At 50.0% G+C, this 70,282-nt stretch overlaps 1 protein-coding gene, 1 long non-coding RNA gene and 2 pseudogenes across 2 annotated transcripts; 3 read left to right on the forward strand and 1 right to left on the reverse strand.

The window, feature by feature from the left end:
* Window positions 1-8,811: 8,811 nt before the first annotated feature.
* LOC147821032 (U2 spliceosomal RNA) lies at window positions 8,812-8,933 on the reverse strand (annotated as a pseudogene).
* A 20,681-nt stretch (window positions 8,934-29,614) lies between these two features.
* Window positions 29,615-30,236, forward strand: LOC101714334 (synaptosomal-associated protein 23 pseudogene; annotated as a pseudogene).
* Window positions 30,237-46,211: 15,975 nt separating this feature from the next.
* Window positions 46,212-57,459, forward strand: LOC101713761 (uncharacterized). Its single transcript, XR_002387746.2, has 3 exons — window positions 46,212-46,354; window positions 54,503-54,820; window positions 54,911-57,459. It is a non-coding gene; the product is annotated as an uncharacterized LOC101713761 (long non-coding RNA).
* A 6,724-nt stretch (window positions 57,460-64,183) lies between these two features.
* On the forward strand, window positions 64,184-68,993 carry Hoxb9 (homeobox B9). The gene is made up of 2 exons (XM_004859617.3): window positions 64,184-64,847; window positions 67,207-68,993. The coding sequence occupies exons 1-2, from the start codon at window positions 64,337-64,339 to the stop codon at window positions 67,440-67,442; spliced, it is 747 nt and encodes a 248-aa protein (XP_004859674.1). The 5' UTR covers window positions 64,184-64,336; the 3' UTR covers window positions 67,443-68,993.
* Window positions 68,994-70,282: the final 1,289 nt, after the last annotated feature.

Below are 70,282 nucleotides of genomic sequence, written 5' to 3' on the forward strand. Positions count from 1 at the left end.
GATCCTTCCTGCTGCATCCTATCCAGGACACAGACGGGGGACAGTCACATCTGCCAGTCACCCCCATGTGCACCTCAGACTCCCCCAACTGCAAGTGGAGTGAAGGGGGAGTCCTCGCTGGAGGTCACCCAGCAGGTCGGCAGGGTCAGGAGCCCGAGCTTGCTGCCGGAAGGTGGAAGCCACTCTCTTGGGCCCTGATTTGGAAGCTGAGTTATGTCTGGGGAAATTTATTACCTCCTGGTCTTTTAACAAGAAGCACTCTATCTTCCTGGGTAGAATTTCCATTACTGGTGACAGGTGCCTGGAACCAGCTTATTAAAAGCCATCATTTCAGCCCCTAAAGGGAGGTGCCACAGTATACTGGAGTGGAGCAGAATGCTAATTTCCAGCCCCACAGCCTAGCTGGGACATGGAGAAAGAAATACAGGGAGCTTTAGTTTTCAAGGGGAAGGAAATCCAGGGCTGCTTCTGCAGCCACACCCTGAGTCCAGGGAGCAGGGGACTCTCCTCATCTCCCGGGCCACACGCCCCTCCCAGCAGCATAACACACCCACTGCAGGTGCCTTGCCTCCCCTGGCCCTGTCCCCTGGCCCATGACAGAGCTTACCTTACTCTCAGAAGCTGTGGAACAGTAGAATGAACCCTGAACTGCTCTCGGGTTGGACCCAGCCCCCAGCCGTGGCTGGGAGAGACAGCTTCCTATGGGGCTTGTTAATTTTCGAAGCACTTCCAATACACCTGTTACATCCACATCTTCTCTTTTTTGTTTTTGGTACCGGGGATTGAACTCAGGACCTTGTGCTTGCCAGGCAGGTGATGGAACCACTGAGCTAAATCCCTGGCACTCAGCTTTGGTCTCATCTGGTACAGTGAGGTACATGGAGAGGAAGGAATGTACCCATTTTACAGGGAGGGTAAATGAATAGCTTGGAGAGAATTCCTTGTTGTTTTGGGATCAGTGAAGCTTCCACTCACTGGCTTGTTTGTATGTTTGTTTGTTTGTTTTCTTGTTTTTTGGGGGGTTTTTTGGTACCAGGGATCGAACTTGGGACCTTGAGCTTTTGAGGCAGGCGCCGGAACCACTGAGTTAAATCCCAGGCCCCTGAGCTAAATCCCCGGCCCTTGTCTGTTTTCTTAAAGACAGGGTCTCACTATATAGTCCAGGCCAGCCTTGAGCTCACTATGTAGTCTAGGCTGACCTCAAACTTGCAGTGATTCTCCTGTCTCAGCCTCCTGAGCAGTTTGCATTTTATGTAGTTGCCATGGAAGGTCACACGTTTCACAGTGTGTGTGGCTGAATTCATTTCAAAGTTCAACAGTTTGTATGTTATAGAAAACTGCCTTAGGGTTATTTTTCTTTCCCTTTATCTTTCTGTCTCTGTCTCCCTCCCCTCTCTCAGTGCTGAGGATGGAATCTAGGGCCTCACCCACCCCAGGTAAGTGCTTTCTTTACCTGAGCACTTACTCAACTCAGGTAACCGAGCCACACCTCCAGCCCCTACCATAGATAATTTTCATACTCTTGAGCCAGTCGTGGTGGCACAGGTTTGTAATCCCAGCCCTCAGGAGGCTGAGGCAGGAGAACTGACATGAGTTCCAGGCCAGCCTGAGCTATGTAGTGAGTTCAAGGCCAAAATGAACTTGATATCGAGAGCCTGTCTTTTAAAAAAAGACAGTTTGGGAATTTGGGGAGCACATACTATAGCCCTCTTCTTGTCCCTTTTTACTGTGCTACTTTACCTAAAGATTCGTGGTTATCCTTCTCTCTCCTCTCCCCCTTACACATTCTTTGGAAAACAACGCAGTTTACCCCAAATTTCCATTTGTTTAGTCGTCGCCTCCGTGGACCTTGGAACGTGGTGCCGGGGCCTCTCTGAGTTTTTCAGTTGGATGTTGGGGCCCGACCGGAGGTCGGAGCCAAAAGGCCGGGGGTGAGCGCTTGAGGAATGTGCGAAGGTGACAAAGCGAGGCCGGCCGCTTCCTCTCCCCGGGAAGGTGGGGCTTGCTTGTTTTCTTCAGCAGTTACTTCTGGGCCCTGGACCTGAGAGGCGCTGTGTCCAACCCGAGGCTCCTCCCGGGGCGGTCTCCGCACCTCACCCCCGCGCGGCCCTGCAGCCCCCGCTCCGCGCCCGCGCCCGGTGCAGGTGCGAGAAACCTGAGCCGCTGCTGTTGCATTTCTGAGATGCCTCGGATGCTGGATGCAAACCTTTCCCCATAAAAGCATTTTATTTGTCCCTGAAAGGTTTCCTTGGAAGCGTCTCAGTGTGGCCGAGTACTATTTTTACTCTGACCGATTGCAAGGCCTGGAGTGATTTTTGACTCAGCCGCGGGGTGAAAGAGTGGCTCTGGTTTGGGCGTCTGCCTGCACCTCGGGGCACGGGTGAGGCCGAGGAGGCTGCTGCCTAGCTCAAGCCTCCGTCCGTGCTCTCCACTCCTTTCCCGCCTTGTATTTATTTTGGGTTTTGAGGCAGGTTTTCACTATGTAGCCCGGGCTGGCCTTGAACTCGTGGTGATTCTCCTGTCTCGGCCTCCCAAGTGCTGTATTACAGGTGCGCACCATCATTTTCATACATGTATATAACATACTGTGATCATATCCACCCCCCCCTTAGCCTCCCTTACAGCTCTCTTTCTCTTCCATCCTCTCCTCCTGTCCTCCTTTCATGTTGCCTCTCCCCTCCCTTATTCCACGTATTAGGGAAAATGGTGGTACTTATCTTTCTTCCTGTGGCTTGTCTTGCTTAACACGATGATGTCCAGTTCCATCCATCTTCCGGCATGTAATATGGTTTTGTTCCTTTTCATTGCTGAGTAATACTCCATTGTGTATCTATACCAGATTTTCTTTATTCATTTATCCATTGAAGGGATCTTGGCTGACTCTGTATCTTAGCTATTGTGAGTTTTGCTGCAATAAATCTGGATATGCAGGTATCTCTATAGTATGTTGACTTTAATTCCTTCAGGTGTGTAACAAAGAGTGATATAGTGGGATCTTATGGTAGTTCTGGTTTTAGTTTTTAAAGGAATCTCTATACTGATTTCCACAGTACTAATTTACTTTTCCACAAACAGTGTAGAAATGTTTGTTTTTCCCAGCATCCTTCCCAGCTTTTATTGTTCTTTTTTTGGTTTTTTTGGTACCGGGGATCAAACTTGGGACCTTGTACTTGCGATGCAGGCAGCACCACTGAGCTAAATCCCCGGCCCCTGCTTTTTGTATTTTTGATGATAGCCATTCTGAGTGGGGTGGTCTGAGGATGTAGCTCAGTGGTGCCGCACCTGCCTGGCAAGCACAAGGTCCTGAGTTCGATTCCTGGGACCGAAAAAAAATTCCGAGTGGGGTAAAAGGGGATCTCATGTAGTTTTGATTTGCATTTCCCTGAGGCTAAAGATGTTGAGCTTTTTTCTTACCCGTAAAATATATTCTTGTATTATTCATCAATGTTTAGGATGTTGCATTTCAGTGGCTTTCATTTTTTTAATTTAAAAAATTTTAATGAGTACATGTTTGCAATACAAAATGATTCCATTTGTTATGGGGAGTTGGTACATGAACATAACGCATTGAATTTTTTTCATATAATTATTGGTGATTTTCATTTACTCTTTTGAGAATTGTCTGTTCAGTTCATTTGCCCGTTTTGATTGGATTATTTGTTCTGGAGGTGTCTTTTTTTTTTGGACAGTGCCTCCCTTTTGTAATTCAGGCTGGTATTGAACTCACTATGAAGCCCAGGTCGGTTTTGAATACACAGGGATCCTCCTGCCTCAGCCTCCAGAGTGCTGGGATTACAGGTGTGCATCACCACGTCGGGCTCACCATGCTGGTTTTGTTACTCGAGCTCTGAGTGTATTTTGAAACCAGATATGGTGATCGCTCTGGCCTTGCTCTTTTTGCTCAGGATTGCTTTGGCTATTCTGAGTCTTCTGTGTTTCTGTATGAATTTTAGGATTGTTTTACAGTTGTGTGAAGAATGACACTGGTATTTTAATGGGGATTAAAACTCTGGTCCTGAAGAGCAGGACCCACCATGCCGCAGATGTGGGGAGAAAGACAGGTGGAATGAGATCTCAGCCCCCAATCCTGAACCTTCCAAGGGAGAACAGAGCCGGATGATACACCTTCGATTTCTAATTTCCTCCAGGAGAATTTTCTGCCCTAGACTTCTCTTGGTCAACTTCCCCTCCCCTTCCACCTCTCCCCTCCCCTTCCCTCCCCCATTTCCTCCCTCCCTCTCCTCTTCTTGCTCTTCAGCTGTGGCCCCCAACCCAAGCTTTGTGCATGCTCGGCACTCGCCCCGCCCCCAGCCCTTGGCTACCCCTAAGCCCCGCAGTCCAGGTCACCGCATTGCCTCCTCGGTGGGCCTCTCTTGTCCTTGGCCCTGCTTTCTTTCCCTCCTTCACCTACAGAAGGAAGGGACAATTGCTGACAGCGCATCTCGGCTCTGGTTTCTTTGTCTGCCTGTCGCTGCGAGGTGGGAAAGCCTGGCCTCCTGGGTCCCTGACAGGCGTCAGGCTAGGTGACTGTGGGCTGGAGGAGTCAGCCAGGAGCCAGGAAATCAATAGAAAAAGCATAAATATGGTCTGGGGATTTAGCTCAGTGGTTCCGCCGCTTGCCTCGCAAGCACAAGGACCCGAGTTCGATCCCCGGAACCAAAAAAAAGAAAAAGCATAAATAAGTCAGATTCCAAAGACAATGATAGAGTTACTACCAACTGAAACTGAATTCCAAAGTAAAACTATAAATTATTTGTATAATAAAGTGAAGTTTGTTTGGTCATCGAGAGGTAAGATTTTAACTACTTTGGGTTTTTTTGTTTGTTTTTTTGGTACCGGGGATTGAACTTGGGTCCTTGTACTTGCGCAGCAGGCAGCGAAACCACTGAGCTAAATCCCTGGCCCAAGAGGTAAGATTTTAGAACTACCTTGGGCACCTCCTGAAATGCAAGGTTGTAAGTCGTTTTTTTTCCCCTGGTACTGGGGAATCAAACACAGGTGCTTTGCCTCTGAGCTACATCCCCAGCCTTTTGTTAATTTTTTCAATTTTGAGAGAGCATCTGCCTAAAGTGCCCTGGAGGGACTCTAACATGTGATCCTCCTGCCTCAGCCTCCCTCAGTGCTGGAGTTTCGAGTCCCCACCTTCCCAACAGGCTGGAAGTCACTGTTCCCAAGTGAGCCCAAACCAAGCAGTGTGCGCCCTGCACCACCCCAGGCCTGGAAGACCACACTGCTGTCTCCCCGGGGCCTTCAGAACTCATGCTACAGAGTCATCAGTGGTTTACTGGGCCCTTGCTCACCAAGTTGGTCCATTTAATTCTTCTATCCCGTGGGACATAGTAGTTTTTAATCTTCATTTTTCAAATGAAGAACCTACTACCCAGTAGGAGGCAAGACCAGGACTTGAATCCAGATTAGTTTTTTTGTTTTTACTTTTTTTGTTTTTTGAGACAGGGTCTCGCTATGTAGCCCAGGCTCGCCTCGAACCTGAGGCAGTGATCCTCGTGCCTCAGCCTCCTGAGTGCTGGGGAAGGCAGGGCTCTGAGGGTTAGGATTTTTTTCCTAGCGATATTTGTGCCCTGCCTTTGTCGCTCCAACTCTCAGGGCAGCAGGAAGGGAAAGGGGAGAAGCAGGAGGGGAATGGTCTCCTGGGGAGGTTGCTCTCTCTGCCCAGCTGGACCCCACATCTGGATGTATACTGAAGAAGAAATTGTGAAATGAGCTCACATCCCGACGCTCGGTTTGCCTGCTGCTGAACATCTGGACATTGGGAAATGTCTGGTTTGGGAGTTAGGGTTCTTTTTGTTTTCCTTCACATTTTGGAAGCCCAGGGCCACACCGGATTGTGAGAAGACCCTAGACACGTTCTCAAGTCCCGGTGCATCTGAGGAGACCTCAGCGTCCACCAAAATCACTGCCTAGATAATTCCTGCTTTTCAGGGCTTCACATCGGGCAAGAGAAAATACACAGAGTCCGAGCAATTCATGCAGCTGCGTGGACGGGGGAAGATGTGACCGCCTCGTCCACAACTGGCAGGCCACAAGGGGGCTCCTGGAGAGCCATTCCCGCCTCCTGCCCCCCAGGCCGGGCCAGCATCGAAGCCCAGACTCCCTGGTGCTGGGATGCCACGGGAGCCGTGAGGTCCAAGCCCATTGATTTTTATTAGCCCTGCTTTATTGGCCATTTGATAACCAGCAAAGGAGCCAGGCCAGGAAATGAGCCGGGCTCCCAGCCACCCTGGGATCCTCAAAGCCCACATTTTCCAGGAAATGGCCCACCCTGGCCTTGGAGGGCCTTTTCCTGTCCATCTCTGACCTGAGCTTACTGGCCAACACCTCCCGTCCTGCTGCATCGCACAGTGGTTCTCCTTCCCTGGCTAGGGCCTGGTATGAGGGAGAGAGATGACCCTGTCCCAAAGGTTTGGGGCAACACTCGGGAGACCCAGGCAGGAGGATCGCTGAGAGTTCCGGGCCAGCCTGAACTATGCAGCGAGCTTTTGGGGGTGGGCTCAGCAGGAAGATCCTGACAGGCCACACTGGTGACTGTCGCGTCGATGCCAGTGGTGTAGCTGCATGGTGGGCACAGCACACTCTCAACCGCTCAGTTCCCTCGACTACTGTCTTTCTCAGCGGAGCAACCAACCGTATTGGAATCAGTTTCCTTGTTTGCAGGAAAGGGGGAGACTGAGGCTCGAAGATGTCACATAATCTGGCTAAAGTCAGGTAGCTATTTAGCCCTGGATCCAGAGTCCCTCTTACACCGAGGTGTGCGATATCACCGCAGAGACAAGACCAGCTTGTGATGATGATGATGGTGATGCTGCTGCTGCTGATGATGATTAGGGATCAAACCCAGGACCTCATGCATGCTAAGCAAGTGCCCCAGCTCCTGAGCTACATCCCTAGCCTTTATGAAGCGAGAGTCCCCAGTGAAAGGTGAGTGAGAGGGAAAGCAACTTGAAGTAGTCACAGGAGGCTTTCGGAAGGCGGTGCTGTCGGTCCCAAAGAAAGGGCAGGATTTGGCTATCGGGGAGGAGAAGGCACACCAGCCCGGGAAGGGATGGCAAGACAGTGCGGACTGAGGGCCAGGCTGCAGCTCAGAGATGGAGCACGTGTGTAGCACATCGAGGTCCTGGGTTCAATCACTAGCAGCGAAAAACAAAATAAGACGAACGAACAGAAATACAGGTGGAAATGGACAAGGTCAGTTCACAGCCCAAGAAGGAGAAATGCCTACTCATTGATATCTGATTCCAAATTTCCAAAGATGAGTAGAGAACCCACAGAAATACCTGACAGAAAAGAGCTGGGTTTGTTTGTTTGTTTGTTTGGTTTGTTGAGACAGGTTCTCCCTGTGTAGTCCAGGCTGGCATTGAAGTCATGGCAATCCTTCTGCTTCAGCCCCCTGAGTGCTGGGATTATACCCAGTTGCTTTTTCAAAAGTCTCTTAAACTGGGCTGGGGATTTAGCTCAGTGGTTCCGCCGCCTGCCTCGAGAGTGCAGGATCCCAAGTTTGATCCCTGGTACCAAAAAAAAAAGTCTCTTAAACCATGCAGAATGGTATGGCTTTCTCAGAGAAAGTTGGGCGTGTGTTAAAATACCAGAATGCTGGAGATGTTTAGGGAGTTGGGTCACAGTTCAGGTCAAGCATCTTCTATGTGCAGTTTTGTGTGAGGTCCTGTGAGGTATACCGTGATGAGCTGTAATCCCAGCATTACACTCGGGAGGCTGAGGGAGGAGGATTCCCACAAGTTAGAGGCCAGCCTGAGCTACACAGTGAGTTTAAGGCTGGAATGAACTACAAAGACTTTGACTAAAATAAATAAATAAATAAATAAATAAACAAATAAATAAATAAAACAAGGCTGGGGATTTATCTCAGTGGTTCCATTGCCTGTCTTGCAAGCACAAGGTCCTGAGTTCGATCCCCAGTACCAAAAAACCAAAACAAAACCAAAAACCCCCCAAAAATCTAAGCTCCTACCTCAAGAATTTGGGAAGAATAAACCCAAAGCAAGCAGAAGAAAAGAACCATAAAGAACTGAACTTAAAAAATTTAAAATAGAAAAAGAAAAACTGGAAAGCAAGAGGAAAATCAATGAAACAAGGAGCCGATTCTGTTTCTCATAAGATTGACAAATTCAAAAGGAGAGAGAAAACAGGAATGAAACAAGGTACCACTACAGACCTTGCAGACATCAAAAAGATGATAGAAAAATAATATGGAAAATAATAATAATAGGGAAATAACTTTGGAAGCTATTATCTAGCCTCAGTAGTCCCCCCAAAATATAAGGTCCTAATCCCTACTACCCATAAATACTACTTTATTTGAAAAGAAGTTTTTGCGGATGTGATTGTATCCTATCTTGGGACAAAACTGATTGATCCCCATCAATGGGACAAAATATCTGACACACACAACTTAAAGGAGGAGTGATGTAATTTGGCTCGTGGTTTTGGGAGATTCAGTCCATGGTTGGCTGGTTCCAATGCAGAACTGGCATAGTGGCATAGTCGAAGGTTGTGGGAGAGGAAACCTGCTCACCTGCTGGTGGCCAGGAAGCAGAGAACAAAGGGAGGAGCTAAGAAGGGAGATGAATCTTTCAAAACCATGCCCCTGGTGACATGCCCCTTCCAAGCAGGCCCCACCTCCTAACAGCGCATCTAGCTATGAACTTATGAATAGATCCACCCACTGATGCATATATCATCCCCATGATTCGGCTACCTCTCAAAAGCCCTACCTCTAAAGGCATGAGACTTGGGGGATTCTAGATCTAAACCATAACATTCTGCCCCTGGCCTTCCAAAGGCTCATGTCTATCTCATCTTGTAAAATGTATTTAGGCCATCTCTAAGAGTCACCAGAGGCTTAAACTGATAAAGAGCAGGTGCTACACTTGATCTTCGCCAAAAGGCCGAGAAGTGATACCAAAATCTTAACGGTTTCAGCAGTGCTGGAAAGTCCAAGTCCAAAGTCTCCTCTGAGACTCAAGGCAAACTCTTAGCTGTGAGCCTCCATAAAAATGAAAAATAAAGTTAAGTACTTCTGACATACAATAGCGTAGAGTAATCATTTCCATTCCAAAAGGGAGGAATAAGGGTATAAAGAAATCAGACCAAAGCAAGAACAAAAAACCAGCAGGGCAATCATTAAATCCTGCAGTTCCATGTCCAGCAGTTTGTGGGGCCAGATGTGAACTCCAAAGGGTCTGGGAAGTCCCCCTCCACGGCCTTGCTTGTTGCAGTCCATGTGGCCTCTCTTGGGCTTTCCTGAGCAGTGATCCATGGTCCTGGCATCTCCAACTTCCTAGGGTCTCCAGTGAACCTTTGGCTTCCTTCACACAGCTTCATGTATCGCTTTTTTTGTGAGCACATGGCTTGGCTTCTTAGGCCTTCCTTTGAAATCTGGATGGAGCTTCCATGACCCCACAACATTTGCATTCTGCATGTCTGAAAAACAGGGACATGTGGATAATGCCAAGATCAGCCACCACAAGCAGTAACCTGGCTGCCATGGTTCATGGCTCCAGAGGCCTCTGAGTGTCTAGAGGCTGAACTTGGGGAGACACTTCCCTATGGGCCCCAAAATGAGCAAGGTACACTGGGACTCTTCTCAAAGCAAATCCTTTCAAAGGAGTTTACTCTTTTACACCCTTGAGCCTGTGATGGGTAGGGTCCGGCTACCTCCTGAGATGCCCTCAAGTCATTTTTCCTATTGTCCTGATGCAAAGTATATGGCTTCTTTTTGGTGGAATTACTCTCTGACACCACATCTATTTTTGTCCCAACTTTACACTTGGTTCCCTTTGGGCCAAAATTTAAGTTTTTCAAGATTTTCTGCTCTGTCTTCTTTTTTTTTTTGGTACCAGGGATCAAACTCAGGACCTTGTGCTTGCGAGGCAGGCGCTGGAACCACTGAGCTAAATCCCCGGCCCTCTGCTCTGTCTTTTGCCCCTGATCCTCACTATAAATGTGACTAAAAGCAGCCAATAGTAGCCATGTCACAGCCTGAATGTTGGACAGTCTTGAAATTGCATCCACCAGATCAGTTAGTTCATTGCTCTTAATCTCAGTCTCCTACAATGTCTCAGGATATGGGCAAAATGTGGACAGTTCCTTGCCAGAATGTAACATGCATTCCAGTGTAACCATTAATCCTGATATGTCAACATCATTGGATTAAGAAATGACCAGCTTATTAGTAAAGGATGCTTCTGGGTGTGTCCAGGTGTGACCTTGGGTGTTATATATAGTCCCTCACCTGTTCCTTTCTGGAGTTTTTCATCCCCGGCCCTCTTGCTGTTTTCTTGCCACCATGAACTAAGCAGTTTTGCTCCACCATGCCCTTCTGCCATGAGATTGCTGCCTTGGAGCCTGCCAACTATGTGTGAATCTCCTGAAACCTTGAGCTAATTAACCTTTATTCCTTTAAGTTGCAGGCGTCAGGTATTGTCTCAGGATGGGAAAGCTGACTAATACATCCAGGTTCCAATAGAGAATTTTTTTCAGCTAAAACTCATGAGCTTGACCTTTATTTTATTTATTTAGTTTTTTGATACAGGGGATCAAACTCGGGTCCTTGTGCTTGCAAGGCAGGTGGTAGAACCACTGAGCTAAATTCCCGGCCCAAGCATGGCCTTTATTGTCCACATTCCTGTCAACATTATGGCCTTTTGAGCTCTGACTAAAATCACTCATCAAGCTCTGTTTATAGCATTCTAGGGCTTGTCTAACCCAAATCTCCTATCTTTTTCCAACTCCTTCCACAAAGGCTTCTAAGTCACATGGTCAGGTACAGTCACAGCCATGGCCCACTTCTTCAGTACCAATTTTCTTTTTCTTTTTTTTTTAAGAGTGGGAAAATTTATTGAGAGAAAGAAAGCTTCTGTCGAAGAAAGACAGAGGGGGACTGGAAAGTGGGTTGTCCCATTACCAGTTTTCTTTATTAGGCACTTTCCATGGCTGAAACAAAATACCCAATACTCACAATTTAAAGAAGAGCTTGGGCTGGGGATTTAGCTCAGTGGTTTCGCCGCCTGCTGCGCAAGCACAAGGACCGGAGTTCAATCCTTGGTACCAAAAAAAAAAAAAGAAGAGCTTTAATTTGGCTCATTGTTTTGGGAGATTCAGTCCATGGTTGGCTGGCTCCAAGGCAGAAGTGGAATGGTGGAAGGGTGTGGGAGAGCTAAGTTGCTCACCTTATGGTGGTCAGGAAACAAAAAACAAAGAGGGAGATGAAGAGGGAGATACATCCTCCAAAGACAAGTCTCCCAGTGGCACACCTCTTCCAAACAGGTCCTACCTCTTAAAAGCACATTCAGGCATGGATTCAGCAGTGGATTAATCCACATAAGTATAATGCCCCCCCCCAAGATTCAATTACCTAAAAAAGCCCCACCTCTGACCACATGAGGCTTTTTGGGGAGACATTATGGATATAAACCATAATGGTAATTAAAAACTTTGAAATGAAGAGGTTATCTAAGTAGATTGTGAGTACTGAATGATGAGGCAGACAGGGACTGACATGCATGATGAGAAACAGGTAATGTGACCATGAAGGCAGAGGTTGAAATAATGTGGCCATAAGCCAAGGAATGTTGCTTGCCACCAGAATCTGGAAAAGGCAAGGAAGGATTCTTTCCGTGAGCCTCAGGAGGGTGTAACACTCTGCCAACACCTTGATTTTGGTTGACTGATATTAACTAAACTTCTGACCCTAGAGAGAAAATTTCTGTTGTTTTAAATCATTAAGTTGTGTTAATTTGTTACACAGCTGTGAACAGCTCTACACACATAAATTTGATGATTTAAATGAAGTGAATCAATTCCATACCATGACTTATCCCATATGAAATAGATAATTTGAATAGCCCTACAACTATTAAGGAAATTGAATTTGTAATGAAAGCCACCTCCTATCCCTGCAATATTTCCAGGTCCAGAGGGTTTCCCTAAAGAATTCTACCAGCCATTTAAAGAGTATTGCACTTTACACAATTTATTCCAGAAAACAGAAAAGAGGAATTATTTCTCAATTAATTTCTGAATCTAATATTAACCTAATACCAAAAACAGCTGAACCGAAAAGGAAAATAACCTTCATGAATATAGATGCAAAAATTTCTAACAATATGTTAACAAATAGAATTCAGGAATATATTAAAATAATTATACACTATAACAGTGGATTTATTTCATGAACGTGAGGCTAATTCAATTTTAAAAAAAAATCAATGTGAGCCATCATATGAAGAGTATAAAGAAGCCGGGGATTTAGCTTAGTAGTGCCAGTGCCTGCCTTGTAAGCACAAGGGTCTGAGTTTGATCCCCGGTACTGGGGAAAAAAAGAGAATAGAGAAGAACCTGAGGACACATCTGTAACCCCAGCTACTCACAGGTTGAGGCAGGAGGATGCAAACATAACGTGAAGAAAGCTAGGAATGTAGCTCAATTGTAGGGCACTAGCATGTGTGAGGCCCTGATTTCCATCCCAAGCTCTGAAAAAATAAAAAGAATATAAAGAAGAGAATCATATGGTCATATCAATTGATGCAGAAAAAAGCATTTGACAAAATTTATTTATTTTTGTTCTTTTGAGACAGGGTCTCACTATGTAGTTCAGCCTGGCCTTGAACTCACTATGTAACCCAGGGTTGCTTTGAACACACAGCAATCCTCCTGCCTCAGCTTCCCGAGTGCTGGGATTACAGGCATGCACCACCACACCTGGCCATTTGACAAAATTTAATGCTTGTTTAATATTTTTTTAAAAAAAACATTTCAGAAAAAGTAGGTATAGAGGGGAACATCCTTAAGTTCATGAACAGTACTTGTGAAAAAGCCATTAACATTTCACTTAATGGTGTAGGATTGAACACTTTGCCCAGAAGACTGGGAATAAATATGGCTTCTGAACATACTGCTGGTGACTCTAGCCAGTGCAATAAGGAGGAAAATGAAATAAAAGGCATATAATTGAAAATGAGTAGGCAACTTGTCCCTATTTGCAGATGACATTATTTACACAAAATCTCAAGGAGTCTACAAAAATATTACCTCATAGAATTAATAAGGCCAGGCATGGTGACGCCTGCCTGTCATTCTAGCACTCAGGAGGCTGAGGCAGGAGGCCAGCCTGGGCTACATTGTGAGTTCAAGGCCAGCCTGAACTACATAGTGAGACCCTGTCACACCCCCCCTCAAAAGTAACATAAAATGTATAAATCAAGCTCACAATCTGTTAAATAAGAAATCTGAAGCTGGGTGTGGTGGTGGGTGCCTGTAATCCCAGCTACATAGGAGGCTGAGGCAGGAGGAGCATAATTTTTAGGCCATCCTAGGCAACTTAGCAAGACCCTGTCTCAAAATAAAATAATTCTTTTTGTTTTTTGAGATAGGTTATCATTATACATTCCATGCTGGACTTGGAACTCACTATACAGCCCAGGTTGGCCTCAAACTAACAGTGATCCTCCTGTCTCAGCCTTCCTAGTGCTGGTATTACAGGTGTGGTACCACCATGACCAGCTTCAAAAAAAAATTTAAAAAGGCCTTGAGATGTAGCTCAGTGGACTGACATGCACAAGGCCCTAGGTTTGGTCCCCAGCACTGGAAACAAAAGACTAAAAACAAACAGACAGACAGACAAACCAACACCTATGGGCTATCATGGCTGTCCTCACGGTAGGTGCCCTGCTTCCTCCAGGGTGTGGTTTTATCTTGCCTTTTCCTCTTTCACTGCGCCCCAGCTTACTCTGCAGAGCCAATGTCTCCCTCACTCTTCACTTTTACTTTTGCAAATAAACTTTGCCACTACTTAAAAAAACAAAAACAAAACAAAGCAAAAACCTATATTCAGTCCTTCCTTGACAGATATGGTCAGAGTCAAATTTACAATTTTGGGTGACTGCATCTAACCCCTTTGCTTTTGCACACTCAATTCTAGCCTTACCTTGGGGGCCTTGTGCACACGTGTGGCATCTTAGTTTGCACATTTAGCCTCCATCCACCTGAGGCAAACAGCTGCCCTTTAGTTACATCTTGAGTGTATGACAGTAGCACACTTCTGCCTAGAAGGCAGGCCTATTACAAAGGCCTTCATCGGACTGGGGTAGCAAATCCCAGTGTCCCATTGACCTGGAACAGGGCCTAGATTTGGGAGTGGACTCCATCTACTGGGCAAGAATCACCTAAGAGAAGGCGAGTCAGTATCCGCCATAGTGTGATGTCCTCTTGGCTGGGTCTGAGGTCAAAATTGTAGATGAATTTTGAAATCTAAAATTGTTGATTTTGCCAGCCCTGGTGGTGCATTCCTATAATCCCAGGACTTAGGAGGTTGAGGCAGGAGGATCGCTGAGAGTTTGAGATCAGCCTGGGCTACATAGTGAGTTCAAGAACAGTCTGAACTACATATCCAGACCCTGTCTCAAAAACCAAAATAAAAGAAAACTAATAAATATGTACATTTTCACAAAGGTAATCTGCTTCATAACTGCATATGATTAATTCCTCCAGTAGGGTCTCGAGAGAGCTTTGTCAAATACATTGGCATTTCTGTAACAAAAGTACATTAATATTCATCATGAGTGGGTAAAATGAAGACGTGAAATAGATTTTTTTTTTTGTACTGGGGATCAAACTCGGGTCCTTGTGCTTGCGCAGCAGGCAGTGAAACTGCTGAGCTAAATCCCCAGCCCAACGTGAAATATTTTTTTATAGGCACCTGTATAAATTCCAGAAGTCATTTCAAGTCAGATTTTGCTACCAACTGAGGAAAATGCTTTTCAGCAGTTTTCAAGTTTGGACCTGGCCAATAAGGCTATGGCTCTGGGGCAGGGCAGCAACCTTGCTCTGGGCTGTTCTGCAGAAGTTGCTTCCCGCCTCCCTTGCAGCTAAGTGTGGCCCACTCCACTGAGGTCTCACCTTGGATCATGAGCAGAAAGGATGGAGGGCCCTTGGGTCGCAGCTGTCACAGTGGGCATGCATTTTCCCATTGTCTCTCCCTTTTTCTACAACTGGGGCACAGATGCATCTGCTCCCCAGCCAGTGTCTGGCAAATAAGAGGAAAATGCTCATGCGGGAGGCCTGGGCAACAAGATGGAAGGAACTGGAGAGTTTGAGGCCTCAGATGGCCATACAGGGCAGGATCACCTGCAACCTGGACCACTCAGCTGGGAGAGAAATCAACTTCATTCTCTTAATTTTTATTTATTTAATTTAATTAATTAATTTATTTATTGGTACCAGGGATTGAACTCAGGATCTTGTACTTTCCAGGCAGGTAGCAGCACCACTGAGCTAAATCCTGGGCCCTTAATTTTTATTTTTAATCTGGATGGGGTGGTACACACCTGTAATCCCAGCACTCGGGAGGCTGAGGCAGGAGAATCACTGTGAGTTTGAGGTAGCCTGGGATATATAGTAAGACCCTGTCTCAAAAAATGAAAAATAATAAATAAATAAATAAATAAATAAATTGAAAGCTTTCTTAGTCCATGTTAAAAGCACACAGTGATCATGAAGGAGCTGATGGATGTGCGTAACACAGCTTAATTCTTTTTACTTCCCCTCTCCCTCCACCTACTTTCCCTCTATCTTTTGGTCCCATTCCCATGAGAGATACATTTATTGTTTTGTTTTGGTATCAAAGATCGAACTCAGGACCTTTCGCTTGACAGGCAGACATGGAGCCACTGAGCTAAATCCCCAGCCCAAGTCACTGTGTTTTTGAGTCTCTTGCCCACCCAGCCGGAATGAATTAATATAAGAGACAAATGCTGGGTATATTAAGGATGGAAAAGATAATCTTGTACCCCAGGGACCAGCACCATAGTTTCACGGACACCAACTCCCATGCAGATAATCCAATAAGAGTGCTCTGTGCAGGTGTAGCTTCCGTAGGAGAGCGCAGGCCTGCCCGGGGACTTGAGGAAGATGTCCCTGAAGGGACAGCACCTCTGACTTCAGTACGAAGGTTGAGGAGGAGTGGTCAGGTAAGAAAACAGAAGACTAAGGCATGGGTTAAACTGTTCCCCCTTTTCTTGCAAGGTAAGTTCAGGTCCTGACCACAGGACCATAGAATGCGACCTTCCCAGAGTTAAAGACATCATATTACAGTGATGTGTGCACACCCAAGTTTATAGCAGCACAGCTCATAATAGCCAAATCTTGGAAGTGGCCTATATGTTGATTAATAGAGGAAGGGATAAATAAAACATGGTATTACACAGTGGAGTACTATTCTGCCATAAAGAAGGATAAACTTGAGTCATTTGTAGGAAAATGGATGTGCCTTGAGATAAAATGTTAAGGGAAAGCAATCAGACACACAAGCTTAAATATTGCATAGTTTCTCTTACATGAGAAACCCAAAATATAAACAAAAAACAAAATAAAAAGATAATAGAAAATGGGAGATAGGTCTTTCCAAGATGGGAAGCAGACCAAGAAATGGAGGGAGGGGTGGAAGGGGAGGAGAAGGTGATGAAAAGAGAATTAAAATGTGTTCTGGGGCCGGGATTTAGCTCAGTGGCTCCACTGCCTGCCTCGCAAGCGCAAGGTCCCGAGTTCGATCCCCAGTACCAAAAAAAAAAAAAAAAAAGAAGATGCGTTCTATCCATGCACCATTCCCACGAGGAATGTGGTCCTGTATACTACAAACATCCACTAATAAAAAGAAAAATTGGAAAAAATTTCACCCAAAGAAGGATCTTTGCAGATGTGCTTGATTAGCACAAGGTTGCACTGGAAATCCAGTCCAATATGGCTGGCATGCGTTTAAGAAGATGAAAATTTGAGCTGAGAATAGTGGCACAGGCCTCTAACCCCAGCATCCTGGGAGGCTGAGGCAGGAGGATCGCAAGTTTGAGCCCAGCCTGGGCTACTGAGCAAGACCCTGTCTCCAAAAAATCAAAACAAAACAAGAAGAAAAACCGGACCTTTAAGAGAACCCCTGTACGGGTTTGATTGGTTTGGTTTTTTTTTTTTTTTTGATAGTTGATTTTGAGTTGTTTATTTCAGTATTTGATCTTTGGTTGGTTTGTTTTTGCAGTCTGAGTGAGGATTGACCCGCAGCCACAGGCATGCGGGGAAATACTTTACATTGAGCTTCGGTCCCAGCCCTACATTTCTGTCATTTAAAATCCAGCCACTTTGTTAGTTCAGCTGCAGAAACGCAGGGTAGTTGGGAGGCCAGGAACACGAGGGCTCAGGAAAACATGAGCAGCTCCACATCCACAGGGCAGAGCGTAGCCTGCAATGAGGAGTCTGCTTACGGGGGTAATTTTAACAACCGGGAATGAGAAACGAGAAAAGGTGTGGTTGCCTAAATAACAGAAACTAGGATAGTTACTTATGGTGGTGAAAGTCCAGGGCAATATGCCCCTTCTTCCTTATTCCCTTTCTCATAATTGTATCTTCTTTGCGGGGGAGGGTATGTAGCCCAGGCTGGCCTGAAACTCACGGTGATCCTCCTGCCTCAGGCTTCTCAGTGCGCCCCTGCGCCTGGCTTACTGTGTTGTAGCGGTCTAGGGTTCCATCCAGACAAGCCGCCTGCCGTCTAGTTTCCCTCCGTGCCTGTCCTGACCACAGGCCACCCTAGTCCACGGGACTCAGCTCGCAGTCCGCCAAGGCGGGTCCATGCAGAGCGCATCACCCTGGACCCGAGCCCTGGGTCATGGGCAGAGCGGAGGTAGGGCAAGGCTGGAGGGGGCCGTGTCCCCATGGACATGAGGGCCACGCTCTGGGGACACTGAGCCCCATGTCCACTGTGCTTCCCCAGACCTCAGAGTCCCCTCTGTGCCTCCTGTCATAGAGACAGAGATGGCTCCTTTCGCTGTCTGCCTGTGTCTTGTGAACACACCAGTAAAGAGGCTGTTATCAAATCCCTGAGATTTAAATAATGAAAAGGTGGTAGGAGTCTGAGGAGATCCAATAAAACCCTTTAATTAAACTTGACAATGGCCATTAGATTGGTAGTTAGTGTCACTTGCTGAGTAATTGAATAATTGACATGAAAAATGGCTCAGGATCTGGCTCTACCTTACAGTGTAGCAGGAGGTATAGAAATGTGTCGATGTCTTTGTGTTTATTGTGCACCTACTATGCACAGGGAGCCGGCTGCAGAACACAGCCCTCGTGGGCCAGTTTCCTTTCACAGCCCGCAGACTGGGGATGTTTCTAATGATCGGAAAGTGACTTCCCCTACTCCCCTCTTAGTAGGAGTGGGAACACGATGGGTTCCTGGCCAAATTGCCAGAAGCCAAGAAAGATATAATTGGGGAGGGGGGAGTGGTGTGGGGTTGGAAACCAGGCCTCGCTTGCTTGGGCTAGGCAAGTGTTCAACCACTGAGCTGTGCCCCCGGCTCTGTTGATGGGTTTTTTTTTTTTTTTTGGTACCCGGGATCGAATTCTGGACCTTGTGCTTGCTAAGCAGGGGGCGAAACCACTGAGCTAAATCCTCGGCCCTTTGTTTAAATTTTATTTTGAAAAAGTCACACTAAATTGCCCAGGCCAGTTTGAACTTGTGATCCTCCTGCCTCAGCCTCCCAAGTAGCTGGGATTATAGGCGTGGGCCACCGCGCCATGGCAGGAATCTAGATCTTGTGGCTCTGTGTTTGTTTTCCAATTCGGAACCACTGCAAGGTCTGAGGCAAGAAGTTGCCCGGAGCCCACCTAGCATGTGTGCGTCCGGGGGTGCAGGCCTGGTGACTGGGGCGGGGCAGCCTGCAGGGCCCAGGGCCAGACCCAGCGCGGGAGCCCAGCCCAGCCCGGCCACGTCCCGTTCCCCGCGGCCAACACTGCCTCCTGCCGGCCGCCGCCGGCACAAGCGCCGAAGCTCAGGAGCCCGCGGCTGCCAGGTGAGGTCGCCTCGCCCCCATCAATTAGGAGGCCCTTGGCCCCTTGCCCTCTGGCTTGTTTAGCTGTCCCGGGGATTGAACCCAGGAGTTTTGCACTAAGCTACATCCCCAGCCCTTTTTATTTTTTAAGACAAGGTCTCCTTAAGTTGCTAAATTGTCCAGGCTGGGCTCAAACATGCAATCCTCCTGCCTCAGCCTCCCAGAGGGCTACGGTTACAGATATGCGCCACCACACCTGGCTGCATTTCTTCATATAAAAGTAATTTTGGAGGAGCAACCTGCAAGCAACTGTTTGCAATTCCGTCCAAACGAGGGGCTCGGTCTCTCCGTGGCAGGGACCAGCCTGGTGGGAGAGGGAGAGGGAGAGGGAGAGGGAGAGGGGGAGGGGGAGGGGAGGGGGAAGGGAGGGGGAGGGGCGAGGGGGGGGGCTGGGGGCGCTGGGGCCGGAGCCTCTGGAGGAAACCGGTGGGAACTTATACATCCGGGTCCTGAGAGGCGGTGCCAGGCTGCCGCTCCTCAGGCTGCGGTCTAGGCCATCCTATTGAAGACCTGCTCCAGCTCTCGCGAGAAGTCCACGTGCACAGCTGTAGGGACTGTTCTGTTGCACATCCCAGCCAGCTTTGCCATGCCCTAATCTCCTATCTCAGCCCTGTGATATTTTTTCACTTTTTTGGCGTCACCATTTGTACATCTCCTGTTTTATCTGTGTGTGTGCATGTTTATTCCCTGTCTCCCAGTCAGAATGCCAGTTCTCTGCCAGCTGTGTTATCCTAGCACGTGGGAGGCTGAGGCGGGAGGATTGCCCCAAGTTTGGGGCCATCCTGGGATACAGGAGTACAAGGCCAGCCTGAACTACCCTGTCTCAAAAACCAAAGCAAGACAAAACAACAGCAACAACAAAATCCCCAAATATCTGGAATCAGGTTTTTAAAATTTTTCTATTTATTTCTACCTTTAACGTGGTGAATATTGATGAATATTGAATGTTAGCTCATGAAAACCAAAACAAGACATTTAAAGGAAAGCTCTTTGGGGTCCTTAATAATGGTGAAAAGTATAAAGTAGCCAGGGACCAAAACATTTGAGAACCACTGAGCTAGATAGAGATGGAGCAAACAGCAACTTTGGTCTTTTTTAAAAATTGAGATGTAAGTCACATTCCACAGAGTTTCCCATTCTAAGCTTTATGATTCGGTGGCTTTTTTTTTTTTTTTTTTTCAGACAGGGTCTTTCTATGTAGCCCAGGCTGGCCTTGAATTCACAGAAGCCCTCCTGTCTCAGCCTCCCAAGTGCTGGGATCACAGGTATGCACCACCACACCTTGTTTGAGTCAGTGGTTTTTAGTGTAGTCAAAAGACTGTTCACCTATCATCACTATCTAATTCTAGGATATTTTCCTTTTCTTTTTTCTTTTTCATTGAGTAAACACAATGTGGACATAACACAGCTTGATTTTTTTTTTCATCCCTTCCCTCCCCTCTCTTCTCCATCTCATTTTTTGTGGGTTTTTTTTGGTACTGGGGATCGAACTCAGGACCTTGTGAAACATTTTTCCCATGTGTTTTTTTCTTTTTTTTTCCGTGTATTTTGAAAAGTTAAAAATTTTCTTCCCCATCTCCCTACTTCCTATTATCTCTTTTATTTTGCTCTTTATTTACACTTTGGATTTCTCATATAAGAGAAACTGTGTGATATTTAAGCAGTGTGTCTGATTTATTTCACCTAACTTTATAATCTCAAGGTGCATCCATTTTCCTTGAATGCCTCAAGTTTATCCTTTTTATGGCAGAGTAGTACTCCATTGGGCATAATACATTTTCTTTTTCCATTGATCTGTTGATGAACAGATAGGCTGCTTCCAAGATTTAGCTGTTATGTTATTCATAGACAAGTGGGGTATATAGCTAAGAATACAACTTTGGGTCTTACAGTAATAGATGTTGATTTCCCCATATCCTTGCTTACACTTGTTATATGGTCTTTTACTATTATTATTATTATTAGCTTTTTTTTGGTACTGGGGATCAAACTCAGAACCTTGTGTTTGTGAGGCAGGCAGCAGAACCACTGAGCTAAAATCCTGGCCGAAAACTGAGATTTGCCTCCACTCAGCTGGTAGAGCTCTCAGGGACAAGCAGGCACAGTTTTGTTTTGTTTTTGGTTCTGGGGATCGAACTCAGGTCCTTGTGCTTTCAAGGCAGGTGGCAGAACCACTGAGCTAAATCCCCAGCTGCTGGTGATCTTTTCATGTGCTTTCTAACCACATGTGGATCTTCTTTGGAGAAATGCTTGTCCGATATTAAATTGAGTCATTTATCTTTTAATTATTCAATTGTAACAATTCTTTTTCTTTTCTTTTTTTTTTTTGGTACTAGGGATCAAGCTCAGGACCTTGTGCTTTCGAGGTAGGGAGTGGCACCACTGAGCTAAATCTCCGGCCCCAACTTTGATCTATTTTGAATTAATTTTGTGAATGATGGGAGAGAGGATTCTAAATTGATTTTTCTTTTCTTTTTTTTTTTTTTTTTTTTTTTGCTGTGGGCATCTGTTACAGCACTGCTTGTTGAAAAAATACTCTTTCTTCATTGACTAATCTTTTTTCCCCCAGTACTGGGAATTGAACTCAGGACCTTGCACTTGCCAGGCAGGTGTGGTGCCACTGAGCTACATCCCAGGCTCTCACTGACTCAGGGGCTTATTTCTGGAGCCTCTGTTCCAGCGATGGTGAACCTTTTAGAGCTTTCAGTGGTACAAACAGCCCACTGTGGCACGTGTGCCACAGGTTCGCCACCCCTGCTTTATTCCACTGCCTTCTACTTGGTCTTTATGCCAGGACTTTACTATCTGCGTTACTGTTACGTTGGAGACAAAGTTCTGCAGCTTAGTTTTTCTCCAAGGTTGTTGTGGTTACAGAATATCAGCTTTAATGTTAAACTCTTCTTTCTTTCCTAGTACTGGGGATTGGAATTGGGGTCACATTGAGCCACCCCCTTCCTTTGCATGTGCCCCATGTTCGTTCGTTCTTTCTTTCTTTCTTTCTTTCTTTCTTTCTTTCTTTCTTTCTTTCTTTCTTTCTTTCTTTCTTTCTTTCTTTCTTTCTCCCCCCCCCCTTTCTTTCTTTCCTTCTTTCTTAAAATCTGGCTAAGTTATCCTGACGCTGGCCTACAACTTTTGATCCTCCTGCCTCAGCCTCGGAGCAGCTGGGCTAACCTTTTTTATTTTCCCCAGCTATGAGCGGGCTGCTGTTGGTTATAGTGCATTCTGTTTAGTTTTCTGTATTAAAATTGTGCTAACGGAAAGGGCGATAGCTGGGCGTGTGTAGCAATTAAAAGACGTAAATAAATTAAGAAATGTAAACCCAGAAGAGAAGCCGGTACCCTCCATACTGTCAGTTATTCTTATTGTTGCTGTTGCTTTTTGTTTGTTTTTGAGACAGTGTCCCGCCAGGCTGGGCTCGAACTCACAGCGATCCTCCTGCCTCCGCCTCCTGAGTGCTGGGATGGCAGGCGTCCGCCACCACACTGGCCCTGAATTGAAGGAAGCCGATCCAGTTCCCCGGGGCCCAGCGGCGTCCCTGCCGGCTGGCACATTGCATACCTGGGCCTCGGGTCTCAGTCCCCCCTGCCGCCCCCATTCCACGATCCTGTCCCTGTCCCCCGCCTCAGCCTAGCAGGAGGACAATGGGTGAAGGCTCGAGGGAGTCACGTTCCCGTTCCATTCGGCCACTTGCTGTTCCCTCCTGTTTTCCCCAAAGTCCTTAGTTCCAGAAAAACAGACCCAAAGGGTTCGGTTCTGGGCAGCCCGACGCGCGCGTCCTGGCTGCGGACCCAGGACCTGGAAGCGCGCGGCTTCTGAGCGCCGAGCGCCCTCTAGTGTCCATTCGCGGTAAGGCGGGCCGAGGCGAAACCTGAGATCCTTATTTATGGCCACGAATTTCCTCCCTCCGCTCAGCTTAGCGCGGCTATCGGTGGGGCGCTTTCCGGTCTCTGGTGCAAAACAACACCGACGGTTTAGAAAACAAGTGACATAGCCGCCAACGTGTTCTGAGCATTTTCTAGGTGCTGTGCCCTGAGCTGATTTGCCTGGTCCACCCGCGAGAGAGGGAGGTGGAGAAGCCGAGCTGTTGGGAGGGACGGCTGGAGGTCGAGCACAGTTCACCCAGCTGGACACAGCCCGTCACCGCCATCCCAAGGTTGTTTTTTTTGTTTGTTTTTTGCACCTCTGGGATTCGAACCCAGGGCCTTGCACATACTAGGCAAGCACTCTATGCTGAGCCGCAGCCCCAGTGCAGTTGAGTTTTGGATGTGTTGTTACAAAGCAGGAGCATCCACAGGCAATCCCAGGACAGCTCTAGGCACAGGGCTCTGGCTCACTTGGGAAAATCGTAATATAAGTAAATCCAGCAGATTTATGTCAAGATTTCAGGTGTGGAATCCAAATGAGCCTTTCTCAAGTTTGTGGGAAAAAAGTTATAGAAATTATATAGGTTGAGGTTTTCTTTTCTTTTCTTCTTGATTTTTTGAGACACAGTCTTCCTATATAGTCCAGGCTGGCCTTGAGCTCACTGTGTAGTCAGGCTGGCTTCTAAATTATGGTGATCCTCCTGCCTCAGCCTCCTGAGTGCTGGGGTTCCAAGTGTGCACCACCATGCCTGGCGCTTCTGTCTACTTCTGTTATGCTACCTTTGTTCAAGCTACTCTTTATCCACCTTGACTACCACAGCAGCTTCCTAGATGGGCTTTCTACTTCTGTTTTCATCCACTGGAGTCTATTATTTGTAGAGCAAAGTGCTCCTCAAAATCAGATCGTGCCGCTCCCCTACCTAAGCCCTTCCATTTGACTCAGAACAAAAGCCAAGCTCCAAGCTCGCTGTGGCTTCGCACACCTATGATCCCTGCTACTTGGGAGGCTGAGGCAGGAGGATTGCAAGTTTGAGGCCAGCCTGGGCAACTTAGGGAAACCGTGTCTCAGAACAAAATTTAAGAAAGACTGGGAATGTAGCACAGTGTGGAGCGCTTGTATAGCATGCATGAGGCTCAGGACTCAACCGTCAGCACAAAACAAACAAGCAACAAAACCCAAAAAAACAAACCAAAGCCAATGCCCCACTCTGGCCTCCAAAGCCCTGCGTGATTCTGCCTGGCTTTCCAGTCTCAGCCCATACCCGTCCTCCTCCTCTTTTCCAGCTACATCCTGTTCCTTCAATGCCCCAAGCTCTTTCCAAAGGGTTCCTTGGGAAAGCCTGGTGTGGTGGTGCACACCTGTATTCCCAGCACTCGGGAGGCCGAGGCAGGAGGATTGCTGTGAGTTTGAAGCCAGCCTGGGCTCCATAGTGAGTTCAAGGCCAACCTGAATCTATTTGGCAAGACTTTGTCTATAAAAACAAGGGGGGGGGGTCTTTGGGAAACCCCCTTTCATGCCAAGTCCAAATCTCTTTCAAACCAATTAAATTGTAAAATAAGATTTTTATTCACATAGTCATCAAACCATGCACTCAAATATCCCAAGCTAGATGCATGGCAGACATTTCAACGTTGGAATGTTGAGGATAAGGTGGGATTCTGTGCTTGCAGAGGGTCAGTGAGGGCTTCCACTTCTGCCCACGAGAGACAGGCTGCTCTGGGGATGGGGCACGCCACACGCACAAATAACTAGGAAATGGAACACGATATAGGAAGCAACTGTTTTCATGCCTTGGACAGCAGGTAATGAAAGAGTAAGGTCTCTGAGAGAAGAAAAACACATGAGTTGAACTTCAGAAGTACCCCAGCTCAGTGCCAAGTGAGTCAGGCAGACAGTAAGAGGGGGATATGTGGGCTCCTGATAGGAGCCAGGGGCTCACTGAGTTCAGAAGAGGTTGGAATTCAAAGAAGACAAGGCAGCCGGGGATTTAGCTCAGTGGTTCTGGTGCCTGCCTCGTAAGTGCAAGGTCCCGAGTTCGATCCCCGGTACAAAAAAAAAAATCTAAACAAAGAAGACAAGGCTGCCAGAATTTGTGAGACCGAGCTCCGTGTAAGAGGGAGATGGGGGAGGGGGAGGGGGAGGGGGAGGGGAGAGGAAGAATCCCCAGCAGTAGACTGAACAATTCTTGGAGCTTATATAGAATAGTTCCCATTAGCAGAGTAGAGAGAACACACAGGTATCGGGCAGAGTCTGCAGAGACCTAACGGGTCTGGATTAGCTCTAGAATCAGGCTGATCTGGACCGGCCCTAATGAAGCTTCAGAGGAAGGCTTCAAAGGAAAACCAGTCATAAGTACTTAATTATATGTCAGAAGAAAGTCCAACACTTCTTAAAGGATGAGAACATTATCTAGTGAGCAACAACCCAAAATACAGGTACTGATACCTGCAGTCCCAGCTACTCAGGAGGCTGAGGCAGGATATTTGCTTGAGCTCAGAAATTCAAGGCCAGTTTGGGCAGCAGAGTGAGACTCTCATCTCAAAGTATTTTTAATCAACTGGTCAAATAGGAAAAAGTTATCCATAGCCAGAAAAGAAATCAAGCAATAGAAAAAGACACCAAATTTAGAATTAGTACAAAAGGACATTAGAACAACCAGCCACTATAAATCTTATAAACATGCTTAAGAATGTACAGGAAAACAAAAATATCATGAGGAAAGAAAAGGAAGATTTTTAAATTTTTTTTTATTTTTTATTTTTTTTTTTGGTACCGGGGATCGAACTTGGGACCTTGCGCTTGCAAGGCAGGTGCCAGAACCACTGAGCTAAATCCCCAGCCCAGGAAGACTTTTTTAAGAGACCCAAAAATAGAACTTGAAGACATACAAAGTATATGATCTAACATGAAAAATACAATTAACTAGGTGGAATTAATAGCACATTAAACATTGCCAAAGAAAAGATTTGTGAACTTGAAAACATAGTATACCAGAGCATAGCAACTGGTGGCACATACCTGTCATCCCAGCACTTGGGAGGCTGAGGCAGGAAGATCACTGTGAGTTTGAGGCCAGGCTACATAACAAGTTCAAGGCCAGCTTGAACTGCATAGTGAGACCCTGCCTCAAAAAAGAAACAAGCAAACAAAAAAAAAATTTTAAGGGAGGTCCATTGGCTTTTGTACCTCTCCAACATGAATTTCCCAGGGGTCTAGTGCCCATTGCCTGAAAGCATCCCATAATGAGCATATACTTTGGTTTTGTAAAAGTAGCAAAACATTTATTGGTACATTTTAGGCATACATACTGGTGACACTCATCATAGGGGATTTGCACGTGTACGCGATGCCTCCCCCTTTCTTTCCATCCCCCCCCAAGCCCCCTCCCCTCCCCCTGTACAAAAGCTCTGTTTCCATTTTTCCTTCTATTTTCACTTTTTCTCTCGTCCCTTCCTTCCTTTCTCCCTCCCCCCTCCCTTGTTCCCCTTCCCATGTGAACATTTTCTTCCCGTTTCCCAATATGTATTATACATTTTGGTCCTTATTTACACTTTTAATTTCTCACACTAGAGAAACAATGTGGTATTTAAACACGTGTGTCCAATTTATGTCACTTAAGAGTACGGTCTCAAGGTCCATCCATTTAGGTAGAAATATCTCAAGCTCATCCTTATTTATGGCTGAGTAGTACTCCATTGTATAAAAAATCCACATCTTTATCCACTCATCAGTGGATGGGTGTTTGGATTGGGTCCAAGATTTAGCTATTACAAACTGTGCCACTATAAACATGGGTGTGCATAGATCACTGTGGTATGATGCTTTCAATTTTTTTTTTTTTTGAGGAGAGCTTTTCTGCTTTATTACAAAGAGAAGAAGCTGTTATGTGGTCAGAAAATACAAGATTGATCTTTTTCTCTTCCTATGAGACGCTGCTGTTTAAACAGCCAGAGTGAATTGTCTCAGTTCACTTCTTTAAGTCCCATCACATTCACTTGGGTATGGATGTCCTTGGCTGCTGAAAATCTGGCCCTTTAGGGCACAGGGCGACATAGTCCCCCGACTGGCAGTTCCAGACTGTCCTATTTTCATATATTGCATCCATGCACACCTCCTAAAAATGAGGTACAGCAGGGCAAACATTTTCCAAAACAGATGTCATATATATAGTATGTACACATTCGCACATACATACCTTTATTCATGTGATGTCCAAAACTTTTTAAAAATGTACACAATGGGGCCTGGGATTTAGCTCAGTGGTTCTGCCACCTGCTTCAATATCTTTTTTTTTTTTTTTTGGTACTGGGGATCAAACTCGGGACCTTGCACTTGTGAGGCAGGTGGCGGAACCACTGAGCTAAATCCCCAGCCCCACTGCCACCTGCTTCACAAGCATAAGGTCCCAAGTTTGATTCCTAGTACCAAAACAAACAAACAAAAATGCACAAATATTTGTTATTTTATTACCAATAGCGCTACAATGAACAATGAAAATTTTGTGGTCTAATTTCGTTGAGTTTTTTGTGGGTTTTCTTTTTGACATTTGAGAAACTAAATGGTAAACTTCTGTCAGTGTACATGCTTGTCTTTGCAGACTCAAGTCTGTCTGCTGGCAAAGAAGAAAATAAATGAAAAAAATTCAGACCCTGGTCAAACTAGAAAAAGAAATACAAATTTAGGTGTTGGGCAGCACATAATTAGTAAGGCAGGACCTTAAATGGCGACCCTTTGTGTAAGCCAATTGCTAGATCCTCAAGGAATTAAAATCAGGGCCCCTGAGCCACAGCAGTTCTGCAGTTGGGTTGTGCTGGGACAGCCATTCCCCAAGAAAGGGAAGTCTTTTTAGAAGGCTTGCTGAGCAGGGTTTAGTTGAAGGTGGACGGCAGGTGAGGCCTTGCTTCTAATTTGTCATATTGCAGATGGAACTCCTTAGCTTCTTTCCTCTAGTTAAGAAGTCAAAGAAGAGCTGGGGATTTAGCTCAGTGGTTCTGCTGCCTGCCTCGCAAGCGCAAGGTCCTGAGTTCAATTCCTGGTACCAAAAAAAAAAAAGTATGCTGTCTAGCCCGGGATTTAGCTCAGTGGTGCTACCACCTGCCTCCCAAGCACAAGGTCCTGAGTTCGATCCTCAGTACCAAAATATATATATATATGTCTTGAGGTTGACAAGGTGAGGATGCCCAGGGAGATGCAGATTTGGGGTAGAGATTTTCGGGAGAGTTCAGATTGAGGCCTAATGTTAAATCACTTCCTAAAGCAAGACGACCATTCTTGGGTCTGTCTCTGCTGCCCTGATATATGTTAACAGGCCAATCCTCCCAAATTGGTCCATCACCATTCCTTGAGGAATGTTAGCAACCTGATCATCGGGTGACATTGTTCGTACCCCTGTTGTTGGCGGGACGTGGCTCAGTAACTGAGTGATAAGCTTTGATTTAACCGAGGGGTATTGTTGCTCATCCCCCTCATTGGAAGGCCTATAGGGTGCACTTTGCTGCCCGTATAAACTTGCCCCAAGCTGAGACAGCTGACCTGATGTGGATGGTGATGCCGGCAGAGGTTTCTCTGACCGATGTGCAACCACAGAAGCCTGGCTGTAGTACGTTTCCATCCTGGTAGTCACTGTCCACCCCCTCTACAAACTTCTTTCTTGAAGTACCCAACATGCTGTTTGTCACCTGTGTAAGTTCTTTCAACATTTGCTACTCTGGGGATTGGAAAGTTCAGAGCTGGAGGCTGAAGGGAAGAAGGAGGGGTTGGAGGGTGAGCGATGGCACCAGCCCCACGTTAGGAGCTCCCCTGAGTTATTACAGCAGGGTGGACACCATAGCTCTGAAGTGCAAACTCCAGCAAACGGTAAGAGAGGAGTCCAACCAGAACATGGTAAACGATGGAATTCTTCTGGTAGTCTTTTCTCAGATAATGTATGTCCATCAGTCCTCACCATGGAGTCCTGTCCTTTCCTCAAAGTACTGGAGGCAATCAAATAGAACTGTCACTCAAGGGCCGTGTCACAGGAAGGACCGCCCACCTGTTCTCCCTCATGAATTTTCTTCTCCCACAGATCCAAGATGGCGACATATCCACCAGAGATGCTTTTATTTCTTTCCAGAAGATACCAAGAGGTGGAATGGCTAGGTCAGATGGAACCTCTAGTTTTGGTTCTTTCAGGAATCTCCACCCTGATTTCCACAGTGGTTGCACCAGTCTACACTCCCACCGGCAGTGGAGAAGGGTTCCCTTTTCCCCACCCCCAGCTTCGCCAGCATTTGTTATATAGGCTGATTTCTTGTTAATAACCATTCTTTCTGGAGTGAGATTGAATCTCAGCATTGTTTTAATTTGCATTTCATAAATGACCATTGATGTCGAACATTTTTTAATATATTTCTTTGGTATTTCTACTTCCTCTGAGAAGTGTCTTTTCATTTCAGATGCCCATTTTTGGATTGGGTCTTTAAATTTGGGAGGTCTGATTTTTTTTTTTTTTGAGTTCTTTATATATTCTAGATAGTAGTCCTTTGTCTGAGAAACAGCTGGCAAAATTTTTTTCCCACACTATGGGCTGTCTCTTCACTCCGGTGGTGGTTTCTCTCGCTGTGCAAAGGCTTTTTAGGGCCGGGGATTTAGCTCAGTGGCACCCACCTGCCTTGCAAGCACACGGTCCTGAGTTCAATTCCCGATACAAAAAAAAGCTTTTTAATAAGATGAGGTCGAAAGGCATGGTGTCTGGTCTGTCTGGAGTGTCTGAGCTGCAGCAGCTGCAGAGGAACCTCTGCAGAGAGGCCGGAACCTCTCGAGTATCCACATTTCCACCCCGGTACCTTGTGGAATTCTGATACGTCATGGATAATCTGTCCCATGAAGACCTTCAGCTGAGGGCTAACCAGCTCACTGATGAGTCTCTGGAGAGTACAAGGAAAATCCTGGGCTTAGCCACTGAGTCTTAGGATGCAGGAATCAAAACCATCACCAGGCTGGATGAACAAGGGGAACAACTAAACCTCATAGAAGAAGGCATGGACCAGATAAATAAAGACATGAGAGAGACAGAGAAGACTTTAACAGAACTCAACAAGTGCTGTGGCCTTTGTGTCTGTCCATGCAACAGGATGAAGAACTTTGAGTCTGGCAAGGCCTATAAGGCAACATGGGGAGATGGTGGAGGCAACTCACCTAGCAATGTGGTATGGAAGCAACCAGCCAAGTCACAAATGGGCAGCCTCAGCAGCCAGCCAGCGGCAGATACATTAAACATATAACTAATGACGCCAGAGAAGATGAGATGGAAGAAGACCTGACTCGATGGGCAATACCCTGGGAAATCTAAAGAACATGGCCTTGGACCTGGGGAATGAAATTGAAGCTCAAAATCGACAAATAGACCAGATCACAGAAAAGGCTGACACCAACAAAGATGGTATTGACCTTGCCAATACCAGAGCAAAGAAACTCACTGACAGCTAAAGCTGCTGCTTTACCATTTATTCGGTTCTCTAGCTGCTCCTCCTATGCCATTGCCTTTTCAGAGTTGCAAATTTTGATCTCACACTGCGCTAATCAGAAGATAATGTAGAAGAGGGGCCAGGGTAGTAACAGCCTCCCTATTTTTTTTTTTTTACCGGGGATAGAACTCAGGACCTTGCGCTTGTGAGGCAAGTGGTGGAACCACTGAGCTGAATTCCCAGGCCTCTTCCCTACTTTATTTTCTGTTTCTCTTGAGGGTAGACTACTGCCGGCCTTCACTATTCTCTTTCTCTGTTCATATTCTTAGATTTCATATATCACATCTAGTAGGAAAGGAGAAGTATTGGGCTCTTCAGGAAAGAAGAACCTCAGCAGGTTCTTTTGCTTCCAAGATTTGGAACCACTGGGCCGGGGATTTAGCTCAGTGGTTTCACCTCCTGCTGACCACACACAAGGATCCGAGTTCGATCCCCAGTACCCCCCCAAAAAACCAAAAAAGATTTGGAAGCACTGCCAAAGACAGCTGTAGAGAAGGCAGCTGTGGAGGTAGTTTTTGTTTTTGTTTATTGGTTTTGTTTTGTAGTAGGTGAAAGAAAAGAGAGAAGAGGTTTTTACCTCAGTAAAAATATGCAAGCCACCAAAAAAAAGTTACATAGCTGCAATAAAGATCTAGTCATGTTTAGTTTTTTATTTAAGTTGCAGTTTTTGCCAATTAAGGATAATCTTGGTTTTGGAACTTTTATACACGATATCATTATCCTACATCACCATTTTGTAACCCCTGCCTCAAAGAGTAGAATGAAATGAGGCTTTTTTTTTTTTTTTTTAAAAGATGAGGTCCCAGTTGTTGACTCTTCGTAGTACTTTCCATGTGGTCTGGGTTTCATTCATGAAGTCTTTGCTACTCCTATGTCCTCAAGCGTTCTGCCTATTCTCTCTTCCAGCAGATTTACTGTTTCCATTTTAATATTTAGATCTTTGATCCATTTCTATTTTAGTTTAGTGCATGGTGAAAGATGTGGGTCTAGTTTCGATCTTCAGCATGTGGAAAGCCAGTTTCTGCAGCACGATTTGCTGAAGAGGCTGTCTGTCTTCCAGTGAGGGTGTTCGGCTTCTTTGTCAAAGATGAGGTGGCTGAGTGTGTCTGGAGTTATTTCTGCATCTTCTGATCTGTTCCATTGATCCTCGGGTCTGTTCTTTTGCCAGTACCGATAAGCTTGAACTTTGACACAGTGAGCACGAAACAAACAAACAAACAAAAAATTAGATACTTCCTACTCTTGTAACAAAATGGGGACCTGTGAGTTTAGGGCTCCCTATTAAAATCATTTATACATAGCCAGGCCCAGGGACACATGCTTGTTATCTCAGCTACTCTGGAGGCTGAGGCAGGAGGGTTGCAATTTCAAGGTCAGCCTGGGCAATTTAACAAGATCCTGTCTTAGAATAAAACATGAAAGGGCCGGGGATTTAGCTCAGTGGTTCCGCCGGCTGCCTCACAAGCACAAGTTCCCGAGTTTGATCCCTGGTACCAAAAAATCCCACCAAAAACATGAAAAGGGCTGAGGATGCAGCTCAGTGATAGAGTTCCCCTCAGTTCCATCCCCAGTACTGGAAAAAAATTAAGTTGTTCACACAGATAGATGTAAATTAAAATAGGGACTCCAACAATTGAAAGTTCATTACATAGATGAATTTAGAGAACGTGTAATTGTCTCCAGTTTTTCTCTACTTCAATCTGTCCATGTCTCAAACCTAGAATAGCTGGGGGTGATGGTGCACGCCTATAATCTCAGCACTCAGGAGGCTGAGGCAGGAGGATTGCTGTGAGTTTGAGGCCAGCCTCAGTCATCATCCCCTAAACATTTTGAAAGGAGTATCATTTATGCACCAACTTCTCCAAAAAATACAAGAGGAGGCAACACTTGCCAACCTATGTTTTCAGGACAGCATTACCCTGAGATTAAGACGAGACAAACAAAACAAGCTGCACACCAATTGACCTTTGAACATAGATACAAAAGCCTTTAATAGTATTTTAATAAACAAAACACAGCAACTAATTAAAAGAGCCAATACATTAACATTAAAGGAGTTCGTCTTGGGAATTCAAACTTGATTTAATACATGAAAAATCAATGAATGTAATTCATTTACTAAGAAATTAAAATTGGGTGTGGTGGCTCCTGCTACTTGGGAGCCCGAGGCAGGAGGATAGCAAATTTGAGCTGAGCCTGGCCAATTTAGTGAAACTGTCTCAAAATAAAAATTTAAAACAGTTGGGGATGGAGCTCAGTGCAATGTCCTGGGTTCAATCTCTAGTAAATAGAAAGAAAAAGAAGAAGGAAGGCAGGAAAGCAGGAAGGAAGGGAGGGAGGGAGGGAGAAGGACTTGTATGATGATTGTATGAGGTTATATGGCTGTGTACATTTGATAAAAATTTATTGTATTGTATTTGGGGTTTTTTGGTACTGGGGATCGAACTCAGGACCTTATGCTTGTGAGGCAGGCGCCGGAACCATTAAGCCAAATCCACAGCCCTGTATTGTACATTTTTAGATGGTGAATTTTATTATATTTAAATTATAAATCCATAAGACTGACAGAAACAACCATTACTTTGAATGGGGAGAGAACAAAATGTGCTTTGTGAATCTGCCTCCTCAATCAGACACAGAATAGACTGTTCTAAGAAAATCTTTACTGCCAGGGATTTAGCTCAGTGGTGCCACTCCTGTCTTGAAAGCACAAGGTCCTGAGTTCAATTCCCAGTGCTGGAAAAAAAAAGAAAGAAAATCTTTACTGAGCTCAATGCTGCCCCAGGACCTTTGCACTAGCTGCCCTCTGCCTGAATTGGGGGTTTCTTTCTTTCTTCTTTGGTATGGTGCCAGGGATCAAATCCAGTGCCTTGAGAATTCTAGGCTGGCACTCTGCTATGCACTGTATCCCTAGGCCCCAGGACAGACTCACTTCTCATGTTCTTTATCCTGTTTCCCAGGTCTTCATTCCAGTTTCACTTCATTCTGACAGCTGTCCTGTGGGTACTTCTGTTACTGTCCATAGTAACACATAGCTCCTTCTTTTTCAAGTACTTTCTATGAGTGTGTAATTAAATGCCAGTCCCTGGGCTGGGGCATTTATTTAACATCTATGCTCCCACTGGTGTACGCTTCAGGAAGTTAGGAACTGGCTCTATTTTTGTTCAATAAAACTAAAAGCTGACTAGGGGCGTACAGTTGTAGCTCAGTGTGGAGCGCCTGCCTAGCAGATGTGAGTCTCTGGGTCAAAGTCCTGAAATTACCCAAATCAAAAAACCATAAGAGCCATTTTCATTATGATTGACCGATAAAAGGTTAAAGATTGAAGTTAAGAAACAAATAAGCTTGGGCTGGGGATTTAGCTCAGTGGTTTCACCGCCTGCTGCGCAAGCTCAAGGTCCTGAGTTTGATCCCCGGTACCAAAAAAACCCAAAACAAACCAAACTAACTAAGAGCCCTCAAAGGTCAGAGTAAGAAGACCAAGATTAAAATGAGGTGATCACATGTCGTATCACACACCTTTAATCCCAGCACTCAGGAGGCTGAGGCAGGAGGATCACATAGTGAGTTCAAGGCCAGCCTGAACTGCATAGCGAGACCCTGTCTCCTAAATAAATAAATAATCTATTCAAAATTTTAGCTCACTTTGATTGTTTGTTTACTTATTTATTTTTGTTGTTTTGTGACAGGGTCTCACTATGTAGCCCGGGCTGGCCTTGAACTGGCGATGATTCTCCTGCCTCAGCCTCCTGAGTACTGGGATTACAGGCATGTGCCACCATGTCCAGTCCATAGCAACTTTCTATTGACAAGCAGTAAGGAAGGGCTCTCCAACACAGAAACCAAATTCTTTTTTTTTTGCTTAAATTCTTTTATTGATACATTTTAGGTATACAGTACATTTATATTTATCATTGAGTGCTTGTTCCTGTCCATGATGGATCTTAGTTCTTATTTTTTCCCCATTACCTGTGCAACCTTCACCCCTCCACCTTCCCTATTTACAAAGACTGTTTCCATTTTTTCCTTTTCTCATAATTTTTCCTTTCCCTTCTTTTCTTTCCCCTTCCCCTCCCACTTTCCCTACCCCTTTGGACCTTTTCCTCCTATTTCAGATTATCAATTATTCATTTTAATCCCTATTTACACTTTCAGGTTCTCACACTAGAGAAACTATTCGGTATTTCACGTGTGTCCTATTTATTTCACTTAAGAGTATGGCCTCAATATGCATCCATTTAGCTATAAATGTCTCTAGTTTCTTGTTCTTTATTGCTGAGTAGTGCTCCATTTTATTAAAAACCCATATCTTCTTTATCCAGTTTCCAGTTGATGGGCACTTGGGCTGCTTCCAAGCTTTAGCTATTACAAACTGTGCTGCTATAAACATAGGTGCACATATATCGCTGTGGTATGATTCTTTTAATTTTGGGGGGAAGATACCCAGCAGGGTAACAGCTGGGTCAAATGGGACCTCCAGTCTTAGTTCTCTGAGGTATCTCCATGCTGATTTCCATAGTGGTTGCACCAGTCTGCACTCCCACCAGCAAAGGAGAAGGGTTCCTTTCTCCCCACAGCCCCGCCAGCATTTGTTATTGGTTCATTTCTTTGGTACCAGGGATCAAACTTGGGACCTTGCGCTTGTGAGGGAGGCAGCAGAACTACTGAGCTAAATCTCCATATTGGTTGATTTCTTGATAGCAGCCATTCTTTCTGGGGTGAGGTGGAATCTCAGTGTTGTTTTCATTTGCTTCTCTTGAATGACCAGTGATGTTGAACATTTTTTCATATGTTTATTTGCTGCTTTTAGCTCTTTGTCTGAGAAATGTCTGTTCATTTCAGATGCCCATTTTTGAATTGGGTCTTTGAATTTGGGAGGTCTGATTTTTTTCAGTTCTTTATATATTCTAGATAGCAGTCCTTTGTCTAAGGTGCAGCTGCTGAAAATTTTTTCCAACATTGTAGGTTGTCTCTTAGCTCTATTGGGTGGTTTCTCTTGCAGTGCAGACGCTTTTTAATAAGATGAGATCCCAGTTGTTGATTCTTTGTGCTAGTTCCCATGCTACTGAGGTTTCATTCATAAAGACTTTTCCTATGCCAATGTCTTCAAGAGTTCTACCTAACTTATCTTCCAGAAAGTTTAGTGTTTCTGTTTTAATATTTAGATCTTTAATCCACTTCGATCTTAGTTTAGTGCATGGTGATAGATATGGGTCTAGTTTTAATCTTTGGCAGGTTGAAATCCAGTTTTTCCAACACCACAGATGCCAAATTCTGTCATGAGTTGAATAAATGAGAAATAGAGCTTCTCTTCCCCTGGAGCTGCCAGACAGGAAATGGGCCTTCCAGTGCATTGGCTTGGGCTCATCAGGACCTGGGCTGGACAGGAGGCTATAGAATAAGAGGACAACCATGGAGCCATATGTTAGGGTGGTAAAGAAAGTGGATGCAGGGCTCTTTATGAACATCTTTTGGGTTGGGAGAAATTTCTGAATAAAACCAGGTGTCCAGAATGCCTGCAGGAGGAGGAGGAGGAGGAGGAGGAGAAAAAGCCAAGGAACACCGGATGTGGGGGTGCATTCCTATGATCCCAGCACCCTAGGAGGCTGCAGCAAGTTCCCAAATTTGCACTCAGCCTGGGAAATTTAGGGAAACTGTAAAAAACCCCAACAAATAAAAAGGGCTGAGGGTGGAGCTTAGTTTAAAGGTTCCAGGTTTGATCCCCTGTACCACAAAATAAAATACATAAAAATTTAAAAATATAAGCATCTTTGATCCTTTTTTTTTTTTGAGACTGGGTCTTACTATGTCGCCTGGGCTGGCCTCGAATGCATGGGAATCCTCCTGCCTCAGCCTCCCGAGTGCTGGGATCACAGGCATCCGACACCACCCCCAGATGACCCTACTTTTAAAACAGAATAGATCATAAATAAAACCAATGAGAAGTGAAGAAAAATTTTTGCAAGTAACTAACAAAGGGTTGATCGCCCAAATACACAGGATATTTTTTTAATTTCCTTTTTTTTTTTTTTGGTACTGGGGATCGAACTCGGGTCCTTGTGCTTGTGCAGCAGGCAGCAAAACAATTGAGCTAAATCCCCGGTCCCTATTTTTTAAATTTCTAAGAAAAATATCAACTCAGTACAAAGAAGAATATAGTCCTGGAAACATTAGCCAGAACAATTAGACAAGAGAAAGAAATAAAGAGAATAAAGATGGGAAAGGAAGAAGTTAAACTATTATTATTTGAGAATGAAATGATACTCTGCATAGAAGAACCTAATAATTCCACCAAAAGATTTCCTGATTTAATAACCGAATTCAGTAGCATACCAGGATACAAAGTCATCACTCAAAAATCAGTAGCCTTCCTGTACATAAATAACAAACTCGCTGGGGATTTAGCTCAGTGGCACTGCACCTGCCTCGAAAGTGCAAGGTCCTGAGTTTGATCCATGGTGCCGGAAAAGAAAAAAAACGTCACTGAGAGAGAAATTAGGGAAACAACAGCTTTCACAATATCATAAAAAAAGAGAAATACTTAGGAATCAATCTAACAAAGTAAATGAAAGACCTATACATTGAAAATTACAGTACTCTGAAAAAGATTGAAGAGGACATCAGAAAATGGAAAGACATCCCTTGCATTTGGATAGGAAGAACCATAGTGAAAATGGCCAAACTTCCAAAACTCTTACACAGATTCAATGCAATCTCGATCAAAATACCAATAGCATAGCAGGGGATTTAGCTCAGTGGTTCAATCGCCTGCCTTGCAAATGCAAGGTCGTAAGTTCGATCCCCTTGATCCCTGGTACCAAAAAACCAAACCAAACAAACAAAAATACTAATAGCTGGCTGGGGATTTAGCTCAGCAGTTTCGCCGCCTGCTGCGCAAGCTCAAGGACCCAAGTTCGATCCCTGGTACCAAAAAAAAAAAAAAAATACTAATAGCATATCTCACAGAACTAGAGAAAACATTCCTAAAATTCATTTGGAGCCAGAAGAGGCCTAGAATACCAAAGGCAATTCTGGGCAACAAAGGCAAGGCAGGGGCATCAGAATCCCTGACTTGAAATTATACTACAAAGCTACTGTGATAAAAACAGCATGGTATTGGCAAAAAAACAAACCTGAGGATCAATAGAACAGATTACATGATACAAAAACAACTCCAGACACACTCAGCCACCTTATCTTTGACAAAGGAGCCAAACACCTTCACTGGAAGAAAGATAGCCTCTTTAATAAATGGTGCTGGAAAAACTGGCTTTCCACATGTCAAAGATTAAAACTAGACCCATATCTTCCACCATGCACTAAACTAAAATCAAAATAGATCAAAGGTCTAAATATGAAAACAGAAACATTTAATCTGCTGGAAGATAAAATAGGTAAAACTCTTGAAGCCATAGGAGTAGGCAAAGACTTCATGATCAAAACCCTGATTGAACAGGAAATATTATAAAAAATCAACAACTTGGATCTCATCATATTAAAAAGCTTTTACACAGCAAAAGAAACCACCAACAGAGTGAAGAGACAAACCACAGTATGGGTAAAAAAATATTTTTAAAATTTTTTAAGACAGGGTCTTACTATGTAACCCAGGCTGGCCTTGAACTCATGGTGATCCTCCTGCCTCAGCCTCCCTAGTGCTGGGACTACAGGTGTGCACCACAATGCCTGGTATGGGAAAAAAATTTTACCAGCTGTTTCTTAGATGAAGAACTAGTATCTAGAATAAATGAAGAACTCAAAAAAATCAGACCCCCAAAATTAAAGATCCAGTCCAAAAATGGGCATCTGAAATGAAGACACTTCTCAGATAAAGTACAAACTGCAAAGAAATATATGAAAAAATGTTCAACTAGTCATTCATGAAATGCAAATTAAAACAACAGTGAGATTTCACCTCACTCCAGAAAGAATGGCTACCATCAAGAAATCAACCAATTGTGCTCACTTTGGCAGCACATATACTAAACAAAGAAGAAATCAACCAATTGGAAGGCTGGGGATTTAGCTCAGTGGTGCTGCTGCCTGTCTTGCAAGTGCGAGGTCCTGAGTTTGAGCTCTGGTACTAAGAAAAGTAAAAAAATCAACCAGGGCTGGGGATTTAGCTCAGTGGTTCCGCCGCCTGCCTTGCAAGTGCAAGGACCCGAGTTCGATCCCCAGTACCAAAAAAAAAAAAAAAAAAATCAACCAATTGCAAATGCTGGAGAGGCTGTGAGGAAAAAGCAACACTTCTCCACTATTGGTGGAAGCGCAGACTGGTGCAACCACTGGAAATCAGTGTGGAGAGTCCTCAAAAACTAAAACTAGACTCATACCTATCACCATGCACTAAACTAAGATAGAAGTGGATTAAAGATATAAATATTAAAACAGAAACACTAAACTTGCTGGAATATAAGTTAGATAGAACTCTTGAAGACATTGGCATAGGAAAAGACTTCATGAACAAATCCTCAGTAGCACGGGAACTAGCACAAAGAATCAACAACTGGGGTCTCATCTTATTAAAAAGCCTCTGCACTGCAAGAGAAACCACCAACAGAGCTAACAGACAACCTACAATGTGGGAAAAACTTTTTAGCAGCTCTACCTCAGACAAAGGTCTGCTATCTAGAATATATAAAGAATTGAAAAAAATCAGACCCCCCAAATTCAAAGACCCAATTCAAAAATGGGCATCTGAAGTGAACAGACATTTCTCAGACAAAGAAGTAAATGCAGCAAATAAACAAAAGAAAAAATGTTCAACATCACTGCTCATTCGAGAGATGCAGATGAAAACAACACTGAGATTCCACCTCACCCCACAAAGAATGGCTGCTACCAGGAAATCAACCAATAACAAATGCTGGCAGGGCTGTGGGGAGAAAGGAACCCTTCTCCATTGTTGGTGGGAGTGCAGACTGGTGCAACCACTGTGGAAATCAGTATGGAGATACCTCAAAGAACTAGGACTAGAGGTCCCATTTGACCCAGCTATCCCCCTGCTGGGTATCTTCCCAAAAGAATTAAAAGAATCATACCACAGTGATATATGTGCACCCATGTTTATAGCGGCACAGTTTGTAACAGCTAAAGCTTGGAAACATCCCAAGTGCCCATCAACTGGAAACTGGATAAAGAAGATATGAGGTTTTTTTTAATAAAATGGAGTACTACTCAGCCATAAAGAATGAAAAACTAGAGTCATTTATAGTTAAATGGATGCATATAGAGGCCATACTCTTTTTTTTTTTTCTGGTACCAGGGATCGAACTCAGGACCTAGTGCTTTCGAGGCAGGCGCTGGAACCACAGAGCTAAATCCCTGGTCCCTAGAGGCCATCCTCTTAAGTGAAATAAATAGGACACACATGTGTAAATACTGAATAGTTTCTTTAGTGTGAGAAACTGATAGCGTAAACAGGGGTTAAAATGATTAAAATGAATAATTGATAATTTGAAATAAGAAAAAAGGTCCAAAGACGAAGAGGTGAAGGGAGGGGAAGGGGAAAGGAAAGGAGGGAAAGGAAAAACTATGAGAAAAGAAAAAAAAATGGAAACAATGTCTGTGTAAATAGGGAAGGGTGAAGGGGGTGAAGGGTGCACAGGTAATGGGGAAAAAAATAAGAACCAAGATACATCATGCACAGGTACAAGCACCCAATGATAAATGTAAACGAATTGTGTACCTAAAATGTACCAATAAAAGAACTTAGAAAAAACAAACAAACAAACAAACTAAAACTAGAGGTTCCATTTGGCCCAACTAATCCCCTTCTTGGTATTTTCCTGAAAGAGTTAAAAGCATCATATCTCAGTGATCTATGCACACCCATGTTTATAGCAGCACAATTTGTAATAGCAAAATCTTGGAAACAGCCCAAATGCCCATCAACTGATGAATGGATAAAGAGGATGTGGTTTTTTATTCAATAGAGCAGTACTCCGCTATAAAGAAGAATGAGCTTCGGACATTTATAGCTAAATGGATGGACATTGAGATCACACTCTTAAGTGAAATAAATCAGACACACAAGTTTAAATACCGCATTGTTTCTCTGGTGTGAGAAACTGAAAGTGGAAATAAGGACCGAGCTGTATAATGGATGCTGGGAAATGGGAAGGAAGTGTTCAAATGGGAAGGGGAACAAGGGAGGAGGGAGGAAGAAAGGAAAGAAGGGAAAAGAAAACAAGTGAAAATAGAAGGAAAAATGGAAACAGCTTTTGTACAGCGGGAGGAGAGGGGGCTTGAGGGGGGAATGGGATAAAACAAAATAAAATTTATTAAAAATAAATAATAAGCTCAATCCCTGGTACAAAATAAATAAATAAACAAACAAACAAACAAATAAATACTCCCCCCCAAAAAAATTTTAAAAAGCAAACACAAAGCGCATCCAAATGAACACATTTTCATGATCTATGAAAAGATACACAGTCACCCTCACCCGGTAGTCAGGTAAAGGCAAAGAAACTAAAGAAAAATAACTCTTTTCTATCATATTGTCACAAATGACAAATGATAAGAAATGAGAGGGCCGGGGATTTAGCTCATTGGTTTCACCGCCTGCTGAACAACCGCAAGGACCTGAGTTCGATCCTCCGGCACCAAAAACCCCCCCAAAAAACAAAACAACAAAAAAATGAGAATTACTGCAGCTTTTGTGAGTGTATGTGATTTTGGGGGCTTGAACCCCAGGACTTTGTACCACTTGCTAAATTACTAAGTTGCCCAGGCTGGGTTTGAACTTTGAATTCTCCTGCCTCAGCCTCCCAGAGAGTTGGGAATTACCAGCCTGTGCCACCATGCCCAATTTACTGCAGCCTTTTCCAAAAACGGGTTGGGGATGTGGCTGAGTAGCAGAGCACGTGGTTTGCATGCTGGAGGTACTGGATTCACACTTACTTCACACTTGCTGCGGGCACACTGGCTCACACACACCCCCATGCCACAGACTGGCATCAGTTACTGAAGTTTAAAATGCTTTTATCTCTATGACTGTTTCTATGTCTATAAAATGTTTGTCTCTCTGTTTCCGTCTATAAAAATAAATGGAGGTCTCTTGTCCTCCTGTTTATGTTTAGAGGCGCACAGAGAGAAAGGTAGGGAAAATGCACCAGGCTGTGGACCCTGGTTACCTCTGGAGAATAAAGCTTTTCTCTCACTCACCTGTTACGGGTTTCGTGTTGTGTTGTGGGAGGTTTTGTTGTTTTTTGGTACTGGGGATTGAACTCAGGACCTCAGGACCTTGCACTTGGGAAGCAGGCATGGCGCCACTGAGCTACATCCGTGGCTCTGTTTTTTGCTTTGTTTTGTTTTGTTTTTTTGAGATAGGGTCTCACTGTGTAGCCCAGGCTGACCTTAAACTCACAGTGATCCTCCTGTCTCAGCCTCCCTGAGTGCTGGGATGACAGGTATCAGCCCCTGTATGGATTTTATTTTACTTATTAATCATATCTTTGGGGAGAAATTCAGTGGAGGAAAATGTAAAACACAAATTTTAAAAACTCATAATGTTGGATTCAATATGTCTACGTTAAAAGTAAATATATTTCGGGCCGGGGATTTAGCTCAGTGGTTTCACCATCTGCTGCGCAAGCGCAAGGACCTGAGTTCAATCCCTGGTACCAAAAAAATAAAAAGAAATCAAAGCAGGGCATGGTGGTGCAGGCCTATAATCCCTGCACTTGGGAGGCTGAGGCAGGAGGATCGCCTTGAGTTCCAGGCTAGCCTGGGCTACATAGTGAATTTAAGGATAGCCTGAACTACAGAGCAAGACCATCTCAAAAAAAAAAAAAAAAGTCGATATATTTCAAATGAATGGAAAAATCCCTCTGCTGCCCCTGCCCCCACACACTCAGGAGTCCCCAAGAGACTCCACCCTGACATGTCCCAAGGGGACTTCTGGTCTCTAGATGTGAACTATCTGGAGGCTGCTGCCTAAGTCCCACCGGTCTACCCCTAATGTCTGGAAGTTAGTGATTTCTGAATGAATGAATGATCTATTTCTTTATTTCAGGGGAGTGACAGTGTCTCGCTATGTAGCCCAGGTTGGCCTCAAACTTGCAATGATCCTCCTGCCTCAGCCTCCCAAGTGCTATGATCACAGGCTTGCCATTGTACAGGATTATACCACACCGGGGTGCATGAATGAATTCTTTAATTAAAAAACCCTTCACCTAAGAGGAAATCCAAGTGATCAATAAACATGGAAAGGTGTCCACCTTAACTACGCAAAAAAGAAATGCAAATTATCAAAACAAAACAAGGGCCGGGGATTTAGCTCAGTGGTTTCGCCACCTGCTGCGCAAGTTCAAGGACCCGAGTTCGATCCCCGGTACCAAAAAACACACCCAAAAAATGAGCAAACAAACCAGAAAATAACAAGTGCTGGTGAGGATGTGAAGAAAGGAACACAGCTGTGCACTGCTGATGGTTTTGTTTTTCCGTCTTTGTTCTGTGGGGGCCAAACCCAGGCCCTGAGGAAAAGCTAACGAGTACTCTCCCCACTGATCTCTGCCCCCCCTGCTGAGGGAACCGCCACATGGCTCGGCCATGGGGAACAACAGTGAGGAGGGACCCCCAAATTAAAACCTGAATCTCCATATAGCTCACCAACACCGCTTGTGAGTTTCTACACAGAGGGACTGAAAAGGGTCCCCGGCAGGTATTTGCTGCCCTGTTCACAGTAGCCAAGAGACAGAGGTGATCCCAGCGCCCTCCAGTGGATGAGTGGAAAAACAAACGTGGCTCTGAACACAATGAAATACTACTCAGCTGTTAAAAAGAAGGAAATGCCACCCTATGCTACCACGCGGATGGGCCTCGAAGGAAACCAGTCAGAGGGACAAAGGCGGCCACACTGCATGCAGTCCCTACGGTGTCCAAACTGGGAAAGACAGGAAGCAGAATGGGGTTACTAGGTGCCGGAAGACGGGGAAACAGAAAACAGAGCTCACTGGGTATAAAACCTCTGTTTGGCAAACTGAAAAAGGCCAGGCACTCTGAGGCCCAGCATTGCGAATGCACTCACACGCTGAACTGTGTAGGAGGAGCGGGTAGAGGCGATTGTGTTGTACATTCCCACCACAAGTGTTTTGGGGGGTTTTTTAGGGTACCGGGGATCAAACTCAGGTCCTTGTTCTCGCAAGGCAGGTGGCGGAACCACTGAGCTAAATCCCCCGCCCCCATCACAAGTTTTAAAGGCACAAAGCCAACACGAGCCATATTTCAAGATCACTAGACCCCACCGGAACGACTGACGTGGCCAAGACAGGCAGTTCCAGTTATTGTCAAGGACACAGCACCACTGGATCTCACATGCATTGCTGGGGGGCAACTGTCTCCCCACAGTCAGTGTCTGTGGCCTACCACTGCTGTTATTTCCTCTGGGTCTTGAGGTTCAGGTGCCCCATAAGAGACACAGGAATGCTCCTAGCAGATTCTTCAGAACAGCCCCAAGCCGGAAATTACCCAGAAGTCCACCCAGAGTGGAATGGGAAAATACAGTGATACAGTCACACAATGGAGCCGGGTGTGGTGGTGTAGGCCTGTGACCCCAAGATTCAGGAGGCAGAGGCAGGAGGGTCTCTGCAAGTTCAAGGCCAGCTACATAGTGAGTGCAAGGTTAACCTAGACTACACAGAGTCCCTGTCTAAATAAATAAATAAATAAATAAATAAATGTCACACAATGGAATATGACACAGTGATAAAATAGAGCAAATAAAGAGAGCAATAAAATAGAGCTGCTGTCCATAGTTATGTGGATAAGTCCCCTCCCACAATGTTGAGCACATGAAGATTAATGGAATAGATTTCAAATCCATGACCTCATTTATGTGAGTTTCAAGTATAGACAAAACAAATCTAGGGCAAAGCCAGGTGTGGGGTGGTGATGCCTATAATCCCAGCACTCAGGAGGCTGAGGCAGGAGGATCGCTGTGAGTTCCAAGCCAGCCCGGGCTACATAGTGAGTTCAAGGCCAGCCTGGACTACACAGGGAGACCCTGTCTCAAAAAACTAAAACAACCAACCAACCAAACAAAAAGCCAAACTAATCCAAGGCAAGAAGATAGAATAATGGTACTTTAGGGGTAGGTAGGCATTAACTAGAGGGTCACCAACTGAAAGCAGGGATGGGAGCCTCCAGGTAGGAAGCAGATGTCTTGATCTAGGTGGTAGTTACACAGATATGCACATCTGCAAAAATACATTGAGCTGCACACTTAATTTTAATGCCTTTTACTCCACATGAACCATATGTTAATAACAAGGATAGAAAAGAACAATAGAAAAACAGACCCTTGGGCTGGGGATTTAGCTCAGTGGTGCTGGCGCCTGCCTTGCAAGGGCAAGGTGCCGAGTTCAATCCCTGGTACCAAAACCGAAAAAAAAAAAAAAAAAAAAAGAAAAACAGACCCATTCAATGAGGCAAAGTTTAATTTGTCTTTTCTTCTTCTTTTTTTTTTTGGTACCGGGGATCAAACTCAGGACCTTGCCCTTGCCAGGCAGGCGACAGAACCACTGAGCTACATCCGCAGCCTTAATTTGTCATTTCTATGTTTTATGTTTATATGGGTACAGAATAGAATCGACATTTGGATGTGTTTGTGTTGTTTGTTTGTTTTTCAGACAGGGTCTCCTCATGTAGTCCAGGCTGGCCTTGGACTCACTATGTAGTGTAGCCTAGGCTGGCTTGGAACTAGTGGTGATCCTCCTGCCTCAGCCTCCTGAGTGCTGGGATCACAGGCCTGTGCCACCTCGCAGGGCTATTGGATATTTTTCTTTCAGCAGTTCAAGCTCACCAACACCTATCAATGGGAGGAGACTACAAAGGCGAGAGGTGACTCACTGGGTCAGCTTGATACCATTTTACAGAAGTAAAAATAGAGGCCTAAGGAGGAGAGAGTGGAGGTTGATGTCCCACCATGAGAGGGTGGCACAGCTAGGTCTAGAACGCAGTGCCCAGGTGCACCTCTGCTGCCAACTGGACCATGGCTTGTAGGGAGCAGCTGGACTCTGGGTCCTTGGTCCCAGCTGGCTGAGGGGAGGCATGGAGTCTGAGGCCCGCCCCGGCCCACGAAGGTGGGGACTCTACTTGTTTCACTATGTAGCCCGGGTTGGGCTCGAGATCCTCCTGGCTCAGCCTCCTGAGTGTTGGGATTACAGGTGTGGGTCACCGACTGCAGATAGGTCCCAACCTCTCTAGTTCTGAGAGGGAGACAAAAGAGGCTCCTGCAGTTTCAGGGTGCCTCTCTAGTGAGCCTCAGAGCCAAACCGCAAAGGCATCTGGAGGGAAGGTGGTTTGGAAACTTCTTTGACCTTGCCCAAGGTTGTTGCCTGCAGCTTCATTTGTTCTGGGCGTCAGCTGGAGGCTCTGGGGACCGAAGGAAAGGGTTCCGGTCTCCGTGAACTCTGCGGGGCGGGAAGTCGAGGGCAGGATCGGGCCGGCCGGGCGGGGTGCGCGGAGGCGCTCCGTCCTCAGCCTGGGTCGCTGCTTCCCGGCTGGCGCGCGGCCCCCTCCCCCCCCGCTCCGGGCCCCGCCCCTCCCCCTCACATTCCCAACTCCCAAGGACACTTGTCGCGCGCTGCAGACGCCTGGGCTGCCTCTGTCCCCCATCAGCTTCTTCTTTTGTCTTTCTGGGTGTGAGGGTTTCTCTGGGCCGCTCCTTGGGTCTCCCCCCCCCCCCCCGCGCGCACGCTCCTCGTAGGGCGCAGGGCCCATGCCGGCCTCGCCACGAGGGATCCGACGGCGCCCGACGGCGCCCGGGGCACGCGTGGGTGCGATCGGCGGGGACCCCGCCCGGGGGGACACTGGGGCCAGAGGAGTCAGTCCCTGTCCCGCCCCCACTCCCGGCGCCGGGACGCGGCGCGCGCGAGCCTTGCGCGCCCCAGCGCTGTTGGCGCCACCGCGCCAAACCCGGACGCGGCCCCGGAACCTCCAGGGGGCGGGAGCGGGGGCGAGGGTGGGGGCGGCGACCTGGGGCCGCGTCCTCCCGCCCCCGCCGCGTCCCCTGCATCCCCAGACGCCCGAGTTCCCGCGGCTCAGCAGGACGCGGGAGGACGGTGCGCTGGAGAGGTAGGTGAGGGCCCCGCGCCCGGTGTCGCAGCGACCGCGCAGATCCGAGCCGCGGCGACGGAACCGCGCCTGGCGGGGCGGCGGGAGTGGCCACTGGGGCCGCAGTTTAACCTTGAGCCCCAGACGGACCGAGGCCCTGGCGAGGCCTCAGGGCGCCCTGGAGACCCCTCGCCTGGCCTCCTCCTCGCTCCCGCCCGAGCGCATCCGGGCGAAAGAGGAGCTGGGGCGGGGGTCCCCGCGCTCCCCGCGTTCTCGGGCGCCCCAGGCCCTGCCCCCTCGCCTGGTCCTCCAGCTCCGGGCCCTGGGTCCGAGTGGATGCGGAGGCCGTGGGCGGCCTGGAGAGGGAATCCCGTGGTCCGCCTAGAGCTCCGGCCTCCAGGCCCCCGAGGTGCAGAATTAGCTCTCCCGCTCCCTGGCTGAGCCCCGGAAGGGGTCGGGGAGCAATGCCTGCAGTCGGGGCACCCGGGCTTCCTTCCCCTCCCCCTCGCGGACTCGAGTGGGGACCGGGCTCTGCGCGGGAGGGGACGCCGGGCGCCGCCATCTTCCGCGGAACTCACAGGAGCGCCGGGGTGCGGATTTTGTGAAGAGGCCTGGGGTTGGGGCAGGCGCCTGAAGGCTGGAGAAGGACGGGAAAGGGTCGCAGTGTGTATGCAGACGCTGCCAGCGCAATGCGAAAATTATTCATCTTTCCAGGGGCGTGGAGAGACGCACGCGGAAAGAGGGGTGCGCTCGTGGGTGTCGTGGGGTCCTCGCCGCGTGGGGGGAGTCTCGGGGCAGCAGGGTCCCCTCTCGGAGTGGGCACCCACGCCGCGAAGGTGGAGGAGTCACAGAGACGCGGGCAGCGGGCGGGGCGCTGTGCCGGCCACTGCATTGTGCCCCTAACAAAGGTGGCAGGCGGGAAGTTTGTGGGTTCACCCACGCGTCCCTCGCAGCTCCCAGAGACCCCGCACATCCCCGGTGCCGAAAACGAGCAGAGCCGGGGCTCTGCATCCCGGGGAAACCGGCACGAAAGAGCTGCCCCCCCCCGCCCAGCCCCGTGCTCTTCCCTGCGGGACCAAGGCGCCTCTACCCCGACCAGTGCCGGCTTCCCGAGCAGAGCTGCCGCCGTCGCTGGGAGCCCCCGGCACCCCCACTCGTACACGGCCCCCCAGAACTGCACGGAGAAGCCGCCCAGTCCCGGAGAGGGCAATGAGGGGCGCCCTAAGGAGCCTCCTCTGCCACACTACGGGGGAAAGACCCAGCCCAGCCGCCTCCGCTGCCACCTGTGAGCCACAAGGAAAGGCACTGGGCCCCGGCTGGGTCCCTTGGCCGGGGAACTTAGTCCCCACGCAGCTTGGCTCTAACTGCAGCTCTCCCTGGGTAGATTAAAGCTCGAACGCTGTCCGGTTAGAAGGAGAAGTCGATTATCTACTGGAATCCTCTTCCTCACTTTCTTCGCCCCATCTGTCTCCTACTCCCAATTTTCCCCTTCCCTTTCTCCCCAGACACAGAAAGACAGAAAATGTGCGGCCTTTCTGGGTTTGGAAGCAAAAGGAGGGCTGTGATTCAGAGCCCCAGGCCACGCAGGGGGAGCCTGCCCTCCCAGCTCTGGGTCACTCGGTCTCACAGTGCCTCTCTGCACCCCAAGATCTACCGCTGTCTCTTTCTCAAGGGGAGCTAACAATCTGGGGCTTCTGCAGTTTTCAAAACTGAGAGAACTGCTGTCGTTATTGGGGTGATCAGATGGGGAGCGAGGCTGCAGCTTGGGAGCCCTGGGCTAACAGAGAAAGGAGCCCCGAGGGCCAGGAAGGGGACAGGGCCAAGGCCTGCCACCCCCTGAGCCCGGGCTGGGCTGGGCTCACTCTGACTCTGCCCAGGGGACCCCTAGGCTCTTTACCAGGTGAAGGTGAGATCAGAGGCTGGAAGCCCAGGTCCCCCTCCTACATGATGCTCCTAGGGCTCCAGAAGCCACCCAGAGCCCCAAATCAAGAATAGTTGAAAGAAAAAAAAAAAACTGAAAACACTCAGATATATTACTAGCTGAGACATCACTGGTGCATCCTGAAAACGGTAGGTAAGTCTGTCTCCTGGCTGTCTCTCAGGGTCCCAAGCTATTGGCCACGTGGACTGAGGGCTCTCACCTCCTCTTCACACTTCCCTCCCCAGCCAGGGCATCTCAGAAAGTCACCTCTGGCTTTTTTGTAGAACCGTGAAATCCTACAGTTTTCAGAGAGTTTCAGACTCCTTGAACTGCCCGTTAAGGCCTTCCTACCTGGATTGATCAGGGAGGTTTGGGGGAAGTGCGGAGTGTAGATCTTTATTCCCCGCTTCTCTTCCTATCTCCCCTAACCAGGTAGCCTTCACCTTTAAACACACCCACGTGCCCAGAAATCAAAGGGCAAAGTTATTCAGGGCCTAAAAATTGGGCCTGGACTACTTTTATTTTTCCCAGAAAGTTACTGAGTGGCCACACTCAGCCCACTCTGTCTTTGCTTCCTCCACCCTCTCCCCAGGCAGAGTTAGCAGAGAGCAGCCTTTACCTTGAAGCGGCGGTCTTTAAGGCCAAAGCACCACAGCACCGGCCGGCCAAGCTTTGTGCCCCAGTCCCTGTCTGGGAGCCACCCTGAGTCGCTTCCATCCAGATCTCTTCTTTTGAAGTACACCCGGCCTGGTGTTCTGTTCAAGGCTGAATTGCATCGTGGCTGGAGTGGAGAAAGGTGCTTTATTTTGAAATAACCTGGATATTAAGCAGTAGTACTGACCCAAAAATCACCATTGGACTGGAAAGGTAGCTTAGTGGCAGGGCATTTGTCTGGCATGCGTGAGGTCCTCCTCAGATGCCCAGCGTTACTAAGACGAAACAAATCCAACACAGCCTCCCCTACCGTGAACTCCCAAGCCTCAACTCCCTCTCCCCCCAGTTACCGAGGGGGCCAGTGCAGACCCACAGGGCCTGGCCAGAGGGCCGGAAATTCCTGGAGGGAGCTAGAAGTCAGTGCCTAGAGGTCCCAAGCTCTGAAAACAAAGAGGGTCCACATTTTTCCTGCTCAGCCTCTTACCTCTCCTCAGTCCCTTGCCTCCTTGGCCCGGGGGCCCAGATCCTGAACTGCGAGGTGAGTCGGAGAGAACCTGGATCCACGCAGCCGCTGCTCCCGCTCTGCTCTCCTGTGCCCGGCTGATCCCGCCGCAGCTCCCCGGGGAACGGCGGCGTCACTGTCGAGGAGACGAGTGGTCGGGGAAGTCTCGACGAGGGAGGGGAGGCCGCTGCGACGCCGTCCGGGCAGATTCCCCAGCGGACCCGACGGCGCGCACCGGAGCACAGCGATCTCCGGGCCCGGCCCTGCGCCGCCAAGCCGGCGTCCGTCCGGAGAAGGCGCGGGGCACCTGGGGTGCGTGCGCTTCCGGCCCCGGCGGCGGAGGTTGGCACCGCAGGGCTGGCATCGGGAAGCCAAAGAGGGTCTGGCTCGGAGCCCCGAGCCCCAGCAGCCGGGATGAGGGAGGGCAGGGATTTTAGAAAGGAGACTTTCAAATCCGCCTTGGTGTCCTGGGATTTAAGGGGCGACGGAGGTGGCAGTTACACGCCCGGTGCGCCCCGACTCCGCGACGCCAGGGGCCTGGGCTCAGGGACGGGGCGATGAAGCGGGGAGCGGCTGCGATCGCGCCCAGCAGCGCCTCGCCCCAAGCGGGATCCCCAGGCCTGCGCCCCGGCGGCGGAGAAGCCCCTGGCGCCCGGTTTCCTGCCAGGTTGGGGACTGGGTCCGGGTCTCGGGGTCTCAGCGCCCTTGGCTCCCTTGCTCCCACCATCAGCCAAGGCCCCAACGGAACCCGGCCAGGCCCGGCGGAGCGCAGAGCGGCAGCTCCGTCCCCCGGAGCCAGCCGGGCACAGAGCAGACGGAGCCCGAGGAGCTGTAATGGGGCGGCTTGGAACGAGGGGGCGCTGACGAGGTCGTTACCCCGCGGTGCAGATGGGAACGGGTCTCCCGCCGCCTCTGCCGCCCCTGGGGCCCTTTTGTGGGTTAGGGACGCTCCACCTCCTCCAGCTCTTTCCACTTCGCTGTCGTTCTCCATCTTTTTTTCTGATGGCCCTCTAGGACCCCCTTCTTTGTCCCTCCTTCTAGCTGTTTGTCCAGCTGTTCCTTGTAACCTTTGCGGGGGGGCCCTTGGGGGCTGAAAGAACCCGGAGGTCCTGGCCTCTGCACGAGGGCCTCCAACGCCAGGCTGTAGTTGTGGGAGCTGGAGACCCCGAAATACCCATCCCGCCCAGCGGAAAGCTTTTGGGTGGGGGGAGACAGCTCCTGAAACTTTCAGCGTGGACATGGCAGGAAATGGCAGGAGCAACGCTCAGCCCGGGAATTTGGATGGGAGGCGCAGGCCTGGCAAGGCCCTAGCCCACCTGGCAGGCGTGCGTGAGGAGGGAGGGGCTGGGGGCCGCCTGGCCTCAGTCCTGTGATAGATGCACAGGTGCCTGATATGCCAGGGAGGGACCGGTGAAAGTGACCTCCCTGACCTTGGGGTGCCCACCATGGTTCCCTTCCATTTGTCTGATCAGAAGTCCATTTCACTCCCTCCCTCTGCTTCCTATTTTTGTTTGTTTGTAGGTGAATGGTGGATGAAAGGTTCTTAACATTTTGGGGTCTCCTATTGATACTTCACATTTTGATCAGAAGTCCTGATTCTCTCCTACCTGCTCCCCCAAAGCACTTAGGCAATACTCACCAAATCCCATGCATTCCGACGGTCCTGACTTCCTATTCTCAGAGTTCCCAAGGGCCTGTGACCAAACACGGTCCCTTCATGTAGACTTCACTTTTTGCCTCTGGCTGGAGCTCTGTGCTTGCCCGGCCAACCTTCACTTTTAAAAACAGAGCCACAGCCAGTACTGTTCCGGTCCCTACCACTTGCTGTAGGGACTGAGGAGAGAGGGCCCCCGGGGACAGCAGGAAATGCTTCCCTGGGGAGACCTGATCTTGGACTCGCAAGTGGCTGCCAACTGTGGATTGAGGCGAACTTCCATGTGCTAAAACCCTACTGGAAATGAAGGCTCTCCACAAACCACTCTCTAGCTGATCTTTCCAGCCCGGAAAATGGGGATTGGGCAATAGAATGTTCCTTTGCATCCCTTGTGGATTCATCTATTTGGGATTCCAAATTTGCATCGGGCTGAGGACCCAAGCCAAGTTTTGAGAATGCTGAACTCTATACCAAAGAATTTGTTCCTAAACATTTCGGTAATCTTGTTTGTAGGAGCCAGGCAGCAGGTAACTCCTGACAATCCCAGGGTACTGCCTGGTTTCCTCTGGCTTTATACGTTGTGGTTTATTTCCACACAGAAATCCCAGAAGGACTTGGGTTTTCTTCTCTAGCTTAGCAAAAGTGGCCTGGCCTTCTCTCCAGGAGAGCCGACCAAGCTGGATCTCCTGAAAGGAAAGTCAGGCTTGGAGTCTGGGAAGTGACCAGACTTGCATTTTCTAGAGCTCTGTTCAGACAAACTAGGGGAAATGGAAGTTATCTGGTTTATGGTCCCCCTCCCTCGGCACACTGGCCGCTAAGCCCTCCTGGCTGCCCCTCAGTTGTCATGTTCTTCAAGCAGAGGGCACTGGGGGGACTCCAGCCCATTCCTGGCTGCCACAGTGACCCCCTGCCAGCCCACCCGTTCTGATCTGTGACTGGAAGCCAATCATTGGCTGGTAGTGTTCAAACCCCTGCCTGAAAATAAAAAGAAAAAAAATAAACAGTTTTCTGCTTGGGACACTTTAAACTGAATAACTCTGGCCGTGAGAACCTGACCTAAATGGTTTTAATCAGAGCAGAAGAAACATATGCCCATTTGCTCCTCCCTTTACTAATTAAAGGGAACTAATTGGTGTTCTCAGCAACTTCCGACTGAGGGTCAGGAGCCTCGAGTCATCTTCCCCCTGCTTGCTGGGCTAGGTCCCGCCCTCCCCCTAACGAGGTCCCCACCCCACTGTGGAGTTGGCCTCTTTCCTACAGACAATGGGGAGGGGTGCAGCAGACCCTCTGGCTCCACCCCTGCTCGGGACTTTGGCCCTGAAGAGGAAAACGCTGCCATTGGCCACGAGTTGTCGCCCCCAGCAGGGCTGTCCCCCTTCTCCTGGCCCTGGACTTGCTCCTGGAGTCAGACCTCTCATACTCCCCCTCCCTGCCAGATCAGCTCTGCCAAGTACTGAGGTGTGGCTCCCACGGGCCCCCAGAGCTCAGCCCAGCACTGGGCACACAGTGGGCGGGCGCTCAGTAAGTGCTTGCTGAATGTGGAATAAGAGTCCCCCGACAGGCAGGCGAAAGTCTCTGTCTTGTATGGAGAGTTTCTGGGGAGCGTGGGGCGCTCGGAGGCCTGGCTGCCCCAGGAAATGGGCAAGACCTGGTTTTTGTCAAGCATTTCTCAGAAGCCCCATTTAATGCCAGCTGCCTCCCTTCTTGTCTAGTCCTTTTCTAAGACAGGCTGCCCTTCACCCAGCCAGGGAAAGGCCTCACCCTGACGCGAATGAATACCTGCCCCCCCCACCTCTTCCTGCCCAGGTCCAGATACTTCAGCTAAATAGGAGTTTGAACCTGAAATGAGCCAGATAATTGCCCCAATTCTCTGATCCTTATTGAAGAGGTAGTTACAGGCCAAGGGGTTCAAGGGGCCTCACTTTTATGGACATTGCTCTAAGTCAAAAGAATACATTGTACACAGGCTGACTCACAGCCCTAACCTAGACTAGGGCTGAGAACAAAGCAGCCTCCTCCTCTTCCTCCTCCTCCTCCTCCTCCTCTCCTCTTCCATACTAACAGTTACTATTTATTTATTTTTTAACAGTTACTATTTATTAAATGACCCCCCCTGCACCAGGCATCTTGTTAACCCCAGGCACATTAATTAATCATTGCAACAGTCATAACAGTACAGACACCCAGATTTTGCAGATGTGGAAACTGAAGAGTTACTTTTCAGGCATGAATCCTGTGTGCGTGTGTGTGTGTGTGTGTGTGTGTGTTCAGTAAGGTGGATGTGACACAGATATCAATGTTCAAGGATGTAACGGGGATAGGAATAAAGAAAATCGAGAATGAGAAGATCTTAAAGTTTTGCAGTACCTAACGCGTTCGTGGCAGGCAGTTTCCCCTGCCCCGCAGTGAACCCACAAGTGAGGCAATTGGCCGCTCATTCGGAGACCAAGTGCTTTCCCTGGCAGTGGGCGGTAATGAGGCCGCGGTGCGTTCGCTGTAGCTCCTTCCCCCCACGCCTGTGCGCGCGCACACTCGGGCGGCAGTGCTGACAGCACACATCCGACTCCGTTCTGCCTCCAGAGCCTTACGACCCAGCCTTGGGAATGAAAATAGGGTTTGGAGGGAGAAATAATGTGCCCGAGGCCGAGGCCGGATGGGGCTCAGCTGCTCCAGATGCGGCTGGGTAATTAGGCCCGGCTGGGAAGCACCGGGGAGGCGCCTGCCCTTTGCTGTTGTCCCGGGGTCCAGCCCACCCCTCTACCCCTTTCCTGTCCTGCTGGGGACTCTCAGGCTCCTCTGTGCTAGGAACGGCCTTGCCACGAGGGGAGGGGACAGGGGCTGGGCCTTCCTGCCCCGTACCTCCCAGGTCCTGGGCGGCCCTGGCTTCAGATTCCGGCCGGCTGCGTCCCAGAGGAGGCCTCTGCACCTGCCCACCCAGGACTGCGGGGAGTCCCATCGGGTCAGGCCGTGACTGCCACAGGCCCTCGCCTGGGTTCATGTCGTGGTGAGCCGGTCTTCTTCATCCAGGCCTTCGAGGGTCCCAGGCCTTTGCCAGGATGCTGCTGCTAAGGTTATAAACTGGCTTTTCCTGGAAGAGAGGGGCTGGGTTTGTCCCGGCTCTGAATCCTGAGGCGCTGCCCCCAATCCGGAATCCAAGACACCCCCCCCAAAAAAAAGAAACCCCAAACTTCCAACAAAGACAACCCCTCCAAGGCTGTCTTTCTGCAAATGATTTTTGCTTCCGAGAAAGACACGTTATGTGAGGTGGACGGACGTGGGTCTTCTAGTGCAAGTTGGGGGTGGTGTTAAAGATGCTGCGGGGGAGATAAAAGGGGGTTCGGGCCCCTGGTGTCCGTCTGGGGGGCGGCCCTGATTAGCTGTCCCTTGCGCTCCCGGCCCGGCCCGCACTCCTCTAATCCTGTTTCTCTTGCTTGGCAGAGGGCGCCAAAGGCGACGCGCCGGCGACCAGCTCCTGGCCGAGCCCCGGGGCCTGCAGGAACCCGCCCTTCCCCCCCAACCCCGCGCGGGCCGCTGAGCCTCGGGACCTGAGCCTGGAGAACTCGGCCCCAGGGCGCCGCCTAGAGGTCGGTCGCGGCCTCGGCCTTACTCCCCGGCGACCACAGAGCTGCCTGCGCCAGCTGCCGCCAGAAATTACAAACAAAACAAAACAAAACTAATTCCAAGCTTGGCCCGGAGGCTAGGCTTTTGGCACCTCTGACTTTTCCGAAACGGCCTCCCCTCTGCCCTATAAGAAAGGTCAGGAAGGAGAGAGGCACCCGGAAGGGTCAGAAATACTTATTCTTTGGGCTCTCAGTGGAAGAGGGGCTCAATTTCTGTTTCTTTCAGGACCTGTGTTCTGCGCTGCCTCTTATGATCTAAGCTGTCCAGCCCCCTCCAGTGGTGCTAGAACTGCTTTATCTTCAAGGAAGAAGAGAAGCCAGAAGTCCCTGAATCTTGCAGCTTGGCCATCGATTTTCTGACTAATTTGGAGATGGACGTGTTTTTGGAAGAGTATTTGGAAAACCTTTTGGGGTGAAAAGAAGTTCCTCCGTGGCCTCTGCTCGCTGAGTAACCGAGCTCAGTGATGCATGAACACTGCTCTGGAATTTGAAAGTTGGCTGCTCTGGGGCCAGGTGACCTTGAACAGATACAGTGGGCACCTGTAGAAAGGGTCTGAGGGGTCTGTTGGCTCTGTGCAGACTTTAAATTTTCAGACTGAGCAGTGGCCTGGGCTCTGGGGATGAGGGCTGGGAAGGCGCAAAGCTCCTAAAAATGCTCGCAAAGTGTGTGCGTGCGCACAGGTGTGTTGCACAAAAGCTGTGGTGTCTTCCATTTTTCCAGAACCCCAGGGAGTGGCAGAGACCAAGCTGGTAAGGGCTGGGAGCCAGCACTGCCTCAGCCCCATGCCAGGCGCCCCAGGAGGGGATGGAGGTCAGCCCTGATTAGCCTGGCAGCTGCTGACCCCTTCGGCCTCCCCTCTGGCTCCTCTCTGGCTCCCAGAAGCAGATCCTAATATAAGTGACTGCATTTTAAAATTTAAAAAGTATTGTATGATACACAGCAAAACTAGGGAATTGGGATATGTAAGGTGGAGGAGATCTGGAGGTCTCCCAGGCAAATCCTGGAATGTGAATGTTGGATGGGAAGAAACTGCTTCCTGTGCTCCCACTGCTAAGAGCTCCCCCTTCCTCGCTCTTGGTGCCAGGAAGGGGGCGAGGGCACCCCCTCCACCACCACAGCACTGCTACCTCCCGGCCAGGCTGGGGCCGAGCAGGACAGCACACTTAGCCTTCCAGAAAAATTCAAAAGTGCTAGGACACAGCCTGGTGTTTTCCAAGCCATTGCATTTTAAATGTTTTATTTATTTATGTATTTATTTTACTGGGCATTGAATCCAGGGCCTTTGCATTGAGCTATATATCCTCAGCCCCCCTTTTCTTTTTTCTTTTTTTTTTTTTTTAATTTTGAGACAGAGTCTTGATAAGTTGCCCAGGCTGGGCTCCAACTTTCGATCCTTCTACCTCAGCTTCCCAGGGTGCTGGGATGACAAGCATGCACCACCACGCCAGGATCATGTCATTTTTCATCTGTTTTTAAAAGAACACCTCCAGCAGGGCTTCGGCATTGTTTTCTGGGGGGCGGGTGGGGCTGGCTGTGCAGGGCTGCACCTGTGAGTCTGTGGGACACCAGCCCCCCTCCTGCATGTCAGGCCCACCGAGGGTCTCACACTGGAAGCTGTGGTGTTCGGTGGCTGAATAACTTCGACATGGTTTCTATGCCTTTGTTCCCCCACCCAAAAGAGCCCTGTGCAGGTCCCTGAGGTGGACCAAAAAAAAAAAAAAAAGCAAAAGCAGCAGTCAATAACTCTGCTCCCAGTTATTTCAAATTCAAGGCTTTGAAAAATGATCTTTTAAGTTTTGCTTTACAGTAGCAAATCCAGATTCCACAAAATGTCCAGAGCAGAAAAGAACTACATCGAGGAAAGTTGAGGCCCAGGCAGCGGTTGGTTTCATTTGGATTTGGGGTTTGTTTTTTGGGGTTTTTTTTGGTACTGGGGATTGAACTCGGGCCCTTGCGCTTGCAAGGCAGGCGGCAGAACCGCTGAGCTAAATCCCCGGCCCTGGATTTTGTGTCCTTTAAGAAGCCAGGCAGGAGCAGGTTTGGGCACCCGCTCAGAGGCCGATTTGGACACCACTCTATGCCCAGCCTGACGTTGTCACTTCCCCTGCCACCACGCATTGCGGCCCTTCGGGTGTCCCCTGCAGGAGATCAGCCAGCTTGGTCCCCGAGTCCTCCAGTCTTATCTCCTGTCCCCCTCCTCAGGCACTTGGCAACAAACAGGCCAGGCCGGCCAGCAGGGCAAAGGTCTGGCAGCTGGAGGGGAAAAAAACCAATCAGACAAAAAACCCGCATTCAGCGGAAAGGTGCAAAAATGGAGGTCCCAGGCTGTGGCTGGGGGAGCTGTGGCTGTGACTCACGAGCTCCTCTGGGGCTGGGAGCCTTGGAGGCCCCGGGCGTGCTCAGGACCCTGGGAGGCTAGGCTCAGGACAGGACCCTCATCATTGCCAGAGGCCAGAGGCGCAGGCCCTGGGCGTCCCAGCTGCTTCTCCCCACGCGGACAAAGTTCGTGCAAGCTGCTTCTTGGGCTGGTAAATTTGCTTTCCTTTTCTTTTAACCTGGCCCCCACCCAGGGCCGTCTTTCTTTTCCAGCCAGGAGGGGATGTAAACCGTTTGAAGTTCATCAACACGGTGAAGTTTTATTGGATTTCCGGTCCCCAAGATTTATACCCAAGAGGGGGAGTGGGCGGCCAGGCAGACTCCCTCCTTACCTCGGGGTTTCCCTGCCGGACACGTGGCCGCTCAGACTGTCGCCTCTGGGACAAGGCAGGAGGGGGCCAGGGTGACCTGGATGGACTGGCTCGAGCAATGCACCTGGTAACTGGTAACGGCGGAGTCGCGGTCCCCACTCCCTCAGGTGAGGTGCTGTCTGTGGAGCTCGGGTATGTGGTGTCTGCACACGGTGAGGCACGGGGGGGGGGGGGGACACGGGTGGTAGGGGAGAGGGCCCAGTCTGTAGGGCAGGAGGAGGAAGAAGCGCACATGTGCCCTGGGTCCCGGTCCCAGTGCTCTTGTCACCTGGGGCAGCTCCTCAGGTCTGTGCCGCCGCCGCCGAGCCCCAGACCTTTCTGCAGCCTGATTTCTGTCCATCCAAGTCACTCTGCTGCCCCCTCCGAATCCCCCTTTTCCCTCTGCTCCCCAGGGGCCCCGGTACTTACTGACACCCCTTTTCCATCTCTTTGTTGCTTTCTTTCTCCGCACCACGTCTCCCCACTCCCCTGGCTACAGCCCAGTCTTAGAGCTGGGGACCTTGAAGGGCTGGAAGATTTGACCTCTCAGAGCCTCCTGGGTGGCCAGTGACCCCGAGCACAGGGACTGGCCAGGTGGCTGGCGCCCGTGGGTGTACCTTTGTAACGGGGCGAAGCTGTGAGTCCTTTCATCTGCGGAGAGTCCCCACTTCAGTGACAGATGCCAACCAGGTATCTCCAAGCGGCCCTGCCTGAGCTGGAGTTGGTTAGAAAAACAGAAGTTTCTGGAATCTGAGTCGCCAGGGCCAGCGCTGAGCCCCTTTCACCTACAGTCCTGGGTCCAGTTCTTCAGACGAGTTGTTTACTGGCAGCTGGGTCTGTGGGAAATAAGTGAAGCAGAAGAAGTAAGTTCAGCGGTAAGTGGGGCCATTCTGGCCTGCAGGATGGCCCAGGGGCCTGCCCCAGGGAGCCCCAGGCCTGGCGCTCCAACCGGGACTGCTGAGTGAATTAGGTAGTTTCATGTTGTTGGGCCTGGGCTTCTGAACACAACGACATCAAACCACCTGATTCACGGCAGTTACTGCTCCTCGCTTAGCTGGAGGAGTGGCGGTGGTGGCGGTGGCCGGGCTCAAGGCTGGGGAGAGCACGGGAGTTCTGGGGTGCCTTCCCACTGCTGGATGTGTCAGCGTGTTTGGGGCTCAAGCGGGGAGTGGGGAGCACTTAACTTTCCAAAGCCACCTCCCAGGCAGTGGCTGAGTCCTAACTTTGAGCCTCCAGCTCCAGGGTCTTGGGCTCCTGTCTGCTCTCAGAACCTTCCAGAGACTCCGAAACTCAACTCTGCAGTCACAAGTGCACAAAGGCTGGGTTTCAACAGGGGCACGGGAGGCTCTTGAGGTCCTTGTGACCTTTGGAGGACCAGGCTCCCCCTCAGCAGAAAGTTCTAGGTCCGTAAGAGGGCTCAATAGGCCCCTTTCGGAGGAAAGAGAAAATAGGATTCCTTGTGGCCTCAGCCTATACAGGCCCTCAGGGTCCCTCCTAGGGCCCCCTAGTGGGGCAGCAGCTTGCTCCAGGGAGCTTCCAGAAAGCTTTTCCTCTGCCGACCTCCAGCTGGCTCCTTCCCACCGGCCCCAGGGCTGGGCTGTGGGTCCTCAGAGCCGCTCCCTGGCAGGCTCCCGGAGAACCAGAGCGGTGAGGCCTTCAGCACAGACTGGTGCCGAGGGGAGACAGCTGGGCAGGGCAAGCTAGTTACCCTCTCTGACCCCAGCCCTCTTAGGGCTGCTGGCTCTGTGCCCAGGGAAGGAGTAACCAGAAGCGCTGGTGGAAGGCGGGTGGGGAGCTCCCAAAGCATAAGCTAACTTTTGTTCCTCCACTTTCCCCCCTGCCTGAGGCAGAGGAAATATGCAAAGGGGCCCAGGAAGAGGCTGGACCGGATGGGGCTCGGGTGGCGCCAGGCTGACGTGGAGGACAGGGGGCTCCAGGAACAAGGGGCCTTTGCTAGGACCCCTGGGGGACCTGCCCCACACATGGGAAGGCAGCCTCAACCCACTCTTGATACATTAGGGCCAACAGTGTTGCCCCTGGACATTTTGTCGCCTTGGGTCTGGGTCCAGAGGGGCTGGGAGGCCTCTGCTGCCTTACCTTGCTTCTCAGGCTGCTGGTTCCCAACCTGCCCCAGTCTTCGAGCCATCCATGGTGTCCCTCAGCCACCCCCTCTCAGGAAAAGTGCTGTAAAAGAAGAAAAAAGGGGGATGTTAGAGAGAAAGGAGGAAATAAAGTCTTTGGAAAGCAGAGTTTTACAACAGCCACAGGTTTTATGGAAGCAATTCCGTAATAACCTTCTACCTGCTCGCCCCTTTCCGCCCCGCCTGCTGCCCACCCCGTTTGGCCTCCTGGATGCCCCCCTCCCAAGAAGCCAGCCACCCCCACCCACGCCCCGGATACCCTTGATGGCTGAGAGTTGGTAAGAAGATTTCCTGGGGGTCCCGTCCCTGTCCCTCCTTTCACCTCTGACATCCTAGGAGGGAGCTTGGCAGAAGATTTCCTTACTTGACCCTTAAGATCCCCACTTGGGGAATGTGGAAGTATCAAGGCTTGAAGCTGGGTGTGCGGATTCTGTAGGGTACCTGTTCGGGCGTCCATTTGGGATAAAAGAACTGGGGGCTTGGGATCTTGATTCCCACCTCCAGCAGGACAAGTGTCCTCCTGGCTCTGTTCCCACAGTGGCTCTGGACTCTGGTTCTTAAACAGCAGAAATCCCCCCACTCCTTGAGGATGTGGACGGGGCAGGGGGGATTTCTTATTTTGTTGTACACAGCACGGCTTTGGCATGACCTCCAACGGTTACCTGAGGACTTTCACACTCAATTCACATCTGCCCACCTCTGCCTCACACTTACTCAGGACACGTGTGTGCACAATTAGTGCTTCCACCCTCCATGAAATAAGCATCACACAACAACACATGCTGTCCCTGCAGTTTGGGCCAAGATATTCAGTGAAGAATTTCATGGTCAGACAAAAAAGAAGTCACCAAATTTCATGGCCTTTCCCCAATATGAAGTATTTCCCTCATCTTCCAGAGGAAGCTGTGATAGAATCCAGCCTAAGTCGCAGACTGAAAGGCTGAGGATACGGTAGAGGTGTACATTTGCCTTGAATATCCAGGGGCTGCTTTCCAAGTGAAACTTGCGAATCAGCTAATATTTCATAGCCACAATTCAAGTACAGAAATCCCCCGGTTTCTGCTTTCTCCTTAGGTGTGTGGATGTTACAAAAATATACCTACAAGCTTTGGGGCCATGGATCTTCTTAATCTGAGCAGAATCGTTCATCTCTGTGTTCATCTCACAGAGGTTACAGGCATATCCACTTATGCAAGACGAGACCTCCTCTTCGAATGGAGTGCCCCCATACACGGAGGGTTAGCGCTGGGCTCAGATCTGTTTCTCACATATTCTACACAGTGCAGAGCTCAGCACATTTGCACCCAGGGTCCCGCTACACTGGGATTTAAAGTAGACATACAGGACATATTTATCTGTGGAAATACAGAATGCATCCATTTTAGTTTAGCTTAATAATTTGAAAAACAAACTCTCTTTCCTTTTACTCCTGTCTTGTTTTGCTGTTTTCTTCTCTTCCATCACCCCCTAAATTTTCTCTCTTTTTTCCTGACAAGGACCCTGATCCAGTCTCCCCCTCAAAGCGTCCCACTCACCGGCTGATTCGGGCCAGGATCCACCTCTGCTCTGCAAACCCTGGCCCCTTCCTCTGCTGCCCTGGACCCCAGCGTGGCCAGGGGCTGCTGCTTTTTCCTGTGCAGTCTTCCCAGGCCACTGGCCCCAGCTGTGTTCAGGCTCCGGTGCAGGACTGGCGCTGGTCTGGCGGGAGGCTGTGAGGTAGGGCAGGGTCCTCCTTTCTCTGTAGGGCTAGGGGTGGGGTACACAGCAGTTCTGCCCTCTCAGGACCAAGCGACTCCCGTGGAGGTGACCCCTCTAGTAGATATCTTTAGACAGACGATGGGCTCCACCATCCTGTTTGCTCCCTTCTTTCATGGTGGGTACCATTATCTGGGGAGAAAATAATGTTTGGAGGGTCCCAGGTTCTCAGAGCTTCTAGGCCAGGGGCGCCCTCTCAGTGGCCCTTTTAATCATTTCCCTGAGCTGGAGTTGAACTCCAGCCTGGGCCAGCACTGCTTTCTAGAAAGGCTTGGGGTGGGGGCTTGTTCCCTGGCCCAGCCGCTGCACCACCCAGGAGGTGAGGTGGGGTGCAGACCCCAGGGCTGGGGGGCAAGTTCATTCTGTCCCCTCTAATCATCTCTGGGAGAAGCCTCAGACCTCCATAACCTGTCATCTTCAAATTGTTCCTATTCTCCGCTTCTTTGTGACGCAAAGACTAAGCCCGGGTCTCAGAAAAAAGGCCTGTGTCCCCTCCCTCACAGGTACCCGGGAGCCACTGGGAACTGGGGACAATTCTCCAGGCAGTTAGAAACCCACAGAGCTGAACCAGGCCTGCCTGCCGGAACAGCTTCCGCCTTAAGCTTAAATGTCTGTCTTTCTCTAACTTCTTCCTAAATTAGGCTGCCTCAAAGCCAGGACAGGGCAGGGAAAGCAGGAGGGTGGCAGTCAGAGCCTGGTGCCTGTACAGCTCGGCTCTTAAGGACAGCCCAGCGCCGTGACTTTTCCATAAATAAAAGGCCCAGCCCCACCGTTCCCATGTCCTTTTGGGCCCTAATTTATAAGCTACAGAAAATCATATACTCAGCCGCCATGCTTCGTAACACCATTATTTATGGCAGGGGAGGAGACTTCTTTTTTTTTTTTTTTTTGCCCGAAGAGGATATTTATTACAGGTAAAGCCCACGGCACACTCCACACGTCTGACAAATCGAGAACAGGTGCTTTGCCCTAACTTCGATCCATTCGCTCCAGACCCAGTTTTCTCGCTGGCGAGTCTGGGGAGCTCCCTGACTTCCCCAAGCCCCCAGATGCTACTTAAAAGAATTTCCATTGGATTTTGGTTTCTCCCCGCTTGGTCCTACGGAAAAAGCAGACCTTCACGCTGTTTGGTTCCAGATCTGCGGGCCCATCGCCCTCGGAGAGAGCTTGGGTTAGGAGGGGGCCAGCTGGGCGCCAGCATTGATCTTTAAAAAATCATTTTGAAATCGCCATAATGTGAAGAAATACAGCTCAGCGCCCTCGTATTTCACACGTAATGACACGAGATGGCTTCATTTGGAGAGAAATGCGGGCGGGGGTATGTCTGTGCGTGTCCAGAGGTGACCCGAAGCCTTCCCAGGCTAGAGGGGCAGCTGCCAGAAAGATCAGACCCGGTGGCTCTGAGGGCAGCCGGCCTTAGAGTGGCCTGGAGTCAGAATTGCCAAGAAACCTGCGCCTAAACCCGAGCCAGGGAGCCCAGCATGCTGGGACTTTGCTTCCCGAGCAGAACAACAGGGCAGGCAGAAACTGGAGGGCCTGGGAGAGGAGCCAGGACTCCAGCCGGTGGGCCCGAGAGAGACCCTGCACCGGGCTGCAGAGTGGATTCTATAAACCCACTATGTGGAAGCTCCAGGGAGGGTTCCTGGGAGGGATCCTACAGCGGCAGATGGGGGAAGCCTGACCCTAGGGGCTTGCTGTCCACGCTGCTGCCTAGGCCGGCACTGGAAGCCCCCAGAGCGGCAATGGAGGGCTGCAAAGTTGGCCTGGGCTCCGTCATTGCTGCGTGGAAGGCGAGAGAACTCCGGACCCTTTCCCTTCCCCATGTCCCTGCTTCCGGGTCACCTTCGGAGCTCTCTGAGCTTCCTCCTGATCAGCTGCCTCCTCTGGGCGACTTGAGGGTCCTGGGAGGTTTCTCCCGGAAGGAGATGGGAATAGCTGAGCACCCACCCATCCACAGAGGCCCAGGGAATTGAAAAGAGTTCACCGTAAGGACTTGGCTTAGTTGTTTCAAACTCTGTGGACCCAAGTTTCCAGGCCCAGAGAGCCCCCCTGACCTCAAGCAGGTCCTAATTTCAGGACAGACAGCAGATCCTTTGACATTTGTCCCTCTCCCCTCTCCTCCCTTGGGTGCTGAGGAGTCAGGGGAGGCTCCTGGCCGTGGAAATCTCCCCAAATAGTGCCTCCAGCCCCCTCCAGAGCCGATAAGGTCTTATAAAATCCCCAAGTTCCCCCATCCCTCTCCCTCCATCTCCTGTGGCTGCTGCTGCTGTTGTTTAATAAACATCTCTGTCAAGGGGACAGAGAAAAGGAAATGAGGGCCCGCGGGGTGGAGGTGGAGGTGGAGGTGTGTGTGTACGGGGGGCGGGCGACCTCTTCTTTAATTATCCTGCGGGGCCCTCCTGGCTGCGCCCGGCCTGGGCTCCGCGTCTCCGTCTCTGCTGCTCCCACGGCGGTCTCCCTCCTCCCTCGCTCCCTCCCCCACCCGCCCGCCCGGGGAGCGCGCTCCGCAGCCCCCGCCTGCCCTCCGCCCCCCGCGCCCCACGTCGAGGCCCCCCCCCTCCTGCGAAGGCGGGAGGGGCGGCCGGCGGCCCGGGCTGAGGTTACGTGGCCGGCGGAGCCCTGACGTGATAGCACATTGCATCAGCATAAAACAATCCATCCTCGGTGCGGAGCGCGGTGCGCACGGATGACAGCGCGAGCGCAGCCCCCGCGCCCGATTGATTGATGTCGGGGCTGACGCTTTATCAGGCTGTCGGAAAAACTTTGACCAATCATTTTGCACGGAGCGCCGAGCCGGGCCGCTCCACTGTACTTTGTTGGCTGAGAAGTTGAGCCCGGGGGTGGCGGTGGGGGTGGGAGGGTGGGGGTTTGGGGGGGCTCGCGTCCGAAAGCCCTCGCCCCGGCCCGGGTGCCACCTTCGTTCTCCGCCTGCTCCTGCTCCTGCTCCGGCGCCGCCGCCGCCACCCCTGCGAGCGAGCCAGCGAGCGCTCCCTTCCCCCTGCGAGCGAGTGCGCGGATAATGTCTGAGAATGTCCATTTCTGGGACGCTTAGCAGCTATTATGTCGACTCGATCATAAGTCACGAGAGCGAGGACGCGCCTCCAGCCAAGTTCCCCTCCGGCCAGTTCGCGGGCCCGCGGCAGCCGGGCGCGGCCGAGCACCTGGATTTCCCGTCCTGCAGCTTCCAGCCCAAGGCGCCCGTGTTCGGCGCGTCCTGGGCGCCGCTGAGCGCGCACGCGTCGGGGAGCCTGCCGCCCGTGTACCACCCGTACCTGCAGCCGCAGGGCGCGCCGGCCGCCGAGGGCAGGTACCTGCGCACCTGGCTGGAGCCCGCGCCGCGCGGCGAGGCCCCGGGCCAGGGCCAGGCGGTGAAGGCGGAGCCGCTGCTGGGCGCGCCCGGGGAGCTGCTCAAGCCCGGCGCGCCCGAGTACAGTTTGGAAACTTCGGCGGGCAGGGAGGCCGTGCTGGCTAATCAAAGACCCGGCTACGGGGACAATAAAATTTGCGAAGGAAGCGAGGACAAAGAAAGGCCGGATCAAAGTAAGTTATAAAAAAGTGAGGAGGAGGAGGAGGAGGAAACGCTGCGGCCCGAGGAGGAGGAGGGGGCCGAGAGGCCATAAACGGGACAATGAGCGGGCGAGCGCGGCGGTGGCCCGGGAGGCGGCGAGGGTGGAAGCAGAGAGGAGGCAGCCAGGCCCGGAGGAAGGAGAGGCCCAGCTGGGAGCCCCGGAAGGGGACACGGAGCCGCCCCGGGACCCTCGCGCGGCCGGCCCCTGCGTCCCGAGGCCCGCCCGGGTCGGAGCCGGCGGAGAGCTGCACAGCGGGGCGCGGAGCAGCGAGGCCCGGACCGCGGCTGGCAGAGCCCCCGCCACGCGCAGCCGTCAGCGCCGCCCAGGGCGGGAGGGGGCTCATTAGGGTTTTATTTGCGATGCAACAGCTTGGCGGAAGATGCAGCCTGGCGGATCTGGCCGGGGCCGTGCGCGGGGTCCGAGCCGGCGCCCAGAGGGGCGGGGGACCCGGGACGCGGCGGCCGAGCCCCTCCCCACGCGCCCGCCCCTCCCCGGGCGCCTTCCCCGCGGCGGCCCCCGCCCCTCGGCCCTCGCCCGCCCGGGTCGCCGCGGCCTCCTCGCTGCTCTCCGCGGGGCTACCCGGCCTCGGGCCTCGCGGGGAGCCGGGCATCACTTCCGAATTCCGGCGCGCCGCGAGCAGGGGACCCCGGGGAGGGAGAGTGGGGAGAGGCGGAGAATTTCCCCTGCCGTGGGCAGTTTCTCTCGTCACCTCCCACTCGTCGCCAAAGCGCCCCTGGCAGAACCCCAGGTCTGGCTGGTTTCCGAAAGATGCTCTCGGCACCGGCGGCGAGAAGGGGGGTTCTCTGCGTTCGTGTCTAAAGTCCAGGAGGGCAACTCGGCTGGGAGCTCTTGGCCCCAAACAATGATGCTCAGTCTGGCCGTTAAAGTCTGCACACCCTGCTCTTTTGAGGGAGCAGGGAGTGTCTCTGCTTGTCCCCCCACCAGCAGGGTGGCCAGCAGCTGTCCCTGGCTGCTGGAGAGTAAAGAGCTGCCCCTTCCCTTGGGGCCCCTGCGGTCCTGTCCTCTCCAACCTGCCAGGTTGACCCTTAGGAGCTGGCATTTGGGGAAACAGCCTCCCCCCCGCCCAGACCCTGGAGCACTCACCCCAAATACCCGCTACACAGGCCCCAAACCTTGCCTGGAAAACCTGTGATTGCAAAGCAGCCATTTGGCTGGGATCAATTATTAACATCCCCCCCCCTTCATATTTAATGCAGCTGCGGGTTCCATCCCCGGCAATCCCATTAAGGAAATAGTGTTGCAGATTGGTAAAATGTGGTACTTAGAGTAGAATGAACTGAATTTAAAAAAAAAATCCAGTGTTTTCATTTGGGGAGAAGGAAGCTGGTAGAGCGTGGGTGTTATTTTTAGTTGGCTCCGCTTTTATTTGGCAACTTTTCAGAGTTCAAGGGATCTGGGAGTGATGCTAAGGAGCAAAAGAAGCCTGCCTATATTTTGGCTTCTTCTTCTGACCCTCTTCCACGTAATCACCTCTTCCTCTTCCCCCTCCACACACAGGGCCACTTGGAAGGCTACGTGTGCTACAGGGGTTTCGGTTTCCCCACTGCTGCTGCAGTCCCACTGTCTGTCCCCGCCCTGGGACTGGAGCAAGCCCCCCACCATTTCCCTGAACTTGTATTAACCAAACTGCGGAGCTGAGCCGCAGAAAAGGAGTCTATTGGAACCATCAGTTATCTGGGAGCCTCCCCCCTCTGGTGGTGGCGGAGGCGCGCCCCTGTCTAGGGCTGGAGTTGATAAATGGTTGCATTGGGTCGCTGTGAATTGCAGAGCGCTGGATGTTCAGGCATCTAAATGTGGACCCACACTCATGGTGTGTGGCCCTGGCAAGGAGGGTGGGTCTGGACACAGGTACCTATGCCTCCAAGGGGCCGGCAGATGCCAGCGTGTGCTCAGGCAGGGTGCTGGGGGCTGCTGGAAGGGCTGTGGCCAGACCCCAGCTCCCCTCTCCTGCTGATCCCACCTGTCTTTTCCCGCACTTGGCCAGGCTGGTGGGGTGCTCTGATCAGAGTCCTAACCAGCTTGGCCCCAAGAGAAGAAAGATGGAGGGCAGGACCAGGGCAGGCCGGAAGTCTCCGAAGTGCTGGAGGCGCAGACGCACATCTGCTGGGCTGCTGCACTTTCTCCCAGCTTCCACCTGTCCAGAGCAGCTGCTACCCCGCCTCTGGGACTCTTTCTGGGGCCCCAAAGCCTGGGTGCCCTTTCTCCAATACAAGATGGGGAGCGGAGAGCAGGGGTGCAGTCCCCTCCTCCCCCAGCTGGGGTCCTTCACCCCGTTGCTTCCTTTGATTCTATCGCTGCTTCTCTTTCAGCCAACCCCTCTGCCAACTGGCTGCACGCCCGCTCCTCCCGGAAAAAGCGCTGTCCCTACACCAAATACCAGACGCTGGAGCTAGAGAAGGAATTTCTGTTCAATATGTACCTCACCAGGGACCGCAGGCACGAAGTGGCCAGACTCCTCAATCTCAGTGAGAGACAAGTCAAAATCTGGTTTCAGAACCGGCGGATGAAGATGAAGAAAATGAATAAGGAGCAGGGCAAAGAGTAAAGGCCCCCCCTGGGGGGTACCCACCCCTGGCCCTTGCCCCCCGCGCCCTTATTTATGTGGTGGCTGCAGAGCCAGCACTGCCTGGGACGGGTTCTGGTGATGGGAAGGGCGCCCTCCTCTCAGTCCTTCAGTGCACCCAGCGCCTGTGCCCTCCCCTGTCCCCACCTCGTGTGTCCTCCCCTTCTCTCTGGGTGCCAGGAGAAAGTTTGGTTCAGTTAGAAGCTAGAAGTAGTTGGTTGCTAAGAAGATGGCGGCCACAGGCCAGAGAGACCCTAGTCAAGCTCCCAGCATCCCCTTGTGATTTTCCTGGGAGGCCCCAGCCCCTCACTTCCAGTCCCCTGCTCCTGTCTAAAGCCCCCCAGGACACCCCGACTGCACACAGCCCAGCACCCGCCACAGGCATAGCCTTGGGAGCCCACAGTCAGGATGGGGAACAGAACAGAAAGGAAACCAAGGGGCACCTCAGACACCAAGGTAGCAAAAGTGTGCCCCTAAAACCATCAGGCCGGCCCAGGCCTGCCCCCTGGCACAGCCAGAAGGTGTCTAGACACAGAACCCTAAAGAGGTGTTGCCCGCCCCAGGCCTCAGCACCCCACGGAGTGCCCAACTGCACCCCAAACCCGGGCCAACCCTCCCCCAAGCCGATGGGCTCCAAGGGACCCGGGAAGAGCAGCGGGGGGGGGCTCTGTACGAGGGTGTCCTGGGGGTACCCACTCACACTGTGTTGCAGGAAATGTTGAACTCCGCATGCTATTTTCCTGTCCTCCCAACAAAAGGAGGCCAAGCCGAGTTGTGATGCCTCAGCCCGGCTTCCTCCCTCCCTGCCTGCCCCACTTTGGACTGTAGCTTCTCTTGCTTCCCAGCAGCCCTGCATTTTCCTACCCCTTCCAGCTGCATCCCGCTGCTGCCGTGCCAGAATCCCCCTGTACCAGTGAGTCCAGCCGCACCCCTTGTAGACCCCCACTTCCTTCCCACTGCCTCAGGTCAGCCCCTCTGGAGACAGGAAAGCCAGGGAAGGAGAGTCCCACGAAGGAAGGATTGATCCGGAAGCATCGATTCTGGGGCTCCCTTCTGGAGTTAGTGTCGGGGCCAGGGAGACACAAAGGCCCCAGCACAGACCTGACACCTCACCTGTCCTGCCGCCCCCCAAGCCTGCGGAGGACCCCCTGGGCTGGGGTGCGGCAGTGCTGGTGCCCGGTGTGAAGGAGAGAGGCCTGGGCCTCAAGCAAAGCTCGCTTTGCCTCCCCGGCCCCTCTGAGCATCCCCCAGTTGCTAAACTCGACCCTGCCTGTCCTGACCCTCGAGGGGGCCTTCCCAGTGGAACTTCTGTTGCTTTGTGGTGGCTGTTGTGAAATTGTGCTTGTGTTTTGTGATTTCTTTGGGGGGTGATTGTCTGGCCTGTTTTCAGTTGTGGCTTCTGTAGGAGGGTTGGAGGGGGGGTGGGAAGGGTGAGGGGCCTAGAGCTCTAATTGTTTGTTTTGGAAAAAAAAGAAAAGAAAAAAAGAACAAAAAAATATATATCGCTCTAGAAAATAAACCTCTCCGAGTCTTATTCTGTGCTGGCTGCTCCTCCCCTCCGCCTGACAAGAGGTAGAGCCCCCAGTTGCCAAAAAGGTCCAGACTGGACAACAGAGGTTGCTGTGTCCCCTGGGCATCTCCCTAGACCTTGTTCCCAGGTCCCCAGGCCTTGCAAAGCATTTTCTCTGCAGCGCTGTTCCTCCAGGGCAGTGACAGCCAGCCCAGGCCCAGGGCCCAGGGTCCTGGAGCCACCCCCAGAATGGGGCCTGGAGAGTGCAGGACTGAGCCAGGGCTTGGACAGGGAGCAATGGGGTCTCGGAGCCCTAGCGGTCGCCACCCCAGGACCCAAAGGAAGGCACAGGCTGCTGCTCCAGGGCCCTGCAGGGGCTTCCTTGCTGCTGCCACCTTGGCAGCCCAGCCAGAGGAAGGGACAACCTCCCTCCATCCACTGCAGCAGTGCCGGTGGACAGAGGCTTGGGGAGGCTGGGGCTGCTCCACTGGAGGAACCGAGAGTGCCTGGGCTGGGGCTGCAGGACAGACAGCGGGCTTGGTCCCACACCTTGGGTTTGCTGGGAGCCAAGTGCTGAATGGTGCCTCAGGAGAAAAAAATATGGCCTTCCCAAGCGGACCCCAGAATTAAGCTTGGTTTCCGAGGCACCTTGCTGTTCTCCTCAGAGCCTCTGGCCCAGGCTGGTTCGCACCCAGGCCACTAGATCCCCCTGCCTCAGCTTCTCTCCTGGTTCCCCCACCACACTGCAGCCCTCCAGACCTTGTGAGTGGGGACAGGGTGGGGACAGAGTGGGGACAGAGGCCGACTGCCATACAGCAGACTTTGAGGGCCTGGCCTACCCCTCTCTAACGAAAAGATGCCCCAGTGGGAGAGAATCAGAGTTGAGGGAGGCTCGAAGCTCCCGACCTGACCGAGGAGGGTTCTACTAGGCATGGAAAGTGGATCGGGCTTTACATCGGGTCTAGACAAGGCTGACTTCTATCCTCAGCTCCCAGGGCTCAGCTGGCGCTGTGAGAAAACCAAAAAGGCCAGTTTCTGCCGAAAGGAAACGCAAAAGGCAAGGCTGGAAAGGTAGCAGGCGCTGGTGGTGGGGCAGAGGGCACCGGAGTGGCCTCGGGTGGCGGGCGGTGGCCGGCCGGGTCCCCAACCTGGGAGTGGCTTCTTTCAGGACAAACAAAGGCGAAGATGCGGAGGCTGGGAAGCCGGAGATGGGGAAATCAGTTGTCATAAAAGAGAGATTCAGAGAGGGAGGCCGAGAGAGAGGCTGAGAGAGGCCGGGAAAGGAATTCAATGCCGTGTGGGCAGCAATAAA

Source organism: Heterocephalus glaber, unplaced genomic scaffold, assembly GCF_053883595.1.
Source record: "Heterocephalus glaber isolate CG9 unplaced genomic scaffold, H.glaber_assembly_v1.0 deba00001773, whole genome shotgun sequence".
NCBI lineage: Eukaryota > Metazoa > Chordata > Mammalia > Rodentia > Bathyergidae > Heterocephalus > Heterocephalus glaber.

Bases quoted from the DNA above. Each gene is read 5' to 3' on its own strand.
- Hoxb9 (XM_004859617.3), top strand. From the start codon at position 64,337: ATGTCCATTTCTGGGACGCTTAGCAGCTATTATGTCGACTCGATCATA. The intron at 64,848-67,206 runs GTAAGTTATAAA...CTTCTCTTTCAG, and splicing joins CAAAGAAAGGCCGGATCAAA to CCAACCCCTCTGCCAACTGG.